Source organism: Caretta caretta, chromosome 27 (assembly GCF_965140235.1).
Source record: "Caretta caretta isolate rCarCar2 chromosome 27, rCarCar1.hap1, whole genome shotgun sequence".
Classification (NCBI taxonomy): Eukaryota; Metazoa; Chordata; order Testudines; family Cheloniidae; genus Caretta; species Caretta caretta.
Window position 1 is genome coordinate 16433880 of NC_134232.1, and position 72089 is coordinate 16505968.

At 43.1% G+C, this 72089-nt stretch overlaps 1 protein-coding gene across 1 annotated transcript; it reads right to left on the reverse strand.

Annotated features, from left to right (window-relative positions):
• Positions 1-9436: 9436 nt before the first annotated feature.
• On the reverse strand, positions 9437-25103 carry MEOX1 (mesenchyme homeobox 1). The gene is made up of 3 exons (XM_048830300.2): positions 24366-25103; positions 12966-13138; positions 9437-10969 (listed from the first exon to the last, which is right to left on the reverse strand). Exons 1-3 carry the CDS (start codon positions 24814-24816, stop codon positions 10847-10849), a joined length of 747 nt encoding a protein of 248 aa, XP_048686257.2. The 5' UTR covers positions 24817-25103; the 3' UTR covers positions 9437-10846.
• Positions 25104-72089: the final 46986 nt, after the last annotated feature.

The following is a 72089-nucleotide window of genomic DNA, read 5'->3' on the forward strand; positions in this document are numbered from 1 at the left end:
AAGTGCAGGCTGGATGGGAGAGAATTCATGCTCTCAAATGAAATCCCTAGAGGCTTGGGTCCTGGCAAGCTGAGTGATTGCCACTGTCCCATGTGTGCTATGGGCAGCCTAAGGTCAGCTGGGCCACTTGCACTGATCCCCTGGGGGAAGGGTGTTCTCAGCTGTGGACCTTAACTCTGGAATTCATTTTCCCCACAGCTCAGCAGAGTAGGAGCCTGTCTTCTGAGGGAATAGTGCCAGATCCAAGTTGTTTCTCAAGGGGATTTGTCAAGCTTGGTAGGAAATGATGTAGTTTGGGGAAGGTTATTTGTCTCTGTGCCCTGAGCCATGCTACAGGCAGAGTGCTACTTAAAATCCAAATGTAAATAAATACCTATTCCCACCTGCTAACTACCACAACTAGCCAGCAGACGCCCATCTGACATGGCTGCTGTTTACTTAACATAAAATCATGCACTGGACTGTCACAGAGCAGCTAGAAAGCTGGATCAACAATCCAGAACAGTGGTGTTTTCCTCTAAAATTGCTCAGTTTTTTGTTCAGGAAACGGAAGCAAAATTCATGTGAAATGTTTTTTGCTGATAGGGTGAATGTGGAAAATTTGTGACAAATTTCAGCTGAAAGCTTTTGGGAACCATTGTTTTGTTGTGTGAGGTGCTGTGTGCATGAAATGGGGCTCTGATCCCTGACTGGGGCAGTAAATGCAAACAACAAGTCATATGATTGTATTGTATTTTGGGTTGGGCTAGTTGAGTGGGATGGGTCACATGGTATTTTTCTGGCTCCCAGATTGGCTGTGCTTTCCCCATCTAGTCAGGTGGGTTAGCAGAGCCATTTTGACTCCTGGCTGCTCTTTGTGCTCTCTTTGAACCAGTAAGGAAAAAAATCTGCCATAAGCAGTAGGAGGGAACAGCTCTGTGATGCTCCTGCTGCAGTCTGGTGGGAGTGGCGAAGCATTGTCCATGCCCCCAAGGATTACTGAAGATTTTAGGGGGCAGTAACCCCCCTCAACACAAGGGGGAGCAGTACTTCTGCCATTGGTGATGCAAGGGACCATCCCCAAAAGAAAGGCTGGAGGGGGATTATGCTGGGAATAGAGTCTTATCAAGGGATGATGGGTTGGTGCAGGGTGACCAGTTAGCAAGTGTGAAAGATTGGGACATGTTTTTTTCGGGGTGGTGGATATAGTTGCCTATATAAGACATAAGAACGGCCATATTGGATCAGACCAAAGGTCCATCTACCCCAGTATCCTGTCTTCTGACAGTGGCCAATGCCAGGTGCCCACAGGGAATGAACAGAACAGGTAATCATCAAGTGATCCATCCCCTGTCGCTCATTCCCAGCTTCTGGCAAACAGAGGCTAGGGACACCATCCCTGCCCATCCTGGCTAATAGCCATTGGTGGACCTATCCTCCATGAACTTACCTAGTTCTTTTTTGAACCCTGTTATAATCTTGGCTTTAACAACATCCTCTGGCAAGGAGTTCCACAGGTTGTCTGTGCATTGTGTGAAAAAATACTCCCTTTTGTTTGTTTTAAACCTGCTGCCTATTAATTTCATTTGGTGACTCCTAGTTCTAGTGTTGTGAGAAGGAGTAAATAACGCTTCCTTATTTACTTTTTCCACACCAGTCATGATTTTATAGACCTCTATCATATCCCCCCCTTAGTCGTCTCTTTTCCAAGCTGAAGAGTCCCAGTCTTATTAATCTCTCCTCATACGGAAGCCGTTCCAGACTCCTAATAATTTTGTTGTCCTTTTCTGAACCTTTTCCAATTCCAATATATCTTTTCTGAGATGGGGCAACCACATCTGCACGCAGTATTCAAGATGTGGGCGTACCATGGATTTATATAGAGGCAATATGATATTTTCTGTTTTATTATCTATCCCTTTCTTAATGATTCCCAGCATTCTGTTCATTTTTTTGACTGCTGCTGCACATTGAGTGGATGTTTTCAGAGAACTGTCTGCAATGACTCCAAGATCTCTTTCTTGAGTGGTAACAGCTAATTTAGACCCCATTATTGTATATGTATAGTTGGGATTATGTTTTCCAGTGTGCATTACTTTGCATTTATCAACATTGAATTTCATCTGCCATTTTGTGGCCCAGTCACCCAGTTTTGAGAGATCCTTTTGTAGCTTTTTGCAGTCTGCCTGAGACTTAATTATCTTGAGTAGTTTTGTATCATCTGCAGATTTTGCCACCTCACTGTTTACCCCTTTTTCCAGATCATTTATGAATATGTTAAATAGGACTGGTCCCTGTACAGACCCCTGGGGGACACCACTATTTACCTCTCTCCATTCTGAAAACTGACCATTTATTCCTACCCTTTGTTTCCTATCTTTTAACCAGGTACCAATCCATGAGAGAACCTTCCCTCTTATCCCATGACTGCTTACTTTGCTTAAGAGCCTTTGGTGAGGGACCTTGTCAAAGGCTTTCTGAAAATCTAAATACACTGTATCCACTGGATCTCCCTTGTCCACATGCTTGTTGACGCCCTCAGAGAATTCTAGTAGATTGGTGAGGCATGATTTCCCTTTACAAAAGCCATGTTGACTATTCCCCAAGAAATTATGTTCATCTATGTGTCTGACAATTTTGTTCTTTACTATAGGTTCAACCAGTTTGCCTGGTACTGAAGTCAGGCTTACAGGCCTGTAATTGCCAGGATCACCTCTGGAGCCCTTTTTAAAAATTGGCGTCACATTAGCTATCCTCCAGTCATTTGGTACAGAAGCTGATTTAAATGATAGGTTATACACTACAGTTAGTAGTTCTGCAATTTCACATTTGAGTTCCTTCAGAACTCTTGGGTGAATACTATCTGGTCTTGGTGACTTATTACTCTTTAGTTTATTAATTTGTTCCAAAACCTCCTCTAATGACACCTGGGATCTGGGACAGATCCTCAGATTTGTCACCTAAAAAGAATGGCTCAGGTTTGGGAATCTCCTTCACATCCTCAGCCATGAAGACCAATGCAAAGAATTAATTTAGTTTCTCCGCAATGGCCTTATAACAAAGCCCCTAATATCTGAATCGTCCTAATAATTTTGAGATGTCTGGTCATCTTAGGTAGGTGGGATCCTCCATAGATTCAGATGCTCCCCTTTGGTCACAGTGAAGTTGGTATTTGTATGTGTTTTTATTTATTTATTTATTAGATGATACTTAGTCCTGCCATGAGTGCAAGGGACTGGAGATGACCTCTCGAGGTCCCTTCCAGTCCTACAATTCTGTGATTCTCCTGGTCACTTGTTCTACCAGCTGCCACATCATATTGGCAACAAGCAACAACAATGGCCAGTCTGCTCTTGGCCTCATTGTCTCTTTCCTCATGCCAGCTTCCTAAAATTACAGTTTAAAGACATGTATTTCTCCACCTGGTGTGTATAGATCTCCATTCAGCTTCTGGAAGGGGAACCAGAATGCATATGTCCCAGACGATTTCTCTCCCCACCTGACGTGGGGAATAGGTGTGACTAAGTCTGTCTATATAATTCTGATATTTATGAGATTTTCTTTGTATTGCTCAATTTAAAATTGCCCAAGTTTTGTAGAGACTGTAATTTTATATGAAATTTACAGTTTGTGAAATTGCAAAACCATTGGAATTTTTTGCAAAAAGTCACCTTCACAAGCTCATCGGGGTAGTGAGGGGGAACGCAGAGTCAGAGGAGGAAGTGGGACTTTATAAGAACAAAGAATAGCCATACTGGTTCAGAGTAACAGTCCATCTAGTCCAGTATCCAGGATGGATCACCAAAATTTCACAGAACCTGCAATTGCGAGGTACTGAAAACCACAGAGAAGAAATTAGAGCTTGTGTTATGCAGAAGGTCAAACTAGGCCGCCTGGGGAGGCTAGCATTGGCCCCTTCCCTTGTGACTGAGACCCCTCCCCTCCCCTTCTGGCCCCCTTTGCCTTCTCCTCTTCTGCCCGACGAGGCCCCAGCCCCAGTGCTCCAGGTGGCCAGCCCCAGAGTGCTGGGCAGGGGGTTCCAAGCACAAGGCGGGCAGCATGGCCCCAGCCTCAGCGGCCCTGAGTCCCTGTGGGCGGCAGCAGCCACTGCAGCCAGCCCCAGGCAGCCTGGGCCAGCCAGGGCAGAGCAGTGGGAACAGCACAGCAGGAGGAGGCCTGGTCTGGGGACGGAGTGTGGGTGGGGCCGCCCTAGGTTATTTGGGGAGGCATAGCCTCCCCCTGCCTACGATACCTGCTACCCATGATAATTGTCCTTTCTGGCCTCAAAAATCTGTGAATCCAAGAATCCAAAGAAAATGCTCTTCCTACTTTTGTCAGTGCATTTTAAATAATAACTTCACAAACAGGGGTGTACAGCGCATATTCCTGAGCTTGAGCAGAGATTTCCATTCCTCCTGGGTCTCTTTGAATAGGCCTTTTAGGGAAGAAAGCCTCATTTCCCTGCCTGCATGCACTTCCTGTGGAAGTATCTGTACACCAATCTCAGACTTGCCCTATTCATCCTACGGTATGTTGGTGACTGTGCACAGATTATTTATTGAGAATCATGCATGGGAAGTGTTGCCAAACATCCCCAAATATTTCACTTCCTTTCTGTGAGGAGAATAAATCCTAATGTGTATTTCTGAGAAAAATAACTGCAGGTCAGAGCTTTTGCTCACAGATGACTGACTTTTCCTGAAAGATTCTTGGCACCAAAGGTTCAAGGGTCAAAAGCTTTGATGTCAGGAATTAAATGTTCCTGCACAAAACACTAAAATTGAAGAATGAGCAGATGGCTTCATGTGGAAGCTCCAGCATCAAATGGGCCTGGCTCACAGGTGACTGTACGTTATTTCTCAAGAGTCACTCCTGTTTGGAAGCTGTGATTTAAGGCACACACTGAGATCCTGTTCACACACTTTGTAGGGCCATGGAACTGGAATCCAACCTACCGCTGTGGACTGCTTCTCCATGTGGGAAGATTTATTATCCTCTTTCCAATGTGAGGAGTCAGTCTGAATTGCTCTTTGGTTTGGCTTGTTCTGTCAGCAGTCAGGGCCCCAGCAGATTTTAGCATAGAGCCAGCTTTGGATGCAGTTTAGGAACTGCCCAAATACAGTTATGGGCTGGGGCACATAGCAATACTGCCCTTGCAGCTTATGGGGAAGTGAGCATAAGAGCACACATGCACCATATGGAATGTCCCATTCCTCAGAATGAAGATGAGATGTGTGTCTGAGTTAGATGTGGAGTTAAATAGCCCAAAGACCTGGGATATCCTCCAGGAATTATCCTCTTTGGAGAGTTTGTTAATCAAATGCTCACAGGAAACTGCATGGTTAACCAGCACTTAAACAGAAAGAGCTTTTCTCTTAAGCATTTGTTGGGAGTTTGAGTTAAGCAGGTTTTAACTAAAAGTCACCTTCTAAGTTTTAAGCAATCAGAAAGCATGAAAGGCCCTGCTTAGGTTACAACAACAGCCCATTGCTGCCAGGTTAGACAGCTCCCTGCCAGCCTGGGTTCTGCCTCCATCTAGTGAGTTCTTGTCTAGGGCTTTTAGGTTCAGTCCTTAGCACTGATTGCTGTCTGTCAGGAACCCACCATTATGAGCCCAACTCTTTACTGCTGCAGCATAGAGTTCTCTGCCTACAAGATCTCAGGTAGGATGTCTTCTCATAAATATACAAACCATCCAACAAACACTAACACAAGCCTATCGGCAGGAAAGAAGTCAGAAAAAATGAAGCTGATATTTCATTTCAGTAATATCTGACTTCAGAATAAGCTAGCTAGTGCAGATGCTCCCTTAATTGTTAAAAGGTGCTAGTGGGGAGGACTTGCCAAGTCATGACTACACTGTGAAATCCTTTTTATGTTCAGTGCAGGAGTTATTTTAATTTTTCTTTTCGGGGGGGTGGGGAGGCATGAGTATTCTCTAGATGGAGAATCTCAAACAGAGGGACTCCAGGTAGATGTTGGTTGTGGTTGGAGATCTGTCCACCTGTTTGAGAAGTGACTTTGAACACTCCTCTGAAACAGGGGGCTTAGTGTGTACGTGTCAGGGTTAAGGCTCATGAACACAGCAGCACTCAGGGCAGTGGAGTCGGCTCTGTGAAGCTTCACTGATGCTTTAGCTGTCTTTGCTCAGGATGTACAGCAATTGTGTGCTAGCACCAATAAAATGGAGTAGGAAAGAACATCCTGAGATTGTGTGCACTCATTGTCTCACTGGGTGAAATTCATCCTTGTGCACAGGGCCGGCACAAGGGCCGTGTGCCACTTACATCCTCGTATTGGGAGGAGAGCACAGAACTGGGATATGTGTTCATGCCTCCAGCTGATGCTTTTAAGGGTTTTCATGAACGTCTTGAGAATTACAGGCCATTGCTGCCCATTATCTGAACATCTCCCAAGCTGTCGTGACATTTCATTGTCACCTGTTGAAAGCCGGTGAAGTTGTCAGTAATCTTACTTTTTCAAGCATACAATAGAAATATGAATAATGGAAAGTATGCAGTTTTGGTGTAGCCATGTTGGTCCCAGGCTATGAGAGAAACAAGGTGGGTGAAGTAAAATATTTTATTGGACCAACTTCTGTTGGTGGGAGAGACAAGCTTTCAAGCTTGCACAGAGTTCTTCTTCAGGACCTTTCTCACCAACAGAATTTGGTCCAATAAAAGATATTACCTCATTTACCTTGTCTCTTGATTAATGGAAAGGAAAGTTTTAGAGACTTAAAAATTTTTGAACATAAAAATATGTCCTCTAAAATTTCTATACAGACCTATATTCTCTTATGGGCTTTATTGTTTGAATAGGAAAATAGTGTGTATAACTTTTCCCTCACCAAGTTACTTTATTTTTAAAATCATTATATACATTTTAACTTTGTGCATTGCCATCAGTCATACAAAGGTTGGAGATGTTAAAAGAAAAGGATCTGAATAGATGATTTTGCTCAGTACACACAATAATTCTCAGCTCTGGAAAAGGATCCCAGACTCTTGGTAACTTTAACTTTTGTATTTATTTTTTGGACATCTTTTGCAAAGTGTAACATGGTTATAATTTTTTTAACTGACAATTCAGATATGAAACTGGGCTTTCAACCATTTCTGCAAAGCTTATACATTGGGAATAAAGAACAGAGACTGGAGTTTGCTAGAACATACAGGGTCTGTCATTATCAGTGCATCAGAGTAACATCAAAATACAAACAGTATGATACTGGCTTGCAGGTATGTGCAAATAGCATGACACAATCTGATAGCAAATAGATGTTACCTTCAAATGTTTAAACATGAATTTCAGTCCTTTAAAAACTCAACATTTCATATATAATTCTAAGAAAGTTAGAGAGAGATTCTGTTACAATATGGAAACATTACATTAGAATACATTAAACAAAAGGAATAGACACCATATTTTTTTCTAAAACTATTTATAATTTGATATACTCCAAACTTTGGTGAAAAGGGGCCAATTTCAGGTGGCATTGTTGGGACAGCTGGGGATGTTCAGGGCATTTAAATATCTTGAGACAAAATCGGAGCAATGCATTGGCAACTGTAACAGGATTAGTTACACTATAAAAGGGGGGGAACGGGGGTGTCAACATTCAGGGCATTTTATAGGTAAAGTGCCCTGTTGGCAACTTGGCAAAGAACTGTCTTAAATTAGGAGGTGCCCAAATCACTGAGAAACACCTCCAGACAGTTCTAGATGGAATGATAGCACTGTGATATCATTTCAGTGTGTTTCTGGCTTGGTATCATATTGGTACTTTTGCAGCATGTTTGCACAAAACACTTGCATCAGATATTTTATAACTCAAGTGAATTAGGTCCTAACTGTGTCTCTTCAGGACTCTCTCTCTTTGTACCAGGAGGCCTTGCAAAGTGGGTAGTGCTGCAGCAATCCTCCAGAGACTGCACCTTCTTCAAAGCTCCTGGGAAGCCCAGAGCATGCTAGATGGACTATGTCATGGTACATGACCATTGTGCATGAAGGTGGCAGTCTCGTGCTTCCCTCCGAATCTGGTGTTTGCTGATTTAAATGAGGTTAAACAAACACCACTGATATCAAATTGCCGCATGGTTTATGGATTGTTTTGGCTGGATCCTGTCCTCAGACACATCTCATAAAATCAGCTGGCTACTAGTGCTCCAGTGCAGATCTGAGATCAGTAGAGGTCACTAAAGGTCCATTTCTTGCTCATCTCCTATTTTAAGCACCTAAATGAGTGGCCAGATTTTTAATGGAGTTTGGCAGCCAATGTGTACCCACCATGCTGAGCTCTCTTCAAAATGGAGCTACTTCTTGTAATGCCTAAATGGAAGCTGGGCTGTTACTCACTTCCTGTCACTTTGGGGCTGGCTCAGACTCTGTGATATCATGGGGTGGATAACAGAGCTGGCTGAATACTGCAAAATAATCTTCATGCGCCTTCATTTGAGTTCCAGACAGCTGGTCAGTTTGCCTGTGTTTGTGCTCCTTTTAATTCAATATCCATGAACATTTGTATGAACATGTTTTTACTCACATGGATGTTTGGGGAATGGCTGTTCTTCCTACTAGCACCTGATTTCACATGCTGAAGAGGATGTGCACAAACAAGATAATTGATTATTACGTGTTTCCTTTTCTTCACTTGTGGTTTGCTAGGCTCCTTTGTTTTAAAAATTTTTGTCATCTAATCAGGAAGCAGAAACAATACCATGCAGCATAGGCAACCAATCACACAGCATAAACAATGAAAGCAAATAGTTTGCAAACAATCCATAGGCTAAAATTTGTTTGCATAAACTGTTCAAACAATTGCAAACAGTGAATACATTCACAAAAATTAGTCTGTCTGTGGAAAGTTTGGAAACAGAAAAAAAGGACTAAGTTCGTTAGATGATTAATTACTAATTTGATGATCTTGAATATTGATTAGGAGTGCATGCAGGGCTGGATTAACGCAGGGGCTTTAGGGGCTGAAGCCCAGGGCACTGGGCTAAAGGGGGCCCCAGCCACAGCAGGGCTCAGGCAGGCTGCCTGCATGCTGTGGCCCCACGCTGCTCCCGGAAGCGGCCGGCTACTGGCACGTCTCTGCGGCCCCTGACGAGGGGGAGGGGGGAAGAGAGGCGGCAGCGGCTCCGCACGCTGCTCCTGCCCCCACCACCGTCCTCATAGTGGGGGTGGTGCTTCCAGGCATGGGCAGCGCACAGAGACACGCTGTCCCCCTCCCCCCAGGAGCGTGCAGAGACGTACCAGCGGCTGGCTGCTTCTGGGAATGGAGAGGGCCTGAGCCCTGCTGTGCCACCGGCTGGGAGCCACCTGTGGTAAGCGCCTCCCAGCCAGAGGCTGCACCTCACCCCTGCCCCAGGTCACCTCGGCCCAGGTCACCACCTCACCCCAGCCCCCTCCTGCACCCAAACTCCCTCCCAGAAATAAACTAATATAACAGCTGTTCTAAGGTAAGAAGTAGGCTATTTTGAATTAATTTAACTATATTCTGCATGTTTTAAGACTGAAATATTACCACAGAATGGCTTTATGTTGATTAAAAGGCAAGTTTAGTATAGACTTAATAGCCTCTACGCCATAATTGTGATCATTTTGTTTTAAATTAGGGAAAAGACTTGTATACAGGGGCCCCACAAAATCTAATAGCCCTGGGCCCACAGGAGAGTTAATCCAGCCCTGAGTGCATCTATAGTAAATATTTATCCATAGAACATTATGGACATATATATTCAGACATAATTCACATAAACATACCTGCATGCCTATTGGAAGAAAGTTTTGATCCCAAGAGAAAAAGAAACAAGAACTTAAGACTGATAAATTCAACTAATCATTTCAAAGGACACTGTTTTCTGCTCACCCAGATAGTCCTGAGTTGTAACAAAGGAAACAGCAGGTAATACCCAGAGGCATTCCAGAAACAAGTGTGACAAACACATCAGAAAGGAGCAGAGTTCTTTCAGAAGATATAACCAGCTATATTTCAGTGTCCAGGGCAGAACAGTGATGATTCATGACCTCATTCCGTTTGGTTTGACACTTGGTGGCGGTGGTTATGAAAATATTCCCTGTGAGATTTAATGTTCTGATTTCAGCAGCTACACTAAGATTAATTAAACAAACCTCCAGTATCTCATTCACACAGGTGTATCAGCAAGGTGCCTGCCATCTCAGCTCTAATTGGAGCCCTTGTCCTTGTGAGAATGATCCCTTCCAAAACCAATGGCCAGAGGCCTATATAGAATTTGGGGACACACTTTTGTTTGACATTCCCACTGCCCCCCAGACTTGCTTATAACCATTTATATTTTCAGTTTGGATGACACAAGAAACATCAGTAGATACCAGAATGTTCGTTACTTGTGGAGTGATGTACGAAGAAAGCACTTCTGTGGAATACTCAAGTTTAACAAATAGCAGTGACCAAAGAGAGATGCTGGATAAGGTTATATGTTGGGGAGCTACATTACTGCCCCACTGAACCCTAAACTGGTGCCTCTAAACTGCGTCTTTTGAGGACTTGAAGACCAGTATTGGTTCTTAGAAATCCAGCTCTAGTCAGCTTTATTTGTTTCATAGTCAGTGGGCTTAGTTATTATTTTGAAGAAATACTGGCACTGCCAAGATGGCAGTGGTGAGAGTTCATTCAGACCCTTCTCTGGACTTTCTTGTGTGCCCTTTACAGTCCCCAAGGCATGTTAAGGCTCACCACTTCCGGAGTCACAGGAGGATGAGATGATTTGAGCAGGGAGGGGCACCTGTTAATGATGCAGCTGCTGCTAAACTGTGTGGCGTCAGTTCTTTGACTGACAACCCTTCCTGCATTTGTCAGTGCGTTACTACTGGTGAGGAGCTATTCAGAGCTCGGAGAGGCAGCAGAGTCCATATCTTCTGTGTCATGCTCGTGAGGGGACACTGGCTGCCCACCCTTCACACGTTTCCACTTCATCCTTCGGTTTTGAAACCACACTTTAACCTGGATGAGAAAAGGAAGGAATTATTCATCAGCTCCCCATTGTCTGTCTCTGCATGCACCTTTGCAGTGTTGTCCTAGCCGTGTTGGTCCCAGGATACTAGAGAGACAAGGTGGGTAAGGTCATAGCTTTTATTGTCAGTGAGAGACAAGCTCTCGCGTTTACACAGAGCCCTTCTGAAGAAGAAGACCTGAAGAAGAGCTCTGTGTAAGCTCAAAAGCTTGTCTCTCTCACTGACAGAAGTTGGGCCAATAAAAGGTGTCTCTCTTGTCTCTCTATTACTCCTGGAGAAATTCTGTGCCAAAAAATTAAAAATTCTGCACACAATATTTTAAAATTCTGCAAAATTCTACATATTTTTGGTCGAAATAACACAATATAATCAAGCTGGTTTCAGTTATTTTGATAATTTATTTAAACTACAACACAATGGATGGAGAATGGGAGTGGGGAGAATTGGAGGAAATCACCAAACCCCCTCTATCTATTAGTAATGTAGCTAGTATTGACTCTTTATTTCTAGTTATGAGGCAAAAAATATATGCAGCCATATGCTCAGTGTTACATCATAGGCAATTGAAGAGCGAGCAATTGAGGGCTGGGAACTCAAACTCATGATTTATACTGGCTACTGACCAGCTCCAGAAAGGTCAGTAGCAAACAGTTCATGGAGCACATTTTGATAGGAAATTTTTTCAGTCCAAAAATTTAGACCAGTTCTAATCAACAAAGCACCATAATCATTTATAAGGCCATACTGCTTCAGAAACACTCCAAAGCCCCGCCCCTCCACGCTGAGCATGCCACAATAGCGAGCGAGAGGGACAGAGTCTCTCTCTCTGTCTCACACACATGTGACTGCCCAGCTCCTCCCCACCCCGGTGATTTACATCTCTACCAGCTGCTCTGGGTGCCCAAACCGACCTGCCTGCATTGCCAGGGAGGGGGAGCATGACTGCTCTTGTGGCTTCCCTTTGCTTCCCCATCAGAAGTCATTTTTCTGCAAAGAAGCACAGAAATCTGTGGGGGCCATGAATTCTGTGCACGCGCAGTGACAGAGAATTCCCCCCAGAAGTACTCTATGCATACACCTGTCCATCTGCCTATCATATTTCTAATAGGCCTATCTGAGTCAGCTAAGTGTATACTATTTTCCTTTCTTCACTTGATTAATTCCTTTATTGCCCAACTATTAAGACTCGATAGAAGAACCCTTCCTAAGAGCAGACTAGGAAACTGGGAGCACAGTGACCCTCATAAAGCCCACACTCTCCTCACTCTTATACTCCCGAGTTAGTTCACAACATTCCCTTACCCTGAAAGAAGACAGCTCATCAGATGAGAATCTAACATCCTCTGCACCCTTGTTTCATTTACTGCTGGGCGCCTTGGGATGCTGCAGTGTTTGTGGACCTTGAAGGCTCAGCTCAGTCCTGGTTATCAGATCCTGGGAGCTGCCGCCCAGCATTTCTTATTAAGTACCAGCCATTTGGTTTGTGCCAGTGAATGGGATAGGTCTTCTGAAGACACCACTTAGACACCAGTGATTCAGAAATGGTTTTTGCAGCTTAAAATTATAGTTAAACATGAAAAGGAGTACTTGTGGCACCTTAGAGACTAACCAATTTATTTGAGCATGAGCTTTCGTGAGCCACAGCTCACGAAAGCTCATGCTCAAATAAATTGGTTAGTCTCTAAGGTGCCACAAGTACTCCTTTTCTTTTTGCGAATACAGACTAACACGGCTGTTCCTCTGAAACCTATTTAAACATGTAAATTTTTAACCAAATACCAGAAATCAGCTTCTCAATTATCTCCATGTTAAAATGCATTTGCCAGATTTGCTGTGAAGTTTTTCAGGTTGTGTACAAATATTTAAGCACATTTGCAAAAGTAGAAATGGGTGCAATGTGAATAAATTGTACATACACCCTTCTGTCCAGGCAGGAATAGCCCTGTCAGGGGGTACAGCTGAGGAAGCAGATATTCCAGAGGTACCTGTCTCTCGGTGAGGTCCAGATTCACAGCTATCTCATATCTCCTGAGCCTCGTCAAGTAATTATGATGAGCAAATTCAGCTTCTAATTCCCGCAGCTGCTCCTTGGTGAAAGCTGTCCTCTCCTTCCGTGCTTTGCTGCTGGCTTCTGGCTTCCTACTGGAATCCTGGTTTTCTAAGAGGCAAGCATACTTTATGTATAAGTTGCAGTCGTAATGGTTAATGCAGCTATATGCATCAAAGAGAACTGATAGAATCCTGGTTTAGGTCCCAAGTGAAAGTTTGTTTAATGACCTTATTCCATCCCACCTCACAGCATCAGTCACACAGTTGGGACACGACTGTCAGTTCAGGCACAGAACTGATGGGATGCTGGGGGCATTGGCAGAGCTGTGTGGAGGAAGCTTGCACATCACTTGGCTGCATTGTGTTTGTTTCTAGTTAGCACAATCAGGCCTTCCCTTTTACTTACCTTTTTTTATATACACACATCATCACCTACCTAGACTGCTGTTGCCTCAGATTTTAGTTAGGAATTGGTCTCAATGCCAGTGCACTTAATGAGGTGTGTGGTGACCTCTACTGGTGTATGTCATTTTGCACACACTAGGGCTAGGATCCAGCTTTGAGGGATGAGGAAGCAAAGGTGCTGAGTAACCACCCGTACTGACAAGGCAATGACCTTGGAGTAGCTGGTGGCTCTGAGCAAGGTTTATAAGACCCAACCAAGTTGGGTCTGGTGCCTGCAGATTCCTCTGGAAATGTGTTTGGTTTGTGAACGTAAGCACAGAACAATGCTCATTAGAGTGAATAAAGCAATGGGCAGAATGGGGTGAGAGCATTGGTGGCATCATGTCCTTCCCTGTTACTCAGAGTTACTCAGCTCTTATTGAGTTGCCCTGAACTGTTTTTCGCTGACCGTACACTTAGTTGTCATATACCCCTAGGAAAGTAACATTTCCAAAGCTGGTCTTGCAAGTCCTAGCTGGAGAGCTGCTGTCCAAACCCCATTTTAAAATGCTCTGACAATGACCATAGCCACATGCAAAGTAAGATCAGTTTATTTTAAATGAACGATTATTGTATATTTCTAAGCAACAGAGGGACCACAGCTCCTCTGCTTCAGTGCGCAAAGGCAAAGTCCATGCTTTTGTGTCAGGAACTATTTCTACAAGTTCTAGCACTGAGATGTGAGCTGGCTGGTTTCAGTGGAAGTGAAAGAGGTTTTGTAGCCAGTGGAATGTTTTGCCTCATCTCAAGGGCTTGTTTAAAAAAAATCTGTAATTGTTTAATGATGCCATTCTCCACTGTGTTTCCATTGCTGTCTGAAATGACACACGTTAGGGAGCATCTGGTTACTTCATTGGGAAGACAGAAACTCTGGCGGTGTTGGAAGGATGAAGAGGAGGGGGAGGAAGTAAGACCACCGGTGGAAGGCAATATACAGCTTGCCAAGCTGCCCTGAACATTTGGGCCTTGCTGAACTTTGGGGTTTGCAGTAAATTTTCCCCGCAGCGCTCAACTTTGTTCTTTAACCAACTTCTAGCTCTGTCTTTTGTCAATATCTTCACCATTTAGGAAAGTCATCATGAAGACGTGATGATGTCAGGGCTGGCAAAAACCTTGCAGTGCAAAACTGCAGCTTTGGAACCTCACTGAAATGTAACATGAACTGGGGTGCATCAGCTCCAGCTAGGCTTAATAAATATATACAAATGAATACACTTATTTCATTAGGTCTCTGCTCAGAATTAGCCACCCCATCAACTCCTTATCTAAAGCCCTTCAGGTTCCAGTTTTCTATATAGCCAGAAGGGAGACAAGGAGAACCCAGAATTCTGCAGCAGCCAGCATTTTGGAAAAAGAAGGGAGCTATTCTGGGGATTAATTAATGTTCACCTATTTTCAGAGCAGTATAAAGTGTTCTCTCCCCCCCCCCCACCCAAGAATAGAAATACTATTATTGAGTTATTCCAGGAGATGCACAAAAGAAGATTGGAGAAGCAATATATATATATATATATATATATATAACAGAAGCAATGGATGTATAATGCAACAGCATTTACCAAATGCTCAATTTGTTTGTCAAAGGAATCCAACTGGAATAATCCATTAGGTTTAAATTTAGGATTTATAATGTGTTCGCTCTTAGTGCTGCCCATCAGAAATGGAGAAATTACATGCAACTCTCATTAACAATAATTTCTGCTAGGAACTGCCAGCATTACCTGGTGAAATTGTCCTTGGCTACATTTCTAAAAAATGTTTTTCATTTGTAACAATCTGTTCATTGCAGCTTGATCTTTAACCCCACTCCCAACCAAATAACAAAGTAAGAGGAAAAATCACCCCAAAATATTCCACCCAGCATCAAACCCAATTGCACAAGTTTAATAGGCAGCAGGTTTAAAATAAACAAAAGGAAGTATTTCTTCACACAGTGCACACTCAGCCTGTGGACTCCTTGCCAGAGGATGTTGTGAAGGCCAAAACTATAACAGGGTTCAAAAAAGAACTAGATACATTCATGGAGGATAGGTCCATCAATGACTATTAGCTAGGATGGGCAGGGATGGTGTCCCTAGCCTCTGTTTGCCAGAAGCTTGGAATGAGTAACAGGGAATGGATCACTTGGTATCATTTGTTCTGTTCATTCCCTGTGGTGCACCTGGCACTGGCCACTGTCAGAAGACAGGATACTGGGCTAGATGGACCTTTGGTCTGACCCAGTATGGCCATTCTTATGTTCTCAGAAATCCTCTGCTTTGCCATCTCCCTGAGTAAACAGACCAGCCTCACATCATTCCCCAAAGGTCAACAAGTTTGGGGATTGACAGAGCAACAGGAGGAAGCAAATTTCATAGCTGAGGACCCCATGTGGAGAGGCCCTTGCCACCAGCTCCTGAGAGCTTCCAGCTCAGGGGATTCCCAGCTGCTGTCTGCTTTCTAGGGGCAGCATGAGGAGAACTGCAATCTCTGACATAGCCAGAACCCAAATCATGCAAGGCTGTAGTGACTGAAGCCAATAACACAAATTGCATCTGGAAGCAAATTAGTAGCCAGTGTAGTCTAAGCAAGGAAGCAGCAACGTTCTGCACTAGCTGAAGCATCCCAGTTTGCTTCATGTGAGTGAATAATTTCTAAAGAAGGCAATTTCAACTGGTCTTTTTTGTTACGAAACTATTTCAGTCATTTTTAATGATTTTAACTCTGTTCCTCAGGCTGATTATCTTGGGGAATGGAATAGGCTGTGTAACTTGGAGCCTGTGGCATGGGCCATATGCCACACAGAGCTCCTAAAGGGACTGGTTGTTTAATTATGATTGTGGGTTTTGTGCCTTTCCAAAAGTAGAAACTGACTCTACTTTTCTTTGGAGTTTTGGCCATAGGATGTGGAAAATACAGAATGCACATGAAATATTACAAGTCCTTGCTTTAGAAAGGTTTTTCCCTCCAGCACAATCCACAAAAAGATCCTAACCCAGAAAGTCTTCTGGTATCACTGGGGAAGATATGGTGGCATTTATCACACAGACTGTGAACATTTTCAGACCTCCATCCTCTCCTGGATCTCACATCTCTTCCACCCTCACATCTGCAGCTTAATTAAACAAGTTTTCCCCAAGGGAGCTGTCATGCAGCAAAGACACATGGGAGCCAAAAAGTACTTGTGTCTTTGTGCCATAAAATTTCCGAGACAAGATCTGCATCAACCTTTGCACAGAGCGGGAGAGGGGCAAAGATGACCAGTTATTTATAAAAGGATGATGGGCCAGAGTGTAAATCTGGAGTCAATCCAGTAAAGTCAGGGGATTTACTCTGGATTTACACCAGTGTGATTGAGATCAGAATCTGCCCCCCAATGAGAGGAAAGGCGAGAGAACACGTCTGTGCGAGCAGTGATGCAGCAACAATGCTCACCTGGCTTCACCCTCTGCCTACTTCAGCCACACTGAGCAGTTAGACACAGAACAATTTCTCTACAAATATTTCCAGACAGCTTCTCTCTCACCCATAACTCATAGCCTGCCTCTCTCTCTGCTGTTATCCAGCATTGATTTCTGCTGCACATTTTGGGGTACAGCTGGTGTGAACAACCATCTGTACAAAAAAGCTGCATGTAGCATTTTGTAACAGCTGCGGCATCAGGGCTGTAACAGCTGCGACTTTACGGAAGAGTCGCCTTGAATTTGGGACTCGAACTCTGAATTGAGAAGCCGAAAGGAAACATGCCCAGGTCATAGTAATTGTCATGTTGGATCAGAGCCTAGTGTGAGGTCCTGGCTATGACCGTTTCAGAACAAGGCGCAAGCAACTTCCCAGTAGGCAGATGTAGGATAAACTGCTCCCCCATGAAGGGGCCTCATCTTAACCCCCTAATAGTTTGAGATTGGCTTAAGCACTGAAGCATGAAGGTCAGCTGGGAGTGCATGTACAACGACACATTTGGTTGCTATATGTGCATGGGGTTTCATAGCCAGTCGCTTTGCACCTGAAGTTTTAATTATTGACATTTTTAAAATTTCTGTAGTTTTTTTCCTCCCAATTAATAAAGGGGTTACAAAAACATTGGAGTATCTGCATAATGTCTTTGAAGTAATGTTTTCTCATGCTAAAGGCTTTCAGGGCATATTTATTCTAGCTAGTTAAAATAGCAAGACGCTGAAAGATTTGCTGTTATGGAACAAGTCACAGGATTCCAAAATCTCAGCTAACAGGATATGTGTGTGTGTGGCTTTCACCATATGCATTCATGTTGTCCAGGTGAAATGATTTCATAGATCACTGGCTCATTTGACATCTGTTCCTACAGTAACTAGAAGTTCTTATCAGCATGCACCTCAGGGAGGTATTTTACCTGTCAAACTATTTCAGATGTAGCTCTACTCAAGGATAACATGATCAACACTTAAAGTCCACATAATCTAGGGAACCAGTATTCCTTTGGTCCCTCTGAGGTCATCCAGAGCAGGAAGAGAGTTTCTGTAGCTGTTTCATTACAATTAAGTTAATCATAATTTCCAAACCACTGAGTCTTCCTGGATTCTGACAACACTTAGTTGTTTAGCTTGCTTTAGCATTATCTCTGCTAGCACAGTTTAGAACAGTCTAATTGCTAAAGTAAAAGAACATCCCAAGCCAGCACAGGGCTGGGGCAATTAAGCATGCTACCTGATGGCTTTTGATATGTTTTCTTCCTGCCTTAACTGTACTTGTGTCAACAGGTGGATGCCTGCAGAAAAATCCAGTTAAACTCAGCATTTTACACTTTCTTATGAAAAGACAAGTGTACGGAAAAGACTAAACAGTAGCAACAGTAATCTTTTCGTGTGTTACACAGCCCAGGTCTAAAGAAAGAGGTGCAGGAAAGGTGAAGGGATAGTCATTTTTTTCTTCCCTAATGCAGGTTCAGGGCAGTGATACTCTGATAAGTGCAGGCACGATGTACTGAAATTTGGAACTGAGACTTACAAACATATTACAAAAAATAAGAAAGATCTCATACAGAGACTTCTGCAGCTTCAGCATTTGTTTGCTGCAAGCAAAGCAAGGCGGATCCTTGCGACAGTTTTTATATTATTTATTTGCTGTTTGTATAGCACTTTCAGCATGCTGGATAATTTAAAAACAGCTGAAACAAATAAGGTACCTGCCCCAAAGACCCTAAAATAGAAACTTATACAGGCAGTTCACAAAGGAAGGGGAATAAGGAGGCAGGGAATGTGTAGTGTGAATGAATTCAGCAGCATTACATTACTTCTTCTGTCTTCTTTTCCTGATATGTTGAATTTAATCTTAATTATTTTAATATTTCAGCACGTCTGAGGGCTTGTGGAGGAGAAGACGTCTATGGCTTATGGGCCAGTTTGAAGAGGTGTTTCACAGTAATAGCTCATAATTGATTTATGTAGCTGAAACTTGCTAAGTGCTTTGAGATCCTTGGTAAAAGGCATTCAAGCTATCCAACGTGTGTATTATTATTTATTAATAAGCTGCAAAAATGGGCTGCATTAAGTGAAAAGCTCATTGTATTGTCCCAGAGTGCTGTGTCTTCATCTCAACACACACAGGATTCTGATTGTTCTGTCTTGTCACACACGTCTGGTACCTCTCATGTGTCGTTCACAAATCAGTCAAAATTCAGCCTAATTATTGCAGCACATTTCACCCACAATGTTTGAATCTTCATGTCTCTGTTTGGTCAAGTCTTAATCACAGATATGGAAGTGAAACACCTGCCACTAATTCACCAACCTTTCCACTGCCCTTGCCCTCTGGCTTTTTATTTACACCTCAGGTTGTCACTAATTCTGACTTCAGCAGCTGCTAACAAGCACATTAGAACCTACATGCTTTTTAGGGCACCGTGACTGCAAATGCAGTTCAACCATAGAAAAACCTCCATGTTTCTCTGCAATCAGTGGTATGACTAGTAAACGCTCTCATGGGAGATCTTGTTAGAAATTTGACGGAGGTCTGTAAATAGGGTTAATATTTTACTTAGGCAACAGGACAAGGCAGTGTATGTTCTTTCAAATGTAAAAATAAATATCAGAGAAATAGGCCAAGCACTTATTTCATCTTCTTGTAGGTATCCTGCAGTATACGTGTTCTTATTTACTATTTGTATTGCATATAGAAGCCCCAACAAAGATCTGGGCCCCACTGTGCTCAGTACTTTTTGTATGTGTGCATAGTGAGCGTCCAGGCCTGCCCCAGAGAGTTTACATGCTAAATAGAAAAGGGAAAACAGGTACAGAGCAGAGAAGTGGCTTACCCAAGTCACACAGTAGTGGTTCAGCTATAGAAGCAGGAATAGAACCCAAGCCTCATGAGTCCCTATCTAGAGTGCTATCCATTATACCATGTGCCTTCTCAGTTCATTATACAAAGTTTAATTAGCAGTTTGTTCAAGGGACAGTTGGGCAAGTCACATATTTTTAGGTAGATTTCCTTACCTGTGTTATTATATTATTAAGATAAGAAGGATTTTTAAAATTGAATGTACTTCTCACTGTTATTGCTGATCCTTTACTTGGCACACTTCACTGAGTTTGGAAACTCAGGGTGGTCAGTTTGCTTTATTTATAGACTATTTCTGACCACTTTCACTTTCTGGTTCTAATGCACCAGCACACTAGTCTAATGTCTAGGTTGCAAACACAGCCAGGGGAGTGCTTAAATCCAAATTTAAGATTATTTTAATTGGGTATTAAAATTATAGGGCTATTTTCATTGATCCTTGGATTTATAAAACCTTATGTTTTGCATCTAAAGTGATCTGACACTGTCCTTTGAAAATTTCGTAACATATTTTAGGCTTTTCCTAGGATAAAAGGCACTGTATGAATGTAAAATGTTGTAAATGAATCCTTACACACTGTAGTCAGATCTCATTTCTGCTACATCCCCATTTAAATTCTGCATGTTTTCATTTATATAAAGATAATGGACCAAATTCTGCTATCAGTTACATCAGTGCAACTCCCCCAAATTCAATAGTGCTTACCAGTGGATAAACATTTTGTAATTGCTGATAGATAAACAGAATAACCAAATTTTATGTACTGTTTCCTATGTTCTAGTGTGACGTGTTCTTACTACACGGTTTTCTAGTTTGTTGAGTGGTAGAAAACTGAAATATCCAAATTGTCCATCTGAGTGAGTTGGGTTTCTGCTAGGATTCTGTATTTTATTTGTAAATGTGTGTGGATACACATGGAGAGGCTGGACATGTCTTCTGCGCTGTAGTCATCTGGAAAATGCTTCACACAAAAAGTCTAAAATGAGATTACAGAAGGTCTGTTCAAAGCTTGCGCAGGGTCCCATATATGTCCCACACAGTCAGTGCCTGCAGGGGTTTATTAGTCACTCTGACACTCAGACCATTTGTCGTTTTATTTAAGAGCTTGGTTAAGTGCTTGTGGCATTGTTTGTTTACTTGGTAACAGTCACTTTATCATATGGAAAACATAGAATACCATAAGTTACAAGTCATTATAAAACACCTTGGCTTTTGTAATATTGGTCATTGCAAGGCATCATGTTAGAGCTGCTTTTATATGTGATGGGTATGGTTGCACAATATTGAAAACCTGAAGAAATCTATAAAGACAATAATTGAAAATGTTAGGACTGATGTACAGGAGAACTACTGCAATGATAGGTGTGAAAACCAATTCTAGTCCATCTTCTGCCTTTACTTTCTTGGGCATACCTAAGTTGTCAGTCAGGGCAGACCAGAGCCTCTTACTAATAAAAGTCAGTAGAAAAGGTGTGTGTGTGTGTGTGTGTGTGTAAGGTATGTACATGCACATATTAATATTGCTGTGACTGCTGCAGACCAGAGCCTCTTACTAATAAAAGTCAGTAGAAAAGGTGTGTGTGTGTGTGTGTGTGTGTGTGTGTGTGTGTGTGTGTGTAAGGTATGTACATGCACATATTAATATTGCTGTGACTGCTACTGCCCATACTAGGCAGTTACATAAATATGTTTAATATTACAGCACTGTTTTTCATGGATTAAGCAGAATGGTCAATCTTTCTTTTACACTGAGAGAACACTATAAGTCTCCCTGTTTATCACAGAGTTAAACTTGTTTTGGACTTTTTGGGGAGCACTATACTAGCAAAGAGCCCAATCCCGAAGTCCCTATTATGTATCCTCTGCTGAATATGGACCAAGAAAGAATTACAGGATCTGGCACCAAAACAAATAACTGAAATTCTGTGGCTGTGTTACAGTACAGCAAAGACAGTAGCTGGTAAGACACCATCACATAACTCTGTGTAATAGAGTATTATCTTGCCGCATGTCTCAAGGTGGTAGAAAATTGCTGTTTCACTTTATTAACAACTGCTAACTTCTGAAAAGAGCAGTCTTTGGACACTTGGATTTTGCTAAAGCAAACTGAAGCCAATTCTCAGGAAGAGGGAGAGGAAGCATGTCCCACTTATAACAAACTATAAACGTGTGTCCAGCTGCATTTCAAGGAACTGCCGTTAGATTTCAGGAAACCAGAATGTTTACCCCAATAGGAATTTCTCCCTGTTTGTTTTATTGTATTTATTCTGGGGAAGGGGAAGGGGAGGGAAGGAGCAGTACAGTTAATTTTATCTGCTGCTTCATCAGCACAGTAGTGAATGAAATGAAAGCAGCAATGGAATCACCTTTGGGACACTGTCTGTGCAAGGTGTTAAACTAGAGAAGGAGGAATAATTAAAACAGTTGGCCAGAGGGTAGAGAATCATTTTATATTTCAGTGATGTCATGTGTAGCAGTGTTGGTTACAGCTCCTCTTACAGGGTTGGCAGCAAGCGGGAGGAGAGAGTGGCAAGGTGCTCACAGCAATCAGAGGGTGGAGGGTATCAGGGACTATTTGTCATCTGTTTAACACATGAGGACATGATTTGGAATCCCATTAAACTATTAAGAATAAAGATATCCATTAATTGGAATGTAGTGAGATGTCCCAGCTATTTCTTAATCCCATAAATTCTTTAAAAAAACCAAAACCTTAATGACTTGCAATATTGTTGTTCTGTTCTAGAAAAATTGTTCTTTATATTATTTTTATGGCTGTTTGTTGCCTGAAAATCCTTTATGGGTTTGGATGGCCAAAATTTCTATCAAGTTGGGTTTCTAGAGACTATAAAATATCTAAGGGAGTAATTTAGAGTCTGTGACTCAGGTTTGGGTTATTATCTGTTTCAGATACTCACTGACAGCCTGCCAATGTCTGGAGGGGACTGAAATGGGAAACTCTCCCCAGCAGAGATTAGGGCTAACAATGGCACTGACAGAAGGAGAGAGAGAGAGAGAGGGAGAGAGAGAGGATGGTCTTGGAGTTAAGCTGTTGGGCAGAAAGTCAGGAGATCTGGATTGAATGCCTGGCTCTGCCCAGACAGCTCGTGTGACTTTGGGCAAATCATTTAATCTCTCTGGGCCTCCGTTCCTGGTCTGTAAATTGGGGATGATATTTCCCTATCTCCCAAGGGTGCTGGGAGAATAAATGCATCAATGTTTTTGGTGGGCACAAATACTTCAGTGAGGGGACTCATAATAAATACCTAACTCGATAGCTTCCTTAAGGGAAACTACCGGTCTCTCCATGTCTGTATTTCACACTGACAGCAAAAAGAAAAGGAGTACTTGGGGCACCTTAGAGACTAACCAATTTATTTGAGCATAAGCTTTCGTGACCTACAGCTCACTTCATCGGATGCACTGACAGCAGCAGCCAGTCTACAGCAAAGTATCCGTGAGATCCTTGAAAACTAAGAGGTGGAAGTTTTTCATTTTTCAAGTTACAACAACACAATTAAACCCATCTTCACTGTTCTCCTTACAGCTGAAAACAACATGTCCTGGTTATGTCTAATGGGCAAGTCATTAATACCAACTCGACCACTGATTTTGGATTTGAATTGAAAGTATTAAATGCTCAGCCAAACGGACACAAAGGTGGAATGTGTATCAAAGGGGAGGGGAGGAGGCATCTTCGACTGCAGACAGCTGAAAACTACCTTCTCTCTTTGGCTGCATTTAACCTGCATTGCGATACAACATAGCTTCCTACAATGGGCAGCTCCAGATAGCAGAGGTCAGAGCCTAGATTCTGCAGTGGTAGGTGCATTAGCAATGAAAATGGAGAGTCAGGTCGATGCTATTCAGCTCTCAAATAATTTGTAAAATTAGTGACATAATTTTCCTGTTAGATTCTCAGCACCTCGCAGTATAGATGCTACCTGATGTCTAGTTAAAGGGCAGAATGAGTGTCCCCCTTGGAGCTAGCCTTCATGATACAGGACCCGCTGCTGCAGGAGACTGCGTTTAGCAATCCAGTGATCCACAGCTTTCCTGATGTCTGCTTCTTTACGGCTTGGGGTGTGAGATCTGACAGTGATTTATTCCCAGTGAATTTTGTGTTACTCTTGAGTGTCTCGATCCTTTTCTAATCCTTTAATCTTAGCGACAGTAACTAGCCCGGAGCCTGTTTTGCTTTTCCCCATTTCTAACACGCTCCCACAGGCTGCCTGTTCTTTGACCCCCATCATTTCACACTTGGGCAAATGGCAGCCACGCAATGTATCTGCTCCTTATTCGAGGCCTGTGGTCCCAATATATGGGACACCACGGCTGCCTTGTGACCATGTTGGGAGGTAGCTAGTTCAGGCCCAAGATTTGGAAAAGCAAACATGAACACAAGGGAGCAGCAGACAGAAAGCACTCTAGCTCAGCAGTAGTGCTCTATGTTGCCAGCTACACTTTTCCCTAGTCAAGAATTCTGAAGTGTAATTCTCACTGGTTTCCTTTCCTAATCTCTGCTATAGAACCTCACAGATGTTCTGACTCTGCGAACTTTGCTACCCCAGATCCCTGGTGACATGCCACCTACCTGAGGTTTCCTTTTTCCTTTTGGATGACTTTTTCTCAGTTTCATTTGTAGTGTTTCCTGGTACCCCATAATCTTCATTCACGCCCCCTGCAGCAGCCACTAGGTTTGGGCTGCTGCTTTCTAGCTCCACAGAAGCCAAGGCCAGTCCTGGATTTAGCCGCCTTCTGGCCTCAGACGCTGCAAAGTGCCATTCAGAATGCTGGAAAGAAGGGTGCTGCTCTGCGAACATGCGTTCCTCTCGGGGGAAGCTGTGGGGGGCAGTGGCCAAACAAGAGGCTGAGAAATCGGAATATGCAGCAAAGTCTGGTTTTTGATGGAATGAGAATGGTGCTTGTGGGTAATGATGCGCTCCTGCTGCTGTGCTGAGCTCCGACTGGGCATTCCGCAGGCACCCCCAGAGTGGGGTAGTGGGACGGGGACTTCGCATACAGCTACTCACGGAGGGATCCATTCCTGGCTCTATGCTGTCTGTGCTCCGAGATTCGTAACTGGATTTGGCTCAGGCTTCAAGGATACAAAAGGGGGAAAAAAACAGCTCCAAACTTATATGGAAAAACAGAATTGGATCTCCCCCGCCGCCTCCCCTAAAAAATGGTTAGTTTGTTCTATTGCAAATTTGTTAGTTTGGAAGCTTGACTAAACTTCCGCATAGTCCCAGCTGGAAAACCCCAACCAGATCTATGCAGCAGTTGGGCCGAACGGTTTCCCAAGGCCTGCAGCTGCCTCCCTGTGAAACGCTGGACATGGGTGAAACACTTTTTAAATACAGTGCCGGGCAGCAAGTGACAAGTTTGTGAAGTGAAATGTGAGAGAGGGGAGGGAGGGGTTAACCTGCATACACTCAGCCCCTCCAACCAAAGCAAAGCAGGCAACTATTAATCATCCGAAACCTTATATGCACATCTAATGGGATTTGCAGATGGAGACTTTTAAAGAAACATTGTCTGTATTTTTTTATAAAGGGAGAGAGCAGCACACAAAAAGGCTTTAATGTTTCCCTGCAACACTATGAAGTTATTTTTATTGCACTGTTAACAAAATTCCCCAAGTCTTGGATTTGGAAAAAGCCCTAAACCAGATCCAGAATTCAACAGATGTCAAATTCCAGGGACTAAAACAGGGGAAATAAAAGCAAGAGAGAACTTCACTGATTGCATTTGATTTAAGGGCCAATCATAAGGTAAAAAAAATTAAACCTGATATTTTTATCCAAGGTTGTGTGAGTGACTTATGTTGACTTTTTACAAAGAGGGATTTGCTGATATGTGGTTTCTGCTGCCAATGGCAAAGAATCATCCCTTTTTGTGTCCCACTTTCCAGAGGATTGTCAAAATGATACTTTTCTCCAAAGAAGTCTCTGGTTTTCATGCCAATGGGAGACACATTTTTCATCTTTTGTTGAAAGTTTTATAGTTTTTGTTAACAGAAAACAGATTCTCAGACCTTAAAGCCATCACAGTTGAAAGGATATTAGCAGGGAATCTGCTCTCCATCTCTTTCCCAAAGAGAAGTGGTGGCAGAGAATAGTCAGAACATGCCCTTCTGGAGAGTTATGCTAACGGTACTGTAACTTGTCTCAGGGCTGTAAACTCTAGCACTTTCTACACTGTATAGTTACATATATAATATTTCCATAGTCTGCCAGCAGTCATCTCCCACACTGGTTTCATAAGGCCTTGCTATATTGTTAGTCTAAAATATAAGTGACTTTCAGGAAGAAATAACATTTAGCAGGTGCTTGTTTTCAAATGGGACTTCAGAGAAAAGTGGTAGTATTCTGTTGCCTTTAACATGTCACTCAGGAAGGTGAAAGACATACAGCCTAGATAATGGCATATAACATGGCTTTTCCTTTACTGATAGACCACAGAATACTGAAGTCCTTAGCGATTCCTTTTGGAACCCAATCCCTTGGTGAATGTGACCTGGAGAGTTTAGCACCAGAGTTACATGATCTCTGGCCAGCTTGTGATACGGAACATTGATGTTCTACTGTACATAGCTGGGATGATGCATCATGGAAGAATATTATCACTTACCCACTGGGCTCCTGGACTTTCTTCAGAAACATAATTTTGCTGCAGTTAACGCATTGAAATTCAACACTAAGGTGCTTACACTATATATGGCTTGTTGCAAGAAAAGATGTTAGACATTTTGGGTTTGTCTGCACTGCAATAAAACACCTGTGGCCAGTCTGTGTCAGCTGCCTTGGGCTCGTGGGGCTTCAGCTGCAGGGCTATACAATTGCAGGGTAGACATTTGAGCTTGAACTGGAGCCTGGGCTCTGGGAACCCCCAAGGGAGAAGAATCCCAGAGCCCAGGCTCCAGCCTGAGCCTGAACATCTAGGCTGCAATTGTATAGCCCTGCAGCACGAGCCCCATGAGCCCGAGTCAGCTGACACGGGCCACCCATGGAGTTTTACTGCAGCAGGCTTACCCTTTGTCATCTTGCCTATCTAGACTGTAAGTTCTCCAGGGCAGTTCTCTCACTGTGTACCTGCACAATGGGGCCTTGCCTTTGTTTGGGGTCTCTATGAACTATTACAATATGAATAATTAATAATAACGTTTGAAGATCTGTAAGTCACGTCAAGCAGACAATGCAAACTGATTACAGGTCTGATTTTTCTGGCCATATCTCAACCAGGGCTCACATTAGTTAGTGATTTAATACTACAGATAGCAAAATAAACAAGCATTTTAAATCCCCTCTCCTCCAGCATCTTGGAACTAGCAAGATGATGTCAAACACAGTTTCTCAATCTCTTTGCTTTTATGTTGCATCCCATTCCCATGCTGTATTTTCTATATTTGGATGTAAGCTCCTCTGGACAGTGACCTTGTCATTACATATCTGTGAAGGTCCATGCTTACCTATATAAATAAATAATTTATTTTCTGAGGAAGTGATTTTTACCAACGTATACCAACTTGATGCTGATTCTTATGACTGTAGGTTCAGAAATTAGAAGCAGTGATTGGAATGTCTGGATGTCATGTTCTGAGATTCTTTAACATTTTAAGTTGTTTTTTGTAGTGCATTTGCTTTTTGAGATGGCATTTGTAGCTTGTCTCTAAGATCCTTGTGTAAATATCTTAAAGGGGCTTATTGGGATAGGTGAACCATGAAATTTTAATCAACAAACAAATTTGGAGCCACATTTTCAAAACACTCCCTACAAATTCTAAGATACAATTTTTGGTGGACAGCTATGGGCATGTGAACAAACCAAAATTTGTAGGTGTAGAAATATAAGTGCACAGTTACCATTTGTACATGAAAACTGGGAGCCAATTAAAAACTCTTTCATTTATGGAAGTTTTCTTTTGAAAGGATGCTATAATTTCTTGGCTAGATAGTGCTTTGAACACATGGAAAGCAGATTATTCTCCCAGCAATTCAGAGCTGGAAGGCTGGTGCCATCTGGAATATTGCCGTGAATCAAAATGACAGTGTAGGTTCAGAAAACATCCAGAAAACAAGAAAACAGAGGCTGCTCCCTCTGAACTATTATTTCTAATAATGCTGAAACCCTGGTGAGATGATTTCTGCCTTCATTGCCTGGGAGCTCAGTCTCTTCCCCCACCCCTGACTTCAAAGAACCACAAGGGAAATCATAAACATGCATTCCACTAACCCACTGTTATAGGTGGGCTATGTTCTGTGGTGCACTGGTCTGGAGCCAGAGTCAGGTGATAAGGATGAAATTAAATGAGGAAGCTCTCTCTTCAGGTTCATTTGACTGGAGTTTGATTGCAGACATGAACGCACATATTACTGGTAATTGCCAAATATGTTATAGCATCACTTCTTCCTAAGTGGTGCTGAGACCTTTTCTGGCCCTCTGAATTGCATATGGAGTGGGAATTATTTTAAGGAATCAGAGGAAAGGGAAAATGCGTGTTCACTCTGGTTTCTCCTAGTTCTTCAGTAGTGGGCCTATTCCAAATAACCCCAGGCTGGTCTAGTGAAAAATGCTGGGCTTTCCAATCAATAAGGAATAGCATCAAATCTCACTCTATTTTTCATGTGACCCTTGACCTTTAAGATACTAAATATCTGGTCACTGATTCATCCTTTAAGAAGAGCTATTCTTACTAAGGGCGTCTCTTGCTGTATTGTAGCTCAGTTCTAGCTGAACTTTACTACATGCTTTTTCCTCCCGTCAGTGAGTTCAAAGCAAAATCATGCTTAGTCTTGGAAAGCTGGTGCCAAGACTGAATTTATGAATCCTTTAACTGTTAAACATGATAGTCCATGGAGTTTGCAGAGTCCACAGGGACCGCTGTGCAGCATGAAGCACAAATGCGAAGACTATGTTTAGGTTCTCAGAGCTTTCCTGTGTGGCGATAAGAAAGACACTGCATGTAACAGGTATGCTAGTGTCCATTAAAGCTCTTTCTGTTGAGCTGAGAGGCCTAAGTTCTATAAGTATAACTCAAAATGTGTTTATGGTCCTTATCTAAGGTAGTTATTATTACTGCAGTATGAGTGCCCCACAATCTTTAATATATTTATTCTCACAACTGCTCTCCCCCCAGAAGGTATAGACATTGCATCCCTGTTTTTAAGGGAACTGAGGCACAAAGACTAGGCCAGGATCACAGAGGAAATCTAGGGCAGAGCAGGGAATAGAACTTTAGGTCTCCCAAGTCCTAGCCTATTGCCCCAACAACTGGACCATCTTTCCTCTCAGAATAAATTGATAGATAAGTGATGCACCCATGGCAGCGCCACCCACATCAATAGGTGGTCACATGCAAAGTGCTATTGACAGTGGGACAGTCACGAAGGAAGCAGCAATGAAAACTGCAGTGTGGCCTCAAGTGGATACATCTCCAGTGCTATTGGTCACTGGAGCGATCGATTGATCGTGTCTTGGCCATGGTGCAGGTTCTGATCTGGAACATGGAGCTGATTTTTTATTTGGTTGTCTCCACTGAATGCATCCAATGAAGTGAGCTGTAGCTCACGAAAGCTTATGCTCAAATAAATTTGTTAGTCTCTAAGGTGCCACAAGTCCTCCTTTTCTTTTTGCGGATACAGACTAACACGGCTGTTACTCTGAAACCGTCCATTTTTCTAATATGCTCTTTTCTGGGGAGAGAGCAAATGCAAGGTGCCCTCTGGGGCTCCTGGATCTGTGGCACTGAAAGCCTCAGCTGTTTGTTGAAGCCTTTTTCCTAAGGGCCCAGCTCAAAAAGAAAGGCAAACCCATCATCCTTTTGCCTTAGCTTTCCACCATCACCCAAAACACTTTGTATGAAACCTGATGTCAATGGGAATTTTGCCCTTGACTTCAGTCATGATCAGGATTTCACCCCATAATTCCTGGTTTCAGCAAAGGGGAGAGAAGAGAAAACTTGATGGTTAGTTGGATTGGTCTAGTTGACTGAGCCAGGGCTGGTAGTCAGGTGTCCAGGGCTCTAACCCAGATGCTGTCCTTGATTCCCTGTGTGACCTTGAGCTAGTCACTTATATTCCCTGTGATCAGTGTAACACTCACCCACCTGTGGGCAATGTTCCCTCTAATTTTTGACAGGCCGTGTGCGTACAAAATTTCTTCTGTGCAAATTGTTGTGCTTCTGTGCAAATTTTTGTGCGTGCGGTGTTTCGCCGTGTGCGCAGGGTTTAGGATCTGTGTGCGCTCGCACATGTGCAAAGTTTAGAGGGAACAGTGCCTATGGGATGCTCGTTGGGGTCTATAAGTGGAAGGGGATCTGTACTGTTACACGTGGGCAGATAGTCCTAGCTGTGGATCACTCTAACCCCAGGATTCTAGGGGCTCCGTTCCCCCAGGAGTAGGTTTAGATTGTCGTTCTGCCATCTGCATGATGCTGAGTTTTGGGGGCTACATGCAGGTGAAGACGCGGTTCCTGCAAGTCACGCAACACCGTCAGCTAAATCACTTGGATTCAGTTTTCTGGATGGAGCCCTCCCTATTCTTCCTCTAGCTTTAGCTGTGTGAGGAGGGGGCAGCCTGCATTTCCCAGTGGTGAGAACCACTGGCCCGACATCACCCCGGCACCCTCTGCAGCTGGTGTTGTCAGTCAGCTGCTCAGCAGGGTCTGTTTGCCCTCTACATCTTCCTGACACTTTGCTCCCTGAAACAAGAAAAAACAACAGTCCTCCCCTCCTGCGAGAGCCCATTTGTTAGAGGGGGCAGCCACCTTTAACCTCCTGAAAGTCAACATCTCTCTTGTCAAGCTCCAGGCTGGGCGGGATGGATATCAGGGCTTGTAACAGGAGCTGCTTTAACGAGCTGAGTGCAGCTTTCCAGAAGAAGGCTTGGGGTTGCTTTTTCAGACTTTTTCTGGGGATTGTGGGATGTCCCTGTGAAGGGTTTTCTTTGTGTCCAGTGAGTCCCAGAAATAAAGGCTGAAGAGGACAGATTGTCTGAGGAGCCTTATAACCATGGATACTCCTCACTTACACACCAAACTTTATCCAAGTAACCTTTGGGATGATGAGGAGGGGATGCCATGTCATTCTTCTCCTTTGCTGGGGGGTTGGGAAGTCCCAAAAGGCAGAGCATGTACAGCAAGTCCTCTCTCTCATTCTGAATGCAGACCTGAGTCACACTGCACAAACCCAGTTCCCTCTTCTCAATTCATATTAACGTTCATGTCACCCGGTAGAGCAGGGGTGGGCAAACTTTTTGGCACAAGGGCCACATTGGGGAATAGAAATTGTATGCGGGCCATGAATGCTTATAAAATTGGAGTTGGAAGGGGTGCAGGCTCTGGAGTGGGGCTGGGGATGAGGAGTTTGGGGTGTAGGAGGGTGCTCTGGGCTGGGATTGAGGGGTTTGGAGAGTGGGAAGGGGATCAGGGCTCGGGCAGGGGGTTGGGGCGTGGGGAGAGGCTCAGGGGGTGCAGGCTCCAAGCAGTGCTTACCTCAAGCAGCTCCCAGAAGCAGTGGCATGTCCCTTCTCCGGCTCCTATGCATAGGAACAGCCAGGCGGCTCTGCACTCTGCCCCATCCGCAGGCACCGCCCCTGCAGCTCCCATTGGAGTGCGTAGGAGCTGGAGCGGGGCCATGCAAACGCTTCCAGGAGCCGTATGGTGCGGCCCCCGATCCTGCACCCCGGCCAGAGCCGTAGTTTGCTCATCCCTGCACTAGAGTGCAAACCCAGAGGTCAGACGCTGAATTCTCTGGGGCAGAAACCACCTCATCCTGTGTTTGTGCAGCACCCGGTACAGTGGGGATCTTCTCCTGGAAGGGGCTGCTGAGCAGTTCTGCAGTCTAAGCCGATTCAGAGAGTGCCCTGGGGACGGTGCCGGGCCCTCACTGCTCCCCAGCAGGAATAGTGCAGGGCCAGTACGCCTTGCGAGGAAGTGCAACTCACAGGCCTTGCTGAGCCCCAGTGCTGTTGCAGGGCAGCAGGTGAGGCATTCTGAAGGGCTTGGGTGCAGGATAGCTATGCTGCTTGGCTTGGGTGGGCTAATGATAGGGGTAGCCCAGGGGGTGGCGGGTCTCTGTCACATTCAGGGCCACAGGTGCAGGGTAAGAGGAGGGACAAAGTGGTTCCTCTGCCTGATGCCACAAGTCAGTTTGCTTAATGTCCTCTGCCTAGGAGGGGACCTCCAGTGCCATGCTTTGGGGATAGAGTGCCCTGTTTCAATGGTGAGAACCCCACAGGTGTATTAACTCTGCATGAGATCAATGGGGACCTGCTCAGCAGGTCTAAGTTGGGTTTGATCCTACTCAGGTAGCCTCAGACAGGGCAATGCTACTGCTGGTCTCTCTGTGGCTCCATCTACTCTCTGAGCTGGGTGTGTGATTCCCAGCTGGAGGAGACACACTCATGCTAGCTCCTATCCAGCTAATGCTCTAAAAATAAAGTGTAGCTGGGGGAGTGCTAGTGATGGAATGGGCTAGCTACCCAGAAGCCATGGCGGGGTCTGTGAGGGCCACAGGTTCAGTGTGGCTAGCTCCTCCTGCTGCTCGTGCTGCCACGGCTCTGGCTCGAGGAGAGCTGGCACAGTGTGTCTCTGTGCACTGGGTAGCACACCCCAGCTTGACGAGTTGCCAGCCCCTATGCAAAATTGTCAGAGAAGATTATATTTTTTCAAAGGAGCCCCACACTTTCTGACTCCGGAGTTCAGGCACTTCATGCTGGAACCGCAAAATTGTCAAACCCTTCAACATTCCCTGTAGGGATAATTCTTTCCTACTGTAGCAAAGCTTCCAAACTGGAGGCTTCCCGGGGTTTGTGTTTGAAGCTGGAGATAAGTCGTTTAGCACAGGACATGCATGAAACCTCCTCTGCCCCACAGTAGATTAAGACATTTGAAAAAGTCTCTCAAAATGTTTAGCACAAGTCTACTGAGAGCGAAGAGATAGTGGTCTCAGACTATTAGCCTGTGGGGAGAAGGGAACCTGAAATTAATTCCCTTGTAAAAAGGGTAATGGGGAAAACACCTGTAAGGAACAGATCAGTGAAACTTCCCAGAAGCATCTGGAACTGAAACCCAAAGAGGGATGTTTGAGATTAAAGAATTTCTTTCTAATTTAAAACTTCCTGTGTCCTGCAATCAGGATGGAAAAGCACTAGCTAAAGATTTATCTCATCTAGAGTCTGAGAAAAATATACCAGCGTGGCATGAACAAAACTAGAGGTGCACGAGATTATTCTGTTAAATTTTCTGACCTATTAAGTTGTAAGTTGTAACTTAATAGGCTCCTTTAATTTAAAAAAAGGCACCAACTTGGTCTGCAGCTGGAGTAACTGGGCTAGGTGTCCTGATGGGGGATGTCCACCAAGGCTATGGAATTTGGGGACGGGCCCTTGCTACTGGCACCACTCCTCACCTTTAGAGCTTGTGGGGTGGAAGCTGAGGTGAAACAATAGCTGCTCTTTTCTGCATTGCTGTCCCGGAAGTGACTGCTCCACAAGAACAATGTTGCAGAAATTAAAGATGGAAAAAATCTTAATAAATCGTTTAGTCCCCAGATTGCTCCATGTGGAATGTTTTCTAGGGCCTTGCCCAGTTCCATTTAAAGTGTCCCTAGCAAAGAGATGTCCTACCTGTCCATTGTGTGTGTGTGTGGGGGGGGGGGGGGGGCAATTCTACACTGTCAGGATGTTTTCAAATATATACACTCAGTTTTCCATTTAACACCTTCATACCATCACTCCTAGTCACATCCCTTTGCATAATCCTAGTTAACTCCCCACCACCTAGGATGTTTAAAAAGCTTGTAGGCAATTACCATGCCCCCTGTTCTTTTAATCTCTCCTCTTAAATAAATCCCTCTAGCCTCTTAACCATGTTTGTGCTTCGCGGAACTCTCTTCAAGTTGCAGTGCAGGGACTGAAGATTGACTGGTGCCAAGTTGTCACTGCTGCCCAGTCCCTCTTATGGAGACAGGAAGCTACAGCCCAGCAGGGTGAGGCAGCTCAGCCAGCAAAGGGAGCAGCTGCAGGGAGCTGACAGTAATCTCTGCATATCTCCCATGCCTAGCACCTTCCTCATAGTAGTGAGTCATTTTTGGTGCTCCCAAAGTTCACTCTGTCCTAAGGGATAATACTGCTAATTACTACAGGGATATAAATGTGAGGTTTTTTGGGGTAAAACCCATTGAAGCAAGAAATTCAGAATGAAAGTTCAAACTGTGGTAATGACTCTCAGTTACTGACTGCACCATCTCTTGGTCTCGCATCAGAATCTCCCTTCCCCTTCCTTACGGCCTTGGAACCATGCTCAAGGACCCTTGCTTTGTTCTCCTGTCTTTCTGCATGGCACCATCATTTGCATTGCTTGACTGTGTAGGTCCCTCCCCATCTCTCATGAATGCTGAATTCTATTCCTCTCAGGTGGAGCGGCGAATTACACAAAACAAATGAAACTGGATTGATTGTCAAACTAAAACAGTCTGCAAATTCACTATCAGTGCAGCCATGCCACTGTGCCAGGTCCACACAGAAAACACCCTTCTGGTAGGAGAAATTGTCCTACCGCATAAATCCAGAGTCACTGCTACAGCATTTCCCCTAGTGGAGAAACCCAAAAGAAGGTGACGCTGACAGAGCCAACAGAAGCAAGTAGCCATGAGGCGCTCTGCATTAGATTGTCATGTGGTAAAGAGAAATGTTGACAGAAACTTTCAAAGCTGACTAGGGATTTAGAGATTAAATTAATGGTGTTTCTAAATCCCCTAGTCACCCTGCAGTTTCCCAGCTCGCGGCTTCTGGACAAACTATACTGTTTTTTGGAAAAAAAATGGCTACTGGGAAATGGGACAGAAACACTGTGAGATTTATGTAGTGAGGGAACCTTAAAAACACTTGAGGAATCTGCTCAGTTCTGAGTGTTGTGAGGATTGAGAGAGCTTCTGGTAGATAAATGTTTAACAGTATTGTTAATGAGCCCCAGCCAGGAACCTGTGGCCAGCACCATATCCAGCAACAGTCTGATACCATTTCCGATCCAAAACTGGATTCTTTGGCAGGAAGCTGTTGAACATTTGCTGGGAATTTCAGATGAACACCTGTATCCACTAGAGGAGTGACCTGCTCACCCACCTCAATGGCACAGGCTGCCCTACAGATTAGCCAAGCTTTCTGCATCCAGCCATTCCAAGGACGGAGCGTGGGAGATGTGTTTCCACTGAACAGCAGCCCAGACCTCCTGTTTCCACCCAGGGTTATTTTTCAAAGCCTTGTAAATTCTTGTTCTGTTTTTCTCTGAAGGTGACATGCCCCTGAGGAGGCTGGGAGCAAAGAGGCCAAGGCTCTTTGGAGCCTTTAGGGGTTATTTTCAAATGCGGGAAGGATCTCATAGAATTGGGGGTGAGACAACTCCCCAGGCCTGGGAGTTAATGCATCTAGGGAAGAGCAGGCCCTGCTCAATTTTGCAGGACTGAGCTGCTGTGAAAAGGGCTGGTGGATTTTTCTGAGGCAATAGATTGGAAAGTCATCTTGTTTTTATATAAAAAAGGAGCATGAATATCATACAGGCCTTTTAGTGTCTCCTCACCTCATGAAGAATTGTCCTTTCTACATAATTTTCAGATTGTTTCCTTTGTATTTTGAATTTTTTAAAAAACTGTACTCCGTTTATTTGACCAGAATGGCGCTCCATCTCAGGGCCTTTACCCAGAAGCCTGAAATGTGGAGCAGTCCCTGAAACTGGTCACGATTCTCTGAGCTGTTTCATTGAGCAGGCCCAAGGCTGGTTGTCTGAAGGGAGCACTGTGGGGCTTTTGAAATGCCATCATTTCAGCAGGATAATGACTGAGTTCCTGTTTCTATACTATTCATTCAACTTTGGAAAGCAGACTTTCAAGTCTCTGGAAGAGACAAGGTGCATGAGGGAATATCTTTTATTGGACCAACTTCTGTTGGTGAGAGAGACAAGCATTCGAGCTACACAGCGCTCTTCCCCATGTCTTTGAGAGCACTTCCTACAGCAGCTAGTGCATGGTATTTTGGAGCAAGCAAAGCCTTGGGAAAATGAAAGTGGACACTCAGCTGATACATAGGGAGTTTGCACCTGAGAAGAATGGCTTTTCTGCATTGTGGAAAAAGGGAGAAAATCTGACACAAAGTCAACACATTTTTCACAGCTCCATCAAATGGGGCTTTATAGTGGTTCTGCACAGCGCTGCTGACAGGGTTAATTTAATGTGGCAGAATATCAAGTACTCACCTGGTTCAAACACGATTAGGACTTTACAGCAAGGCACAAAAAGAGTTAAATAGTGATTGAAAATATTGAAATTGAATCTGGGGCATTTTTTAATCCACATCTGGTGTCAAGACAGCTGGGCCTCTGGGCTCCATTGGCCGGTGCCATTCAAGTCAATAGGAATTCTGTAAAAAGTGAATTTCCATGTTTGCAGCAAATCTTTTTTAGCAAGAATGACTTTAGCATACAGTGCAAAAAGGGCTAAACTTGAAGTGAGCTCCAGCAGGGACATCCTGTGGTAGGAAACGGAACTGCGTGGAATGGTTTCCAATAGGTACAGCCGCCTGGAACAATGCCTGTGTTGTCCCAGCAGAGGAGTGGAAGCCAGTGGTGAGTCTGAGTTGCAGTACAATATGCTCGCCTCTGCAGCCCCTTCCCTGTCGAAGGCAGGGCTTTTTAATGATGCCCTCGAGACCTCACAGCTTCTCAGAGACTCTCAGCTCCTTCTATGAGCATACACTCATACATACCCTCATACACTCCCCCGCCAGTGCTCCTCTCTCCCCAAGGCAATTCACCTTCCCTAAGGTGAGCACAGCTTGTTTCTTGGCCCAGAGGCTATCTCACAGATAATGGGAAAGTCCAGAGTGATACGGCTATTTGAGAGTTTAGAGTTTAACCTACTGAAAAGCGTATAAATTAGGGGATGTTCTAGAGGTTTGATGTTAATGCCAAAGCAGATGGGGATTCCCTCGGGCAATAGGAAATTCTCTAGCTAAAACTTTACCTTAGTGACAGACATAGAAAAGTCCGAGGCAGGGTTTCCATAATCCCTTTCTCCAAATAAAACCCCTCGCTCCAGTTCCCCTCTATTCTGCAGTGGAGAGTTGAGGATTCTAATGAGGAATAATACTCGTTTGCTCTTCTGTGGAATCTTTTGTATCTGAGGAGCTCACAGCGCTGTACAAACACGGAATGAATTAAAACTCCAAACTCAGTAAATCAGTATTTGACAGGTGGGGAAACTGAGACACAGAGCGACTAAGTAGCTCATTCAAGGTCATGCAGTGAGTCATAGATGGGGGAAAAATCCCAGGAATCCTGACGCCTGGTAGCATGCGCTAATCACCAATCACACACCTTTCTCCAATAGACCAAAAAGCATTTATTTCAGTGTTAAAGAACAAAACCACCCTAAGCAGTTATAAAAATCTAAGACTAATTTATAAATGAATAGTTCAGGGTCTTCAGTTCACCATGATATCCCCAGAGGAAGGGTGGATTGTCACAACCTTGCATTGCCATTGTATGGTATGTGATCAGTCAAGCCTCTCGGATGGCTGACATGCTGCATAACCTGGCTTTTTTTTAAAAACAATTTGTCAAGTTTATTATAGTAGTGCATAGGAGTCAACCAACAATGGTGCCACACTGTATAGGCCCTGCACAAACAGAGAATGAGAGACAGTTCTCTGCCCTGAAGGGTTTACAGTAGAAATAGATAAGCCAGACAAAAGATCAGGGAAAGGGACTGAACACACAGGCAGCGTGAGCAGTGCTAGAGAAGAGGGGGGAAGTAAGTCACAGATTCAGCAAATCTCTTAAGCATGAAGTTAAATCCCATTGAAGTGAATGAGACTCAGGTACTTAAGTGCTTTACTGAATTGGAGCCTAAAGGAAACCAAGTGGGGCCATAGTAGGGAAGCTCCCCTGCAGAACAGTGGATAAAAGGAACTGTCTGAGGGAGAGAAACAGAGAGCACAGCCTGCACGGAAGAGGGGGCCAGGCCACAGAGAAGAGATGAGGTGGGGTAAGGGAGCTTTAAAGAGGAAATACCAAGGCCAAAGATGGGCTCTTTGGATCTATCTATCATTTTAATAGTTATCTCAGCATCCTTAAGGAATATAAGAAGAGAGAAAAGTGTAAAGCTGGGACTAATAGAGGCAATGTACATAGAAGGGGAAAATGATCTCTTAGCAATGAAAGTTAAATAGCTGTGTGGTTAAAGAGCAATGCAAAAAGACATTAGATATTGGGCAAAATGTCAGGAAACATTAACTCGCCTTTCGCTGTAATCCCATGTGACAAATTAGTCCAATTTCAAAGGCTGGTATTTGCAGCAAATTAATGGGGAATATTAGGTTTTGAAGGGAAGAGAATGTGAATGTAGGTAGTAAGATAAATGTACAAAGACAATGACAGCTATTTTGTAATATTGGTATCATATCATCAAGATGCATCTCATCACCACCCTGTGCCTCCCCAAACTCCCAAGAACAGAATTTTCTAATCAGTTCATAGGTATGTTTCCAGCAGAGATGAATGAGTGATGTGTAACTTCAGTGACATTAAGCTGCTGAGAAGGTCCCAGGGTACAGGACTTTAAAAGTCTGATGTGGCGCAATGACTGTCTATGGTTTAAAGGGTCATTTAATGCTTTTAGTCTCAGAGAGTTTTGTCAAATGAACACATTACAGCTTAAAGCAAATCCTTCTATTCCCTATTATCTGTTGTTGACTGTATTTTCATATATAAAATTCACCCGGATTTATTTATTCTTGTGTTTAGAATCATTTAGTTTGTTCCATTTTTGGCTTAAAAGGATAAGGATATTTGTTACTGGGAGCAGATGAGGATTTGTCCTTATTCAAGAGATACCATATGAAATAATTCTTACGCTCCAGCCACAGAGCTCAGAAATAGATTAAGCTAAACTTCTGCCTTATCACTAACTGTTCAGGCTAGAGATTTGCCCCTGCTTTGTCGCATACTGCAGCACTCTTGATCCCTTTCTCATCTCATGGTGAGCAGCAGGGATCTCTGGAGCTGGGAATATCCACATAGCTAGTGCTTCCTTAGCACACTGCACTATCAGGAGCAAGAAGACACTGAAGGGGCAGAAAATATATAATTGATCAAAGGAATCTGTGGAATTCACTGCCTCATATTGGTAAATATTGTGGCTGCATTTTTAAAAAAGATCTGGATAATTTAATGATCATTAACACTGGAATACCATCCAGCTGCACTCAGATGTACACCTCATTCTCATCTGGTCAATTCCTACTGTTAATATTGTATTCTGCAAAGCTGTATATTGAGTGTTTTAAAGAAAACATCTGCTTTGTAACAGATTATTTGAAAGAACTGGTTTGATGGTCAGTGGGAATTTTGTGCTGCCCCACTCATCATTTTTGGTACACTGTCTTATTTCACAGAAATGATTTGTTAGTTAAAAAAAAAAGACTCAGAATGTTAATGCAGCATCTGGCATTGCTGGAAGTGGCATTGTTCAGCAAATTCTCGTTACTATGGACTTACTGGGAACTGGATACTGTAACAATAACCGCTGGTGTTGATGGGTTCAGATGCCTGTCACATTACAGTGGCACTGGGCTTTGGAACCCTCATCTAGTTCAGATGACTGAAGCTAGGCAGTAAATTTCCTCTCCTCCCAATGCCATAGAGTGTTACACCTTTATTATATACACTAAGAGGGTTTGCCTTATTGGTCAGCTGGCCTAAATTGCTTTTTTTTAAATTGTTATGGAATATGTATCTTAAGTCCCCTTTCCTCTTTGTCCTCATCTAGAGTTGGGCATAGTATTTATTAATGAGTCATATTTGTTACACATTTAGCCCCTTTCCGGGTAGTGAATCATTTACAAACCAAGCCTGCTTTTCTCCTAATGTATTTGTAATTCATTAGCACTTTCTGTACAGTTTGAACAAATAGTTTTCAGATTAGGGGTTGTTTGCTTTGCTGTTTCACTATTTATGTGAAGTTATTGCTCACCTAAGTCACAGGGTATATTCTGCTGCCTGATTTGATGGTGAAATATTTAAATTGCAGAATAACTAATAATGAATCATGCTCCTGCCTAAAAAGAAATATGCTCCATTTTGTGAAACTTTGAGGCTTCTCAGACATTCCCCCCATTTCCCCTGGATGTCTGAATCTGTAAACAATAAAAAAGTCTCCTGAAATCAAAGTTAGCAAAACTCAGCACTTTTATTTATGAAAACAAGCATAAATCGGTTCATTTGCTATTTGACCAGCTCTACACGGGTCTTTGTTAAACAGAGTGAGAAAGTCCTGTTTTAGGAGTGAAATAGAGAAGAAGGGTGCTTTTTTAAAGTGAACAGGTAGCAGATCCCTTTGAATTCCTCAATTTCTGCAATTAAAACGTTAGTTCTTGAAAACACTTTCTTTCCCTTGGTTAACCAGAAGATGCAGCACTATTAGCACAGACAGAGATGGAGCCCCTTTGAAATGTCACAGCACTGAGGGAAGCACAAAATGTCATATTCTGAGACACTTGTTATAGAATCTCACTTTTCCCAATCTTCATTTAATTTTCTAAACTACAACTGAACGGTGGAGCTGGGAGATCATACTCATTCTTGACAACTTTGAAGAGGAGGAAGAGGTAATGATCCCCCTTATTCTCTGCTAGTGTTCTCAGTCTAACAATACGAAGTAGAACATTTAAATAGCGTCTCTTGCTCACTGCTTCTCTCACATTCTCCCTTCATCCCCCACTTCTCTGCCATCCATCCAATTTATTCTTCTATCTTCTACTTTTATCCCTCTTCTCCTGCTTAGATTTTCAGGCTCTTTAAATTTCTTCAGTTCCCCACTAAATTTTCAAAGCATTGTGTGTGGTTTTAGCCACACAACTCCCATTAAAGTCAGTGGGAGTCATTAAAGTCCACAGGCTCCGTATTAAAGTCAGTGGGAGCTGTGCAGTTAAACCCCTCTGCAGAGCCATGGAGCTTTTTCCTTCTCCATGGTCTTTATTCAGTAGCTTCATTTGAGACTTTACTGAGGTTTAATGTCTGACTCGCTCTGCAGCTGGGAGCTGACATCACTATCTCAAGAATTCTAATTTAATGATAATGTTTCTCTTAGAACTAAGTCAATATTTCCGGTATTAATTAGATTTGATGGCTTTATAGTAGTGGGAAAACAGTTTCGGGTACAGGAAACACCAAACTGTGTTCAGAGCAACTGATATGACAATTTATCTTAAGGACAGATAGGATCAGCAGTGGAAAAGAGGGGGACTATAAATATAATTTGTTATAACTTGGGGAAAATATTAAAAGGAAGATAATTCTGTATGGGGGGAAAAAGAAACATTAGTTGGAAGCGTCACAATCACATTGTACAGTGAAAGTGCTGCAAGATTTTAACTCTCTGAGAGAGACATGGGCATCATATTGCTGTTTTTATTACTATTAGATTTTCAGCCCAAAGGATTGGGAGTTTTGGGTAATGATGGGATAGACACTACTGGTAAAATTAATCCTTGCTATAATTTTACTGGACTCAATGGAATCACACTAGACATGAGTTAGGTGACGGTCCCATCTGTAAGAATGAGTGCTTCATTATTACACAAATTAAATTTTATTAATTATTATATGGAGTAAATTACCAAAGTCACCTCCATTTGGTCATTTTCTGTTACCTCTGGAGAAGAACAAGAGAGTATCTGTCATTAAAAAGAGGAACAAAGAGTCAGCCTAACTTCAATACATGGAAAGATACTGGAACAAATTATTAAATAATCAATTTGTAAGCACCTGGAGAATGATAGAGTTATAAGGAATAGCCAACATGGGTTTGTCAAGAACAAATCAGGCCAAACAACTTAATTTCCTTCTTTGACAGGGTTACTGGCCTAGTGGATGGGAGGAAGCAGCAGATGTGATATATGTTGATTTTAGTCAGGCTTCTGAAACAGTCCCACATGACATTCTCATAAGCAAACTAGGGACCTGTGCTCTAGATGAAATTATTATAAAATCAAATGCACATTCACAAAATGGGGGATATCTGGCCAGGTGGCAGTACTGCTAAAAAGGATCTGGGGGTTATAATGGATCACAAACTGAATATGAGTCAAGAATGTGATGCAGCTGCAAAAAAGATACTAATATCATATCGGGGTGTGTGTGTGTATCAACAGGAGTGTCATATGTAAGGCACAGGAGGTAATTTTCCCACTCTACTCGGCACTGGTGAGCCTCTGCTGGAGTACTATGTCCAATTATGGCCCCACATTTTTGGAAAGATGTGGACAAATTGGAGAGAGTCCAGAGGAGAGCAACAGAATGATACAAGGGTTAGAAAACCTGACCTATGAGGAAAGGTTAAAAAACTGGGCACGTTTAGTCTTGAGAAAAGAAGACTGGGGGGTGGGGCTGCTAACACACTTCAAATATATTCAGGGATGTTATAAAGAGGACAGTGATCAATTGTTCTCCATGTCTAATGAAGGTAGGACAAGAAGTAATGGGCATAATCTGCAAGAAGGGAGATTTAGGTGAGATATTAGGAAAATCTTTCTAACTCTAATGATAGTTAAGCTCTGGAACAGGCTTCCAAGGAAGGTGGTAGAATCCCATCCCTGGAGATTTTTAAGAACAGGTTGGATGAACCTGTCAGGATAGTCTAGGTTTATTTGGCCCCGTCATGGTGCAAAGGGCTGGACTTGACGTCTTGAAGTCCCTTTTAGCCCTAAATTTCTATTATTCTGTGTTACAAATATTAATGTGTTGCGGCAAGAATTACCCCAGCTCCTCATAACAAAAACCATTTAATAAGGGATGAAATGTGGTGATGACATAAAAACTCATGGCTCTGGCAGATGGATAAGTGAATAATGCTATTTGGGCTGTGAAAAGGGAGTCTATAGCAGAGAAGCTGGCATCCATGCATTCTTTTTTCCATAATAAAAGTCATTAAGCCAAATTCCCTACACTTACAAATTGACAAAACTCCCTTAAAGTCAGTGGAGCTGCACTAATTTACACTAGAAGAAGATCTGATCCATTACCTGTAAGGCTGGATATGGGTCATTTGGTTAAAATGTGTTTACTGCAGTGTAATTATTCTTAGACTCATGCAATATTCTAGCTGGATCTGCATGCCCTCTGTGCCCTTTCCTTGGCTCTGCTTATAACCACCTGGAGTTGTGCCTGTGCTTTATTTGCCTTTAAAGCTTGCCATTTTCTTCTGTCGTTAAGAAACTAATAGGAACATAAGAGAGAAAGTACGTTACCCCTGGCTTCAGATCCAGTGATTGCAGGAAGCAAGTGTGTTCAACAGCATCAGTGGCTGGGAGCTAAGGGAACAAAGATCTCTGTTTACAAGTCTAGATACCATTTCTCACATTTTAACTTTGTCTCTATTATTTCAATTTCCTTTTGGATTTAAGGCCTACTACCTTGTAAAGATTAGGAATCCCCTTCCCCTGGAAGGCCATAATAGCAAGCGAAGTCTTGGTTTCACCTTTATTCTTAGAAGCAGGAGACCATTTGACAAACACATTTTATTGCAGCATATTGCAATCTACATTGACATTGCTTGTGCCAATTGAGACTGAGATTAAGAGCTGAACATCACTGAATATGGGTCCTGGTCAGGAGGCTCCTGAGTCTGTGTAGCAACAGGCAGATTTTTAGGATCAGCAGATGAGGAGTTAAGCATTTATGGTGGGCAAATTTATTAAAAAATACAAAATTAGCTCAGCTTTTGGCAGATTTTAGCACTCATCTGCTGTTTGCATCAGACCACACTAAAGAAACAGGAACCACAGCATCCCCAAGGAGCAGCTGGGAACAGAATGTTCAACCTCTTCAAGCCACTTTTTGTAGATTAACAAATCTACATCTATTTAAACACATACAATACACACATATTTTGGGAAGGGGGGTGGCCATGCATTACATGTGTATTTTGTGTGTATGTGCATGCAAAGAGAATGAAGCATCTTGGGGAAAAACGGGAAAAAATCAGTTTAGAGAAAAATCTGCCAATTGATGATCTCCTTGTCCTGTTTCATCCCCTCTTTTTTTAGTGCTAGAGATATTTGTATTTAATCAAGATCTGTATTTAAGAGCTCATCTGCTGCCATTATCCAACATAATCCTGTCTGCAGGAACTGGTTGAACTAAATGCAAATAAACATACATCCAGTAGGGATTTCCAGAGGAGCTAAAATTCAGCCTTTGCTGAGGGCTAAAAGAAGGAATATACACCACTGAAGTCCCTTAGACTTTGTGCTGCCCATCTGTATAATGGTGAATTTCACTCAAAATAATTAGTATATATTATTTCTCCAGAGTCACAAATGTGCCCCCAGGATCTTACATTTGAAGTAGAGATAAGAGGCACAAGGGCTGTGGACAGCCACTGGAGCATTGTTGCCTTCTCATTTTATCATGAGTCTCACAATATTTGGGCTTTTCTTAAAGCCCAACCTCCTGGAGCCATACTAAATGATAATCTTGGCTTTCATTAAAAAAGTGTCGAGCCTTCATGGTTGCAGAGAAAAGCTGGAAAAAGCGACCCCCTAAAAGCTCAACAACCAGAAGGCAAATTAAAAGAAATAAAAATGAATTATTTTAAAAAATCTCATGATTTTTGTACTGTTGGGGTTGGCAATAGTGTTGGGGTTAGCAGTACACCACTGAACTCCAAGCTCTGAGGCCAGCCCATATTCTGTATGTGTCATTGCTCTAAGAAACTCTGCTGAGAACACAAAGCTCATTTAATCTAAGAGCCACAGAGCCAGAGCAATAAGGATATAGTTCGGTCCTTTTACACCTACTTCTCCAGTGTTGCTGCAAAGGAATTGTGGTTTGTTAATAGAGAAGTTACTCCCTCTACTGGCAGCATGTAGGAGTTCAATATCAGCGCGGTCCACACTGGTGGGCTCCATTCTACTAAAAATCAGAGAAACAATATTATCGGTAAAGTTGTAAAATGTCTCCCAACAAAACCAAACTAGCACTTGTAGCATAAGGGCTTTAATGCTGCTGCTGCTACAGGATTTTATTCAAATAAAAAGGAGTAAAATCTCTGTTAGTTCTGTGTTTAAAATTGAAGGTCTTTGTTGTAATTTATAAACAGCTGATGTTCACATTCACAGCAGATGGGGCCAATTCAGGGATATTTGAGCTCACAACATACAGGTTTTGTGATGTAGCATATAGTAATTTGGCTGAGACCTCCTGACCCATCTCTCTCTATCTGACACTCACATTCATACTCTTTCTCACACATTTCACAGACAAGGGTCCACTGAATGGATTCAATGGGGCACCTGGGGAATTCCATTCCCAGCCTCTTGGATCAAATTGCAAGGTGCTTGTTAGCAATAATAGCAGCCATGCAGCAAGTCGGGGCTCGGAGGTGAGCTAAAGACTAGGGCTGCCAGAGCAGAAGAATGACTTTGGCCTGTCAGTGCCCCTCAAGCCAAAGAGCAGGCACAGCTCTCCTAGATAATATTTAGTCCTGCCTTGAGTGCAGGGCTCTGGACTAGAAGACCTCTGGAGGTCCCTTCCAGTCCTATGACTCTATGAATCTGTTGGCTGTGAACATTATTCCATTACTGTAAGAGCAGATGTTATTATGCACTGGTATCATGCTTGGAGTGTTTTTTCAGGAGTTATAAGGCCATGCTGTCTCTAGTATTATTAGCTTTTCTTGTGCCCTCAGTGAGGCTAGGTTCAGGTCAGCCTTCTAAACAAGTGAATTCTGGAGGAAACTTCCCATTTAGAAATTGTTCTTTTTTTTTTTAAAGGGGGTAAGAGTTGGATGAAAGTAGGGGAGATATTGTTATGGGCCCTCTTTTCCATAAGGACAGAAGATTGAGCAAGGTGGATTGAAAGAACCACGGAAACTAGAATTTTAAAGTCTTAGGTGTGAAATGGATCTTAATCCAAGAAAAAAAAAATCCTCGGGCACAAGGAGATAAGATCAGGTGAAATGAAGAAGGAATCTTTACACCATAAAACTAAATCTGATTAATGAGACATACGGGTCACTTACATTAAAGCTGCAACTGGCGATAAATCATTTTTGAAATGAAGATCTGAAATATTCGTGTATTCCTGGCAAAATAGGCAGATGAAATTAAATGTATAATACTAACCCATGAAGATTATTTATACAGCCACCTCTCATATAAATCTGCTTCACCTTGGCCCTCAACCCCACTGAAAATTATAACTATTATCAAGGGCCTCATTAGAACACAGCAGAAAGTGGCCGGAGGATGAGTGGATTTGAAAGGCTCTTTGCTGTTGTACGTGCTGTAGGAGCCTTGCTATACCAAGATTATGGATTCAGTATTTAACAGAGCATATTCTAGAGGTAGAGTATGCAGGAAATGCCAACAGTCTTGTTGATATTCCCCCAGCCAAGCATTCCCTTTGTGGGGTTAAGTGCCGCTGTGCTTTTTAACTCAAAATGAAGTTTGTCATTAGAGCCAGGCCAGAATTTGAGTTATGGTGGCATCTTGCTAAGTGGCAAATTAAATTTTTTCAACTTTTTATTGGAAAACAAACAGAAGCTGACAAATTTTTAACTGAAATTTTTCAGTTGCTGAAAAAAATTTGCTTTTTGATGAAAACCTGAAAATTCTGGTGGAAAATTTTGTTGAAAACATTTTTACTGAAATTTTCTATGGAAACAAAAGCCATTACCCAAGCAGCTCTAATAACTAGTACAGAAACTTGATAAAGATGGTAAGGTGTGAACCAAACAGTACAGTGACATGGTCAGATCAGCGAGCAAGGAAGGTAATTTTGTCAGGGCGTCTCTGGATGGTCTAGATGGGGAGGGATAACGGATTTCAGAGAAGGCAAGCTGGTCACAAACAAAGAGAGTTTGATGTTATCAGCATACCATCATGGAGGTTTATTCACAACACAAACACAGGGAATAGCAGGAGAGGCTGTAGGTTGGGATTGAGGGGTATCAGCAGAGCTGTATGTAGGATCCCAAGGACTGGCTAGCAGTACCTAGCACAATGGAATCTTGGTTCAGCTACCTAAACTTTCCCCTGCAAGTTCAACCAGATACAGGATTCTTCTTCACTTTCCGTTCTAAATTATTGTGAGGTGTTACTATGCAGTATGCATTATTTAACAGCTTCTACCAGAGGTGGCTGCATTTCAGCAGTCAGACACGTAATTCCTACAGATACGGGCCTTGCTCCTAATTGTTTTGTGCAGGGATACCCTGGTGTCTGCATGGAGCCCCCAGTTCAGCACTGGGACCAAAGTTTGTAAATCAGTTGGTAAAGTGCTTTGTGTCCTTCTGGATGCTGTAGCAGGGCTGGAAGTGGGGATTGAGCAGCATTGGCGGAGCCATATTTGGGAAGCTTGTGTAGCATCATGCCGAGTCTATCTAGTGCTGCTAGTCTCCTAAAATGTGCTCTGTTCAGAATTGTGCAAGGAAAATCCTGTGTTGTTAGATTTTCCTAATGTTGGGCCAGTGATGTCTGTATTTTTGTTAAGGGTTAAAAAGCTCACCTGGATCAATAAAAGCAATTAATAAATGTTGGTACCTAGAGGGTTACAGATAAATCCATCCTATTCAATAAGTTCAGTGCCATAAAACAGCTTTTCTCTTTTAATTCTAGAGTTAGTTTGATAGTAAATGTGAAGAAATTAAAAAAAGGTGACTTACTAATTGCCTGTAAAATAAAAAGCAGATGGATTCTTTATTGCAGTTGAAGGAAGTTGGTAATATTAAGGTAAAATGTCAAATAACAATTGATTTTTCTCACACATAAAGGGGCGATTTATAGCTTCCTAGTTACTACAGGAGAAATTATCTGAAGTTCTAAAAAGTATAAGGCTAAATAAAGATGAAATCATAGGAATTTTTCTTCTGCAACTACAGGATGTGACTTACATACCATCAGGAGCAGCCTGTGCTCTACACTAGGACCCTCTGGATATGTCTACAAGCATTTTGCAGTGAGAGGGAATGAGTGTCCCAGCCCAGGTCAACAGACTTGGGGTAGTGGGCTCATGATAGCGCCCTAAAAATAGCTGTGTAGACAGTGGTTAGAAGTTGTGGTTTAGGCTGGGATTCTGAAGCCTACGGCACGAGGGTGGGTTTACATAGTAGGATACATAAAACCAGCTATTAAACAGTAAAAACACTATAAAGGAGAAGTTACACATTCATTTGTAGATTCATTCCCCACAATCTCCAGCCGTTTTGATACTTAGCTTTACCAGTCAAATTCCAGTATCTTAAGATGAGCACTCAGATACAGCCTAGGGTTGCCAGGCATCTGGTTTTCGACCAGAACGCCTGGTTGAAAAGGGACCCTGGCGGCTCCGGTCGGCGGTAAACATCCAGTTGGTGGGCAGCAGGGACCAGGGGCTAAGGCAGATGCCATGCCTTCCCTGGCTCTATGTGGCTCCCAGAAGCTGCCGCCAGGTCCCTGCAGCCCCTAGGTGCATGGGAGGCACCGCGCACTGCCTGCACCCCAAGTGCCGGCTAAGTAGCTCCCACTGGCCAGGAACAGTGACCAATGGGAGCTGTGGAGGCGGCACTGTGGGTGCGAGGGCAGCGCATGGAGCCTCCCTGGCCACCCATGCTCCTAGGGGCTACAGGGACCTGGTGGTTGCTTCCTGGGAGCCGTGGTAAGTTCTGCTGGGACCCTGCACCCCCGGCCGTACCCCAACCCCCTGACCCAGCCCAGAGTCCCCTCCCACACTCCAACCCCTGCCACAGCCTGGAGTCCCCTCCTGCACCCAAACTCTCTCCCAGAGCCCGCACCCTGCAACCCCCTCACACCCCAACCCCCTGCCCCAACCCAGAGCCCTCTCCCATACCCCAAACCCCTCATCCCCAGCCTTACGCTAGAGCCCTCACACCCAGCTGGATCCCTCACCCATCTCCAGCACTCAAACCCCCTGCCCCAGCCCTGTGAAAGTGAGTGAGGGTGGGGAAGAGTGAGCAATGGAGGGAGGTGGGATGGAGCGAGCAGTGGCTGGGGTATCAGAGAAGGGGCAGGGCAGAAGCAGGGCCTTGGGAAAGAGTGGGGCAGGGTGTTTGATTTTGTGCAATTAGAAAGTTGGCAACCCTAATAGAGCCCTGTGTAAATTCAAAAGCGTGTCTCTTTCACGAACAGAAGTTGGTCCAATAAAAGATATTATCTCACCTACCTTGTCTCACTTAGATACTGTGGTAGATGTCTTAGATCCGATAGATCAGAACTCGGAACTCTGGGCAGCCCCTAGGAAGGGTGATGTTAGCCTGTCTTGTCCTGTGGCCTTATGACAACAAATGACTGAATTGGTGCAGTGCCAGGCCACTTTCAGGAACAGATCTGACTAATAAGAAAGAGATTCAAATACATCATCATTCTAATGCACTTGATAGCATTTTGGATACACAAACCTTATCCTCAGCAAAATACTGTATTTGGCATCTACAATTTCACTTAACAAAACTGACAGTAATATTTACTACACAAAATAGATGGTAAATAGCAAGGATGTTGCCCTGGAAATGATACATTTGAAACATTAATGATAAGTGCACACAAAAGAAGCTTCCCTGTTCATACACTATCTGGGTAGTGAGCTCCTGGAGTGAGTGTGTGTGTGTCACACTCTGATTTGCGTTTGGTTAAAAAGCTCTGTTGTATATTGTCAGAATCAGATTTATGATTCCACTTTTCTACATTTTCAGGGTTTGTCTGAGCAGAATTTTCAATGAGGCCACTAGGTTCAGCTGAGCTTTTCTGTGCCTGTCAAGTGAATCATGTATTTCTGGTTAAAATGACTGTGAAGTTAAAACTCAGGCTCTTTTCTAAATAAGTGAGCAACAGATACATGTAAAATGTACTGAGGATGGAACAGTATGCTCTCAGTAGTTTTATGAGTAAGTTTCTAGTAAATTCAGTGGAGATGCCCCAGGGGCCGGGAGTTTTGTACAGTTCTGACTGGCTAAGCTAGTGAGGCGGGGGCAGGAGATAGAAGTTCACAGGAACACGGAGATCTGGGTGAAGGGTCGGAATGTGGGGGGAACACATGGCTTGGATCAGGGTTATGCAAAACCTGGTGCCCCAGTCACAAGACAGCAGTTAATAACCTTTGATACCAGTGGCTACTGTTAAAACATATCCTATCTGTCCTGGCTGAGAGCACCAAGTGTTACAGTAAGTTATACCTGGATAGATTGCTACAGCTGAGAGTGTTGGAGAATCTGTCTCCTGACTGGTAAGTGTGATTCCTGGATTTTGTAGGATATCATAGACACAGCTGCTGACAATATGTGTGTAGAAGTGGGCTGGAGTGTTAAGAAATTAAAAATCATGATGTTTTAAAAGCAGATATTTTGCTCAGATTTCCAAAGGAGATTTATTTAGAGACTGGGGACTTTGAACCAAATTTCACACTCTTATACAGCCTGATTTCTACTAGCTTTATGCAAAGAGCCACAAGAATGATTAAAGAATTGGAAAAGATGCCTTATAGTGAAAGACCCAAGGAGCTCAGTCTAGTTAGCTTAACGAAAACAAGGCTGGGGTGACTTGATCAGTCTACAAATAACTACATGAGAAACAGAAATTTGTTAATAGAGGGCTCTTCAAGCTAACTGACAAAGATGTAAAAAGATCCAACGGTTGGAAGCTGAAGCTAGGCAAATTCACCCTAGAAAGAAGTACAAATTTTTAACAGCAAGGGTAATGAATCATTGGAACAATTTGTTAAGGATTAACCACCACTGGACATTTTTAAATCAAGATTGGATGCTTTGCTAAAAGATCTGTTCTAGTTCAAAAGGAAATAATTTAGGAAAGTCCGATGTCCTGTATTACACAGGAGGTTAGACTAAATGGTCACAGTGGTTCCTTCTGGCCTTATAATCGATTGATCTCAATGGTCAGAAGAGACCAAATTATAACTCACATTCATTTGACATTTGATGAAATGAGAACAATTTTTCCAAGTCCCATCTCTGTTATATCACAGAATGTTGAAGACTTGATGTTTAGTTAGGATTTCATGTGGAGTAGCATGGTAGGCATAGTGGCTGCATGCTCAATGCTGAGGCTAGCTTAAATTTTTTAGTATTTCTTTGCCATTAGTTCTCCATGTTCTTGGCAACAAATGACAGAACAATCTTGTTATTTCAAGCCCCCTCCATCCAAAGTCTGGTTCTGTCACTCTCGTACTGCAATGGCATTCATCCCACACTCCATCTATTCAAAGGTTTGATCCTGGCTATGTATATCTCAGATGGATGCTTACCTCTGTGTGCATGTTTTTCAAAGCTTTTTGTCAGTAAGATATTTTTTTTTGTCTGAGATATTGTCTGTGACTAGTGTTCATTCCCTGCCCTCGTGACCATGGAGAGAACAGAAGTTCTGCATTGCCCCCAGCATACTCATAACACCTGTAGCTCTGCATTCAGACAAGTTATAATCAAATCTCAGCTGGTCACCTACTGGACTCAGAAAGGAATTTTTTTACTCAGTGCACAATTGGCCAGATGTATTCTGGGTTTCTTTCACCTTCCTCTGATGTATCAGTGATTGGCGAGAACTGGAGGTAGGACACTAGACAGGGAGAATCAGTGGTTTGAAGTGGTACCAAGAATTCCCTTTCTTAGATCCCTGGCTGCTGTGCCTTGCTCATATGGTCAGGTCATAATGATTGCTAGATTTGAGGTTGGGAAGGAATTTTCCCTTAGATCAGATTGAGAGGAACCTTGGAGGTTTTTCACTTTCCTCTGCAGCCTGGAGCACAGATCAGCTGCTGGGTATATCTCACCTAAACAATCCCCTGTTGTTGCATGGGCCTTAGGCATTGGTGGCACCTCAGTCTCTCCTGTTCTCTGCCTGTAGCACACAACAGTTCCGTTTCAACACAGCTAATGTGGTGAAATGTAATGGCCTGTGATACACAGGAGTTCAGACTAGATGATATAATGAAAAGGGACAGAAGGTGGCTGAAATTTGAGAAGTGAATGGTTGAAAATGGCAGAATTTTGTGTGATCTGAAAGTTATCTTTGAAATGAAAGGGCCTGTGGCTATTGGATTATCCTTCTGAAGGAGATTCCATGACGAAGCAGTATTTCCCTGCTGTGAAACTGAAGGAGAGCACTTCACCCACCACCCTACGCTGGAAGTAAAAATGAACTTTTCTTGTCTTTGTGTACTGCAAGTACGTAAGGCAGAAAAGCCCCTCCACTTTCTGCTGTGGCATTGGCGTAGAAGGGTAAAAATATGTAGCTTGGAATAGAATAGAAGATGCTAGAGATTATTTATTGTATCAAATTACATAGAATTATCCTAAATGATTATTGTGGAAGAAATAATGTTGTTAAAGTACAGAAATGTTTTAAACCAGTTTCTTGTATGTTTGGGTGTTTGGTGTTATGAGGATATCGAGTGTGGAAGACTGGGCTTTGTGACAAACCATTTTTTGAAAATTCCCTTTTCCTCACAATATCTTCCTCCAGATGTGAACAAAGATCCACCCTCTACAGCTCATTGGAAACTAATGGTAAATAAGATAATAATGTGTTGCTGCTCTTGCAATGAATGTTCCCTTTAGGCACTCCTACTCATCACCACTAGATGGCAATATATACCAACAATTCCTGGTTAGAAGACAAAAAGAAAAGGAGTACTTGTGGCACCTTAGAGACTAACAAATTTATTTGAACATAAGCTTTCGTGAGCTACAGCTCACTTGAACAGTGACATTACCAGCAGGGATTTATGCACATAAAGGGCCAGATTTTAAAAAACGGGCCTTCTGTTTTTTGCACTTGCATATAATTGTGGGTACAGTCATTTTCAAAGAGCTTTAACTTCTTGCATTATGTTTCACACTAAAAACATTTGTTGGGGTCCCCTGGCCTGGTACCCAGGATTTTTGTGCATGTCTTCCTCAAAGAGCACCAGTTATTTTTCCATGTAAACCAGAAGTGAGCTCCCCTTGGCCAAACTGGAAGGAGCTGTGCTAAGCAGGGTTCAGCTGACAATTGTGCTTTGCACCTTACCTAGGGAATCCGACCAGTCTGTGGGCCTAAGGCATGCCCTGGGTGAGCTGGCACCTCAGCTGTTAATATATTGCCAACTCTTCTCTCTTCTCCGTTGGGGACTGGAGCTGAGAAGAGAGCCCCAGTGCAGACTCTCAAAGGAAGAAGGGTCAGGCCCCAATAATGACAATCTGAAGCTCCCCTCAGTGAAAGGGACCGACCACAGGAGCTGCACTGAGGAAAGACCAAGGCATGAGTTTGAAATGGATAGTAATAAATTCCTCATGGTCTAATCACTGTTAAGGGTAAAGCACTGCCCTTTACTAAGCCAGCAAGGGAAAACAGGAAACTCTAGCCAGACTCCCTGCACTGGATCTAATCCACAAGTTCTGAGGGGAATTATGAACTCAAACAGCCACAGCAGCATGGTTTCCCTCAGCCTGAAAATTGTCCTGAGCTGCTTGAAAGAGGAGGGAGAAAAGAGGAGGGAGAAAAGATCATTTCAAATAGATAATACTTGGACTACTCCAGCAAGCTGTAACCTTCTTGGTAATAAGATGGCTCAGTTTTAGCCCTTCCAGAGCCTAGCAGGATGAGGTTCACCCAGGAGCAAGCAAAGGGCGCAAAAATTTCCCCAAGACAAACTCTCTTCCTGTCACATTTACCTGAAAGACAGCGCAGGCCCCTCCACAGGACCAGTCACAGGTCCTTCTGCAGGCCTGTCAGCCATCGCTTCTAGAACACCAGACTGTCCACAGATCTGCGAAGCGCATGCTCCCTGTCCAGAGCTCCTTCCCTCCCCTCAAGGCTGCTGCCTCATTTGTTTTTGATTTCATGTTTACAGCTTATACATTCCAAGCTCCTTTCAGTAAATTACAAGTGTGTTCGCCAGCTTGTTGTCTGGGCCCAAGGGAAGAAGCTATTTATTCTCATTGCTGGACCCCTGCCATCATGGGACCAGCATGTCTGAAGGGCAGAAGCCTTCACAAGAAGCTGACAGGGACAGTTACTCCTGTGGTTCACGGCTCGAGGACAGCAAGGCACCACGGTTCCTGCTGTGACTCAGGACTCATTTGAAAATAGCGGAGATGCAAAGGTTAAGGTAGAAAAATGGAGCCGTCTCATTCTCAGGCCCAATCTCACTTGCCATTTTTGTTTCCATATAAAAATAAAGGATTATAATGGATCCCTTCATGTCAGGGTACTGGGCAGCTGCTTACTGAAGAGTCTTGTGGCTTTTAAGGTCAGGGCAACAGCATACGTTAACTGGTTTTACCTCAATCTAAACTCTCACGCACAGGGACTAGTGGGCCCTTCCCTCAGCGTTTAGAACCAGCTTCCTTGCCGTGTGAGGACTGTTGGTGGCTGAGAGAGGCACATTCAATGCTGCTGCTCAGGGAAGCCAAGCTAAGGCCCAGTCAGGAGCAGTGACTGGGCAGGTGCAGGTTTTGAGAGGCCGTGGAATAGATGGAAGAACCGGTACTAGGCCAATATAGGGCCTCCCCACAATAGTGGTTTTGGGACAGAACAAAGAGAGACCTATGAGCAAGAGAGAATGGGACAATCAGCCATCAGTGCAAGGAGCCAGGAACCAAACCTTAGCTGTGGCAGAATGAGGAGAGGCCCAGCTGGCAGCATAGGGATCAGGCTCAAAATAATTCAGCAATTCCCAAACTTCTGAAGGTGTGAGCCTCGCTTTAGGAAAGTGAAACTAGTCACTGCCCCTCCCAAAGAGGCCTCATCACCCAATGTATACACCTTCACGCTCCTTGGCTAGTCTTCCACACACCGCATCCTGTACAGGGGAAATTCTGAGTTAGGCTTTGGGACCTGGGGAGGCTGCTGGAGGGATGGAGAATTGGGGTGAAGCAAGTTAAAAGAGCCAAGATCCTAGTTTCTTATTGTTTGGGTAACATGGCAGCCATTGTATCATGCTTTTGCAAGCGGATTTAATTGGCCGCTCCGAGGAAAGCGCTGTGCGGGGCAGGTTTGCAATGAGACATTGGGCTTAGCCAGAGGCTAGGAATCATTCAGGTGATGGTAACTCTGTTTGTGTTTCTGGGGAGACTTGTGTCCTCTCCTGCCCACCTTCCCTGCACTGTCCCCTGGAGTTTGCAGAATTTTGTTCTGTGATCAAATCCCCAGAACCAGGGGACCAGGAAATGGGACTTCCCCCTCCTGATTTAATCAGTTATGACTGTGACAATGCTCACCACCTGGAATGTGGTGAGGGGAGCCCCCGCCAGCCTCATCACAGTCTCCAGGCAGCCATGTCCCCCTTGGGAAATGCAGGTGCTAGGGGAATATATGTAGTTTGCCCACCAGGCCTGGCAGAAGGTTAATGATGCAGACTCACCTGCCCCATGTTTCATCTGCATCTGAGAGAGAAATAACTTTACCTAATTTGAGGGAAGTTGGTGCATCAGAAGGAGTGAAATGCTATGTGTTTGTGAGTGAAAGATGGGTGTTTTTCCATTCCAAAATGGCCTCATTTGAGAGCTGAGGAGAGGCCTTACCAATAGGCCTCTTTGCTTGCTCCACCCTCTAGGACCACATGCTTGGAATTTGGAGGAGCTACTTACAGAGCAATCAGAGTTAGGATTTTTCCCACAGTGTCACTGACATTTGTTTTCAGCAAAAGTACAAAAATCACAGGGGCTGCAGAACTTTCCCCCGGTGCACAGGCCCTGTCAGTGGTAGTGAAGCCTGCCAGCCTCTATGAGCCTTAACCCGTTACCTCTTGGCTGAGACTGCCAACAAGAGGGCTAATGGCAGTGTTTATAGGGTTGTGATGTTAACAGCTTCCCACAAGGAACCAGGCTGAGACCAGCCAACCCATTTCCCACAGGTTGGTCAACAGCCATTAGACAATAATCAGATCAGCTGCTACCAGCAGCAGCACTGAACCAGGTATCAAACCCATGAACCATCCTCTTCTCTGACACTGAGCTTAGTAGCTCCCAATGTTTAAACTTAATTTTCTGTGCAGCATGAACCTGCTATGCAGCATGAAGGTGGTCATGGGATGACAGCCACAACTAGAAATCCCAGCAACAAAAGGTTACACAACCCAGGCTGGTGCACTGAAAGCATTCCCTAATGCAATGTGATAGATTCATGGGCAGGTCCCTTTCCCTCCATCCAGGAGGTTGAACCAGCAGCACTAACAATTAAAATCTGCAGGAAGGAAATCTGGGATGATAACAAGATGTGCTCACAGCCTGTACTAGTGGAGAATGAAAATGCATCTGGTAGAAAGAGCTAAAGAGGGAACTTTTTCGAAATCTTACAGTGGAAATGGCTTGGTTTTATTTTCCTTAGAATTTTCCACAAACTGCATCAGATGTTGACAGAGTGCTCTCAGTTTAATACCATACGTAATGGTCCCTCAAGATGTGTCTTTGTTGGCAGCCATACACTTCTTGGGAAATCTCAGTTTGTTCTAATGCCAACTGCATTAGCATGGCCTTAAAGAGATGCGACGTTAATGGCAGGGCCGTGCCTTTTGCCAGCAGGAGTTCTTGTAGGCCAATAATAGGCAAAAGACAGTCAATCTGCTTCAAAAAGATGAGGTGGTCTTCATCCATGTGGAACTGGGCTGCTTATTTGTTCTTTGCCAATTGTTGGCAGCAGTCCTTTTCAGTCTCTATAACATGATCAGATATCAAGGGGATGGACATTAACATAAATAAATGAAATACCGTCTAAGGGATAAGGGGAAAAAATCTCACTCTGCAGCCTTTTCAGGGCAATAAGGGACTTGCAGGAAGCCCATTCTCCCACATACAGTCTTCTGAAAATGGGCCTCTGCCATTTACTCTGCTGCTGTGTGAAGACAACATGGGCCCTTTGGCCGTGTCTGTACTGGGCCTCTGCTAGTGATTGGCAGCCATGTTAAAACCCAGTTTCTAATGCTGTTGGGCTAGCCTGTGTAGATGGAGATAAATTATCTTAAAACAGTGTTCAAAACCATGCTTTATACCATAAGAACATAAGAACGGCCATACTGGGTCAGACCAAAGGTCCATCCAGCCCAGTATCCTGTCTACTGACAGTGGCCAATGCCAGGTGCCCGAGAGGGACTGAACCTAACAGGTAATGAATAAGAACATAAGAGTGGCCATACTAGGTCAAATCCCTAGGCATAAGAGCAATGCTTTCCTAAGAGTCCTGCTAGGCAACATCAACACTTTCAACTCCATTACCAAATCCGACCTCATGTTCAAACAGTTTCCAAGCCTCCAAAAAGGGTTGTGTGTCCAAATGATCCATGGCTTTTACATTCAGATTATGGAACATTCATCAACCTGGTTTGTTTGATTCTTCAGAAATATGTTTTGGAATTTGATTATCAACTGAGCAGCTCTTTCCTGAAGGACCAAGAGCAGAATCTGACCCCATGTATCTTTTTTTTTTTAAGTGTCCTGACGGCAGTGATGCAGGCAGTGGGCACACGCCCACAGAACTCTGCTTATGGTTTGATTGTGCAGCTGGTAGTATGTGAAGTGGCCTAAGCAAGACAAATGTGTCCAAAACAGGGGAACTTTGGTCTGACCCAGTATGGCCGTTCTTATGTTCTTATGGTATAAATGAATGAATAGCTACAGTTGTCACTGCCTGCCTGTTGCCCGTGCCCTAGAATTCCCTCCAAGAGACTGTAACTCCTACAGTCTTCAGCACAATGGAAATGAGATCAGGCACGCGCAGTCAACAGGCTTTCTCTTACTCTGAAGCAGTTTTCTCCTTTTGGAATGGTCTCTGTGGTTGCCATGACAGTGGCCAGCTGGGTAGTAAGACAAAGGTGGGGAGCCTGTAGGTTTAAGGGAGACCCCTTTGTGGTGTTTGATTGACTGACTGAATCAGTGGGTTGTATCTGGGTAAGAAAGTATAGGAGCAGACCCCCTTTCTTCCCCTCACTGGGTTCCCAGGGCCCTGAGCCCTCCTGTAAATAAGGGAAGCATTTGCCCTGGGACTATGGGTACAGACACTCATGTAAAAAGGGAGATTCCTTGGTTTTATTTGTTAGGTCTCGAATGGTGGAATGAAAGAACTTAAAATGGGAGTAACTGGAACTGCCAATCTCCCCACTCCAAATCGTTCATTTTATTGAGAATATCCGCAGCTTGGAGTAAATATCATCACTGGCCACTGTGCCCTTTACCATACCCTCTGGCCCATTCTGACACTTGGCATTCCCTGTCCTTGCCATCTACTTTAAGAAGCTCATGATGCAGAGGACAGCCTTAAACAGCTGCCTGAGGAGTGTGTCAGTAAGTTACAATAGGCTCCAGAGCAGATCAAGAACACACTTATTGAGCTGTGGTGGGAAGGATGACTGTCCATGGTCAGGGGAAGGGAGTCTTGCAGTTAAATGTCACTTTCCTTATTCACCCTAAGAGTGAACAGAGCTCCAGTTTGATGCCACAAGATAAAACTTTATCTGTAGTCTTTTAATTACTTAAATACTGGATGTTATTTCCATGCCTTGCATTGCTTCCTCCCTCACTCTGTTCTTCAGGGAACTGCTGAAATTGAAAGGTAATTGTGAACTTGCTGTAATTAGCAGTATTTGCTCCCAGTCATACATTGCACCTGAAAGGAAAAGCAAGTTCTACTAATTAGAAATGAAACTCTTAAATTAATCTATTATAATCTTGATAATGCAGTATAAATCTCAAATTAACTGAACAAATACATCATCCAAAAGTGACTCCTCTGGTGCATATTTCTAATGTACAATTTCCATACCAAATTATTGGAGTTTCTGGGCAAAAAGGAGGAAGAAAAGTTGGAAGAAAATGTTTATATAGCTTTCTTCAGTGCTTGCTAGAATATAGTTTTATCCTTGCAAATGGATTATCTAGAATTTAGGCCAGCAAACAGTGAGGAAGGAGGATTGTGGAAAGTGGGTGAATATCATGTCTGTGATTAAATACATACAGTGTATATAACTACACTCATGGTATCAGCATCACCAGCACAGCACCTCTGTTGTACTTCATGTCAATCACAAATCATGGCTTCATAGCCGTGAATGGATGCACAAACAATGAAACCTGCAATTTTTGGTTTGGGAGGGAGTGTGGTTTGGTCATGAATGAATAGAGCAGGGGACTGGATGTCAGGAGTCTATTTTCAGCTCTGCTGTGGACTAGCTGTGTGGCTTTGGAAAATTCATTTAAGGCCAGATTTTCAAATGCTCAGTATCCACAATTGGGGCCAGATTTTCAAAAGAACTCAGCACCCAACATGCACTCAATGTGCTGAGCTTTTTTGAAAATTCTGGCCTAGGAGTTACTGAGTCTCATCTGAGACTGTTTTTTCCACAGGCTAATAGGCGAAGAATGCCTGGGGCCTGCCATGGAATGGAATAGCATAGACAAACTTTCACATTTAAAATAGTTTCCATCTTAAAATAATGTGAACCAGACTCAATTAGCAATTATCCCTTATTTATTATGAGCAAACAGAATTCTAATTAGCCTGATTTGTGCCTCAAACACCTCCTCAGATTGGCTTGGAAATTAAGATATCAGTTGTACTAGTAATTATGGTTTACCATCAAATTACCTCCCCCCAAAAAACTATTAAATTGGCCATGGCTGGGTTTATATTTGTCTCAAAACCATGTCCAATGAGGACTGTGCAAGTAAATACAAACAACCAGGAAACAACTCAGAATCCTGTGCCAAAACAGCAATTAGGGTTTGAGAGCTAAGAAGTTTTAGCTGGAGCTGAAGGGACCAGCTCACTGTGCAGGTGAAGTTTAATGTGCATTGAGTGGACACCTTGAAGTCGATGGGCATAATTCACTGTCCTGTGGCACAGCTGGTGCAAATGGACCATGCAAGCAGGGGATCTGCCTCCCTCCCCGGAGATGCTTCCGATATAAGGGCTTCCCTGGCCAGGGCAGGACTGATACAGCAACCCTATTCCATCCCCTACAGGGAACACAGTCCAGGTGTGAAGGACTAGCGGTGTGCATGGAACACTGCTGGCTAGTCCCAGCAGTTGCAATGACCCCTTGGGGCCATAGGCTGTTGGGCACAAGCTAGGCCAGCCCTAAGCTGATCTAACCTGTTCCAGGGGACAAAGTGGACCCAGCTGGACCAGGGAAGCAGAGAGGAGGTTAAGGATAACAAATAAATGTTGTTCCTAAACCAGTCCCTCCAATAGCTCTACCTTGTCCACTGTATGATGTATAAACTTCTGTCCTCACTTTAAACTTCCTGCCCCCACAACCCCAATCTCAATCAGTCTAGTGACTATCCAAAGCTAATATTAATGCCTCCTGTATATTGAGTTACTAACTTCCAACCCTTTTTTGCTTTCTTTCCTTTAAGAACTGCGTAAGAGCAACCAGCTCTTGGTCTAACAACAGAGACTGAGCACCATGGTACAATTAAACAATGATTTGTTCTTCAAAATGTTCTCTTAATTGCAGCACACTGATCTCTTCAGGCACCTGAACAGGAGGAATTAATTGTGAAAAAAATTGTTAAAATAAGACGAACACAATCCAGAATTCATATTTCCTTCATTGAAGCATAATTACCTTTTTCTGTAAATCGATTCTGTCTCAGTTGGGGTGGGCCCTTCCCGACAGAACTGGCTAGCTAAAATAGCCATTCCCTTTGTGTTAGGGGTACAAATACTACAAAGGAGAGAGAGTGTAACTTCCTTGAGATGCTATGTACAAATAAGTATGAGAAAGGCCTTATGAAAATGTATACTATAAAAAGCCTTTAACGGCTGTCCTAATGAGCATGCAAAGACAAAAAATACAAAAATAAAACTTTCCCCACAGCCTTAGCTCTGCCCCTTGTGTGTATGAATCATTACAATACAGTCTTTAAGGCTGTAGTTATATAAATTATTTGCATAATACATATGAGGTAATATAACTGCTCAGACACACAGGTCAACTTTCTTAGGTGTAATACAGGGGCTGTTACAGTTAATTACAAAGTTAATTTAACTGCTGTGTATATGGGAAAGCTAACCAATTTCACTATTATACTTAATGTTTGGCTGCTGTTCCTATACAGTTTACTTCATGTACGATTAGTATAGAATTATGTACTGTATTGTAGTGCACACATACACACAGGGAGCACACGATTCTATATTTGCTTGACTTTTGAATCAGCAGCCCTGCCTCGCCCAGTGCACAAAGTCACTAAATATTTTATTATGTAGCTGATTTAGCCATCCATGCATGCACAGTGCAGCTGAATTTCCTTTGGGAGAGCATAGGTAAAGAGCAATGTGTTTTGTTGCTGTCTTTGCAGGGAGGCTGTGATAAAATGTAACATTATTTGTGGTGCAGCTAGTAAGTAATTGCTGTGAGGTGATGACCTATCAGAATATACAGTTAGATATTATTTGCAAAGTAAAACAACCCAAAAAGGTAAAAGAAAACACTGCAAAGACATTCTCCCTTGGCTGTCTGTCTCTGGAACATGCTTCCTTCCTTCTGAGGATTAGAAATTCACTAGAGACCACATCTAATATTGCACACAAATGTTTAGATCTCACAGTGAGATAAGCAGGTTCTGTTTCAAATAGACACCACACAATTGTGTCTTTAGATCCAGCATACAGACTGATTCAGACGTCACAATCCTAAAGTTTTATAGGTTTGAAAAACAAACAAAATGCTGGAAAAAATAAAATTCTTCTCTACCTTTTCTGACTCTGAATTAAAATCAGTACCAGCAAGAGAGGGGCCAGCTGTCTCCAGGCTGATCCGTCTCCTTTCTTTGTGCTGGTTGTGGAGCCTGGAGCACAGCTCAGGAGGGGAAGTAATGGTGCAAAGGAAGCCTCTGTGTCCTCCTGAGGCTGAGATAGTCATGTGCCCGTCTGGTTCCTGGGCACGATTTAGATGTACATTTTGGAAAAATAAACATTTTTAAAAAGAAAAAAATGGCATTTTGTTGTACACATGTGCTTGAATGTAAAGAATTATCTGGGTGAATTTCTAGAGTGGAATCTTCCTAACCCAGATCGTTCTCAACATTCCAGATCCCCCTATACACAGATACACTGTTGGTCTCTCTACCTCTTTCCCAGCAAAGATTTAATAGTAAGGACAGTACTATAGTGAGGAATTATAATACCAGCTTCAGTACCATTAAAGGATAGCTTGCCGAACATGTACTAGTACATTCTGAAGAGGTATCATCAATAATTAAAATTAAACTATAATTGTTAATAGGTATGACCACCATAAAACAGGAAGAGATTAAAGACAATAATAAATCAGCTTCATCAGACTTCCAGAATACATAATCCAAAATGTAATAGCCAAAAGGCAATTGTCAGTATAATAGCTTGTCCCACTGTCTGTAAAATGCATTGTGGTATTTCTTCCATTTCAGTAAGAAGAATCTAGGACACAGACAGCACAGAATAGAACATTTGTATTATAATAATTCAAACTACCTGTTTAAGTCTGTCACATGAAAAAATAGCTTTCCAGCCCCCACATTGTGGCCTGGCACAGGACCTCAGCCAAAGCAGCATTCAGTTGATGAGATTAAGTTGTTAGGCCCTCACTTATCACCTGCAGACTGAGGCTTTGTACATTATGAGATCATTTCCTGGTGCATGTACAACATGCTATTTCAGCTTGGCTCCATTCAAACAGGACAATTTACTGAGACCAAAAGGGGTCACAGTTACAATCATATCATAGAAAAATACCCGCCTAGCCAGGTCACCCATCTGACCCTTTGTATTGGCTCTTTCAAAGGAACCAGTCAGAGAAGGTTGTAGCAGATATAGGGGGGACTTTTTTGTTCAATTTCTATCCCATGCCCGTCACCATGGTCTGCAAGCTCTCCTTTAATGGTATTGATGGGCTCAATATAAGAACCTGCGAGGTCACAGGATCAGCATTTTCTTGTTTGCACTTACCCATGAATTGGAGCCTGTTCAGCCTCACTCTGCTCTTTATGTGGCCACAAGACACACTTTGGCTGTGGGAAAAAGTTACTGCTTTGCTAGAGGGCACAACTAGTACTCAGACCAGTCACTGAGCCCATCACAAAATAACTCTTCCCTCCTCCAAGGGCAACACCCCCATTGAAATACTGGAAGAAGGAGCAAAGCTTGGACATTGGATATGGCCACATTGTTTTGCCACGGCTTTCTCAAACACATTTCCCAAGGAGAGGGATGCTTGGGAGAGCAGGTCCATGGCTCTCAAGGAATGGTTTCGTGAGTAGAGACTTATCAAATGCTTCCTTAACGACAACCAGATCCCTACTTGAAGGAGGACCCTGACAGTCTTCACTGGGAACTGATCCAGTCCTTTCGGTTCCCTCCAGGAAGGATACAGCTTCTCCAGAAACTTAGTGAAGGACACCAGCCAGAACTGAAGCAGAGAAACCCTGTCATTTGTCTCCTGCAGACACTGCTCTGCTATCATAGGCATAGACAACACTTTCTGCATTCACAAATTAACACAAAAATTCCTCACACACAGAAAAACTTGGCCGCTCGAGGGCTGAGACAGCCTGCATTAGCCAAGGTGGCCGCCACTGTGAGGGTATTCACACAGATTATGGCAGAAGTGGCAGAAAGTTTCACTTAGGCCCAATCCAAAAACTCATCAAGATCAGTAGAAGTTTTTCCACTGAGCATAACAGACTTTGGATCAGGCCTTTGTACACTGTGTGCTGAGACCACTGCCATATCATGCTCCCTAGTCTGTCTATTGCCACCTGTTAGCTCTAGTCTTTTACTTGGATTGTAACCTCTTTGGGGCAGGAACTGTCTTTTTGACTGTATTTATACAATGCTTAGCACAATAGGGCCCTTACCTCTGAATGGTGTTCCTAGGTAATACTGAAATATAAATAATAATAATAATAAATTAATATAATTAATAAAAATAATTTAATTAAATTAATTAATAATGAAGAGTTTAAGGTCTTCTGGGAGAGTCCATCTGATTTGGAAGGAGACTTCCGTCACTATTGCTCTAGCCTGTCCCCTCTCATGTCATCAGGTATTGGCCTTTTCTATTCCTGCAAACCAGGGTTCAGAAGTTACGAGGGGAGTTTTACTTCTCAGTCATTAAAAAGTGAAAGTCACATAGGTATCCCAATTCCTTGGGGATTTTCATATGAAAAAGTGAAAAGGGGATCTCAGGTTCAAACAAAGATGAAAAACATCATGTACGGTGAGCCACTGACATATACAGACAGATTATATGTAACAAGGGATTGACCTATAGCCATTAAAATCAGTGGAAAGGCTCCCATCTACTTGACTTCAATGACAACTAGATTGGGCCTTTGTTGTTTAAGCAGCATTTTCCTGATATCTCAAGGATCTGTCCTATACATTTCTAAGCCCCAGAAACCTTCCTCCTTGATGGCTCATCAGCACATTTAAAATTTGACGGTAAACGGGCTTATGAAGTTGGTGAATATTATTACAGGGAGGCTTCATTTTTAATAACTATTCACCATGCTTTTATGGGTTTTTTTATTTCACGTTATACAAATAGCTACCCAGCCCTGAGAATGAGATAAGGTCAGAGACTTTGAATTGCAGGAAGAGCAAAGCTGGCTGATCGACAGCGAACCTGTAAGATTGATTGAGACAACTTCAATTTATTTGTACAGCATGCATTTGGAATGGTCCCCACCTCCTGTTTTGCTAATGATAGATGATGAGATGTAGACAGTTATTAATTAAATTGCCTGCAGTAGCAATGTACCCAGCAATAAGGCCTAAGGAAACGAAATGTGTAGCATTCCTTCTACCCCGTTATGGGAATGGGGCCCCTACTCTGTTCTCTGGCACAGTGGGGATTAGACTAAAAGCATCAATATTCCTGCACAAGCTGGCTACCTAGTAACTGTCTGAACACAGGGCCCTAAAAATTGAAACCCTCCCACATGGGATGTGCAGTAATTAAACTTCAGCATTCTTTCTGCAGGAAATGTTTCTCTTGTGTTGTTCCCACAGATTGTGCTACAACAACAGTTTTAACCTCATGAACTATTAGCCGATTATGAAGGGATTTTCACAGTCAGCTTTAACTGTGGATCAAAAGCAAAAATGTCTCTGCATTGCCAGATATTTATAATTTAGGATGCAAAATATCAAGTATACACAGGCTTGAGAAACTCTGGGCAAGCAAAGCAGAAATCAGAACCAAACTGGGCCTGTAGTGCACTTTCCATCTCTTTCACTTGTCTCACCAAGAACCCCTCTGCTTCTCCTACTTGTAAATCTCCTCACCCCACACATGATATGCAGTTATCTTAATCCACTTTCTCTTGTATTTTTCATATCTTTATTTTCTTGCCTGGAGCTACCATCATTCCTTGATTATTCAAAATCCACCACTTCCCATAATCTACCCGTGGATGGCCCACCCACCTGCCCACGCCATCCTCAAAATCTAAACACATTTTTAAAAAGAGAGAGCACTTGCCTGGTGTGAAAAGAAACAGCCTCCTGTGCTTACTATATGCAAATCTCCCTCATGCCTTTGGTTGTTGTCATCTCCCCCTGTGATTTCTCACATAGATTGTAATGATTTTGTCTCCACTTGTTGTACAAAGCACTATGCACACAGACGGTGCTGCACATATTTGTTAACAATACACTACTGCTCTCCTTACAATGATATAATATTATAATCAGGAACTGCTGTTCCAAGCTGAGCACTATGGCCACTTGGAATTTCATGGGAACTTCTGGGACGTGACTCAGGTCTTCCTGCTCCATCATCATTGCTCCTGGCCACTTGAGAATGGAGAGTCTCCATTAGCGGTTCGCAGGATGGAGACTGTGACACATAGGCACACAATTCTGATTCCATCCAAGAGATAACAGTGATGACACAGACATGCCAGCCAGAAAATTACGAAGTGTTGACCCCAGGATAACTAACATCTAAAGTCATTTTCCCCAGGTGGTTGGAGAGAACGTGGCAACTGGAGCAGGATCCTTGGCATTCAGGCCTGTGACCATCCCATCTGGAGAGCAGGGAGTGGCATGGCTCTTGGTACTTGGATACAGGATTGGCATCCATCACTACCAAGAGCAGGTGCCTGGGAAGAGATGCACTGATTGGACTCATGCCCATCTCTACTGAAGGGCAGGGCAGAGAGGGTCACAGCTTCTGGCCTAAGGATCTGTGTTTATCTGTGAAAAACGAGACTGGCGGGGTAAAGTTCTTGGCATTTGGTCCTGGTAGGTCTCTCCACTGCCAGGGCAGGTGACTTCTAGCACTTGAATCTACACCCATCCCAGCCAGAGAGCTAGTGGTTGGAGATGAGATTAGGGATGCCCAGCTCCTGACACTCACAGCTTCATCTATCCCTGCTAGAGAGGGACTCTTAAATACCATGGGGTGCATTAGTAATACAGAAACAGGTGACACTTCCTTTCAGATGGTCAAAAAATTTTAGCAAAGCATTTTTTCAATGAAAAATAGAGGCACACTGTTAACATTCTCAGGCAGGATGCATGCCTCTCCGTATGCTTCTCCAGGTGTGGCAAATGCTGTGAATTCTTGTCATGCCAAGGAAATATTTTCCTCTAACTGATTTGTTTTGGGGGACCACACATGCACAGAGCTGCCTTTGGCCTGGCTTTTGTGGCCACAAAGAAATATTCCAAACTAGAGGCATGTACATTTTAAATTGTTACGTAACTAATTTTAGGCTTTCTGCAAACTATATGTTGAACCCAATTTTAGCTTATGAGAACTTTTTTTTTATATAAACTGAAGTTATAGGTAGAAAAGGCTGGCTGGTTCATTAGCTTTGTGGAGCATACAATTTACAGTCTCCTGGGATATTATTTAAGCTTATTTTTACATTCAAAGCTCTGTCACCAGCCATTTACTGGGTTTGTTTTTAAGGCATGGGTGGGATTCACAAAGCCATTGAACCTGTTACCACGGGGAGTGACCGGGGGGGGGGGGGGGGGGAGTCTCCTTAAAAGCATGTGATTAGAGGCTTTAATACTGTAAGCCGTCGGGGACTAAGAATGTCCCTGATGATGAAGCACCCTAAGAGCCAAGCTGCCTTTTCGGAAGATTTGGTAAAGGAGCCTCTTTCTGGATTTACCCAGATCAACTCCCATGGAGTCTAAAACAAACCCAGGTCACAAGCATTATTCAGCACTGTGCAGCTCCTGCCCAGGTGTTTGGCACTGGCAGCAGCCCCCTAGCCAGTGCTAAACATGGTGTGGTTCTCAGATAGACTCCTTTGAGAGAGGGTTCATATCCCCTTACAATGACAGACCCCTGCCCATCTCCGCCAGTCACCCTGAGTGGAAACACACATTTCCCAGCCTGCATTCTGGGAAACACTCTTCTTTCTGGGTGTCCAAAATAAACTAAACTAAAAACTTAATAGTACATGCCTACAACACAGGTGCACACACACAAAGTGTGTCATGTGTGTTTGATGACTTTCACCTTTGGAGAGGGGTGCCTCACTGAGAGCAGTTTTAATGGTCATTAACTGACTCTGAATGTACAATGGCAGAATGAAGAGGAGAATTTGGGCTGTAAAGCTTCGGAAACATTCTAACCAATGACCTGGCACTTGGAAACGGGATTGTGTCGGGTGCCAGCAGAGTTGGTGTGAGGCAGTTCCTAGAAGTAAGTTTGTACGTCCTATTCCCTCAGCACTTCCTCCTACAGCACTTGGGCTTGGTGGTATGCTTTCCTGCATGATGCAGGCCACACGGAGGGTTTGCTCTTCTTCCTCCTCTAGTAAGGCAGGCTCTGCCAGCAGAAAATATTTTCCAAATTAACATTGGCGCTGCAGAGACTCTTCTTTTCCATAAACATATAGCAGCTATGAAATAAACCACATAGATCGCTGCGGTCTGAGGCAGCAGCCAGGAAACACAGGAGGAGCCACTTGTGGGGAAGCCTCAAAGCAGTTACCAAGAAGATTGTGCCAGAACATTTTCAAAGAGCCACGATGGATTTAGCACCTCGAAGCACGCATTTCCAGTAGGAATAACGCACTGATTGTGAATGGAGGTTTGGAATCACTGTCACTATACAGGGCAGGCTGTAAAATAAAACAAGATCTACTATAAATAGTACACAAAAATGTCAGGACAGCTAAGGCGCAGAGCAAGATGAGAGTGGCAGCTAAGAAATAAAGGGTGATTGTCTTCCCAGGCAGTCGCAATCTTTCCAAATCCACAATGCCTTTTGTCTCAATGGACTATGGGATTCATTAGAAATACAGAAGCAGATGACTCTTCCTTTCAGATGACCAAAAATGTTATCAAAACATTTTTTCCAATTAAAATTGTTTGGATTTTGGATGAAAAACTGGAAGCTGAAATTCATGGGAAATTTAAATATACACCAAAACAAACACAAAATAATTTGATCTTTGCCAATCATTTTTTTGCTGGATTGTCCAACCAGCTCTACTCTCCCTCCAGTCACAGTCTCCTGGTTTGTAATTCATGCTACAATTAAAAGTGATAAAGCCCGAGTGCTGCAGCCAGCACATAAATAGCCTCAGTAAGGACCTTAGGTGCCTTTCATATTCTGAGACTTAGAAACTCCAGACTATTTAACCCGCTTTATTATTATTTTATTGTGGTGGTGCCTAAACACCCTTAGCCGGGTTGGGGCCCCATTGTGCAGGCACTGTACTAACATACAGTGAATGACAGGCCCTACCCCCGAAAGTTTACAGTCTAAAAGGTTTTAGCTCTAACCTGCCCTTACCTGTCTTCATTTATTTTCTCCAAAACTTCCTCCTGGCTTTTAACTTCCTCTTTCGCTGGAATTTTCCTTCAAGGTAGAAAGAAGAACTTTGCAAAGAGGAAAGGGAATGAGGAACAACCATATGTTACCTCCCCACCACCACAAAAAGAGGGGACTCCCAGCAGGAGGGGAATCTAAGGAGAGAACTTAATGCAAAAACTGTGTTGGGTTTAGAACCTTAATTCTTGCTTCTGTTTGTTTGTTTATTTCTTGTAATTTTAACTGTGCAACTTCAATGTCTCTTTAATGTGAGGTACCTACTGAGAAGTTAAAGTTCTGCAAAGCTACAGTTCTCTACAGACGAATGCTGTGGGATCCATTATTCATAATCCGTAATATGTCACAAATGGCTTCAGATCTATCAGATTTATTTTTCTTCTCAGAGTTAAAATGAACACATTGGCAGGAAGCAACATTTTGGTGGCCTGAATTACAAGAGGAGATTGCAAAAAAGTGATGAACAAACTATTCTAATTTTGTATATACATATGGCCGAGCCTGCAGGTAACTCCTGTTGCTGTACTTGTTTATTCATTAAAGTGCATTTATTCAGGAAAATGGAGTGAGACCTAAATTCTTGTTCACCCATGCTCCCTGAAAGCAGTAGCAGAATATATGCATCTCAACCAAAACATTACCAAGTGACATGACCTAATGCTTGGAAATAGCCAAGTGAACCGAGCCACTGAGTTCAAACAGATTTTTGCAATAAGAAAACACAGCTCTATTTTATGGTTGTTGATACACAGCCTAACTTCCCCACATCCTCCCTGATTCTCACTGCTGGCATGAGAAGGTGCTATAAATTTCTTCCTGTGGGTTACAAGTGGAGAATGTGTCAGACAGCGGTCTGCAATATTTTTCTCTAGCGGAAAATGTAAAGTGTTAAGTGTTATACAATTATTAGTAAATAGGAAGATCAAACAAACAGTTCCTTCCTGCCTTGTTCCTACACATTAACATACACATTGAGAAACCCTGAAAGGGGACAGTAGTCTGGAAAGGTTGAGCACCACTGATGCAGAGAGTGGCCAAAAGGATGGCTGGATCTTCTCTTTTACACTATATATCCTGGGTCAAATGTTCATCTGGTATGACTCCACTGAAGTCAAAGGAGCTTCATTGATTTAAACCAGCTGAAGAGCTCAAGAGCTGACCTCTTCTCAAGTGACCCATGTACAGGTTTCTACAGAGGGAACTAAATACATCCAGGTTTAATACTTAACCTTGGCTCCTACTTGTCTGTCAAAATTCTTTTAAGACAAGAAATGTCACTGAGCATTCTCCCTTCTGGGCTCTTGGGACAGACTGACAATTGTTCTTGGAAAAGTGATGGAATGAAAGCAACTCTGATGTTTCAGGATGAGGGAAAGAATTAGTAATTCCGTGTCCAGTGAAATAGACACGCAGACCTTTCCAAAGAGAACACCGCATAGCCAGGCCCACCTGACTCTAATGCAGACTTTCCTGTGTCCTTGAAATAATGGACATTGTAGATTTAATCCAGGCATTTTACTTTGGGGACTAGGCCATTAATAGCATTTCTCAATGCACTGTACAAGCTATACATATGCAAGAATTACTTCACTAAAAAGCAGCCACCTGCAGAGCAAAGGACAGCAGCTAGCAAGACAATCAAAAACAGGAGGAAGGTAGGACATTTTAGGCAAGGGAAACCCCAGCCTTGTGAAAAGTTCCACATCATCCTTAATGTCTGCACAAAACAGATAGGACGCTGGATTTTAAATTCTCCCCTTAAAGATCCACAAACTACACTGCACAGAATTCCATCTACCTATTATCTATCTATTGGAAGGATAGACAACTGAGTGGAGAGGACTGTGATGGAAGGCCAGAAGATCTTAGGAAAGCTGAGTTTAAAATGTGAGTCCACATCATAATTCTCATGTGGGTGGGGAAGGCATCATGCTGCTGAGAATCACTGTCACAGAATAAGAAGGGTTAAATCCAGTTGCAGTAGGAAACTGTTCTTTCTGACAACACCAGCATAATAATGGCTTAGGAAGTTCCTCATTTCCTAAATATGCTGTAGGATTTTGGAATTTTCCTTGGGAATCTGTGATAATTACATGGGTTTGAGTCCCATGGGACACTCCAGAAGCTTCTAGTTGAACATATGTGTTTGGTATTTATGCTGCTAACCAGGGCTGCTTGTAGCAGCCTTATAGACAATGCTCATAGTTTATGCTGAAGTGGCAAGAGCTGCAGAGGTGAAGAATCACTTGTGTTTATCACTGTGGGCCACTGTCTTTTAATATTTCATCTGATTGGCTACTCCCTCCTGCAGTGTCTTCTTCTCCTTTGGAATGAGACGCTGAAGCTGCAGATGTGGAGAACTAGACAGTACTTCTGCAAAATAAGTTGCTACAGCTCCGATGTCAAGCTCTAGGATAGTTTTATCCATAAATCTCATGTTCTCTATGCACTCCAGCCTCCTATCTGTGTCTTGGGAACTCTTTTGGAGCCACATATGGGTCAAAATCAGCTCCTCTGACTCCAGCTTGGCTGCAGTTTTCTCCTGGACACCATTTTCTATTTACAGTACTTAGATTTGGTTCCAGAGAATCTATTTCCTGAACCAGCTCCTCATGAGACCCATGTGTGAGGTCTCTCTGAAGAGGCTGCTTCAAATATGTTTTAGTGTAATCCTTAATGTTGCCCCAACTACCACCCACAAACATCCTAAGTTTTGGAAAACTTGGAGCAGAGGGTGGGTGGCAGCTCAACACTGAATAAGAAACTGACCCTTTCCTACTATAATATCTTGACATGGGGAATCTCCACAGAAAGTTCAGCTCTTCTTAAATATTTTCTCCAGTGTAATAAGTACAGAGATATTTTAATGCCAAACATGCTGCTTCTTCCACCTGTTTTCTCTGAACGAACATACTTATTACAACAAGTGGCATTTGTGTTTGATTTCTAGAAGGTTAACATAGAAATTAGGTCAGACCGTCTGCTACACTTACAGCATCTCTTGCTTTTATTATTTCAGATACCTAGAGCAGCTGGTTATGGTTAGTGACCTTATTAATTACTTTATGTTAGGAGCTAAAAATCTAGGGCATCTCTTGTCCCAGAGCAGCAGAGGCTGGAGAGGAAGCATGAACTTTAGTGACATCAACAAGAGCAGACACTGCTGGAGTTGCTCATCCATTGGTTCTTGCCCATATGCAGTGATGAACCTCTAATCTTTGTTTCCACAGTAAGTGTCTAAAGACATGGGGACACCATATAGAAAGCATTCTATTCACAAGCAATTCTCCTTCAGGGTTCTGATATGTCAAAGAAGCTGCCAGATGAGCTAAGGAACAAAAACTCTGTAATCCCCATCTCTTAAATAATCACAGACAGGGAAATGCAGAAAATATATTTCAATAGAGGCACATTTCTTTTTGAACTGGTTTAATTTTTTTGCACAGGTTATATCAGGTACATATTTGCCTCTGCCTTTTTTTTTAGGGTGATTGCACT

Bases quoted from the DNA above. Each gene is read 5' to 3' on its own strand.
- MEOX1 (XM_048830300.2), bottom strand. From the start codon at position 24,816: ATGGATCCCTCCGTGAGTAGCTGTATGCGAAGTCCCCGTCCCACTACC. The intron at 13,139-24,365 runs GTAGGTGGCATG...CTTGCCTCTTAG, and splicing joins AAGGAAAAAGGAAACCTCAG to AAAACCAGGATTCCAGTAGG. The intron at 10,970-12,965 runs GTACCTCTGGAA...TTTCTCATCCAG, and splicing joins TGGACCTCACCGAGAGACAG to GTTAAAGTGTGGTTTCAAAA.